General features: G+C 39.0%; 3 protein-coding genes across 3 annotated transcripts; all 3 read left to right on the top strand.

Annotated features, from left to right (window-relative positions):
* Nucleotides 1–14,338: 14,338 nt before the first annotated feature.
* On the top strand, nucleotides 14,339–16,543 carry LOC138432406 (disintegrin and metalloproteinase domain-containing protein 29-like). Its single transcript, XM_069573748.1, has one exon. The coding sequence runs from the start codon at nucleotides 14,351–14,353 to the stop codon at nucleotides 16,541–16,543; it is 2,193 nt and encodes a 730-aa protein (XP_069429849.1). The 5' UTR covers nucleotides 14,339–14,350.
* Nucleotides 16,544–41,034: 24,491 nt separating this feature from the next.
* Nucleotides 41,035–43,212, top strand: LOC138432405 (disintegrin and metalloproteinase domain-containing protein 20-like). The gene has a single exon (XM_069573747.1). It carries the CDS (start codon nucleotides 41,035–41,037, stop codon nucleotides 43,210–43,212), a length of 2,178 nt encoding a protein of 725 aa, XP_069429848.1.
* An 8,545-nt stretch (nucleotides 43,213–51,757) lies between these two features.
* On the top strand, nucleotides 51,758–54,097 carry LOC138432404 (disintegrin and metalloproteinase domain-containing protein 20-like). Its single transcript, XM_069573746.1, has one exon. The coding sequence runs from the start codon at nucleotides 51,758–51,760 to the stop codon at nucleotides 54,095–54,097; it is 2,340 nt and encodes a 779-aa protein (XP_069429847.1).
* The last annotated feature ends 17,992 nt before the right edge of the window (nucleotides 54,098–72,089 follow it).

Below are 72,089 nucleotides of genomic sequence, written 5' to 3'. Positions count from 1 at the left end.
TGCTCTCTAGTTGTGGCACACTGGCTTCTCATTGTTGTGGCTTCTCTTGTTATGAAACATGAGTTCTAGGGTGAGCAGGCATTAGCAGCTGTGGCAAGTGGGTTTAATGGTCGCAGTTCCCAGGCTCCAGAGCACAGGCTCAGTAGATGTGGCTCATGGGCTTAGTTGTTCCACACTATGTGAGATCTTCTCAGATCAGGAATCAAACCCATGCCCTCTGCATTAGCAGGCGGATTCTTTACCACTGAGACTCCAGGGAAACCCCAAGGCAAATTTTTATTATTTTTAATTGAGATATAGTCGACACAAAACATTAGTTTCAGGTAGGCAAAGTAATGTTCTAACTCTAAAAAATAATCACCTCAATAAATCTAATTAAAAGTGGTTGCCATCAGTTCAGTTCAGTTCAGTCGCTCAGTCGTGTCCAACTCTGCAACCCCATGAATCGCAGCACGCCAGGCCTCCCTGTCCATCACCACCTCCCGGAGTTCACTCAGACTCACATCCACTGAGTCCGTGATGCCATCTAGCCCTCTCATCCTCTGTCGTCCCCTTCTCCTCCTGCCCCCACACATAGTTGCAAATTTTTATTCCTGTGATTACATGTACTCATTCCAAATGTAAGCTAATTTGATTCTTGTAATAAACTCCTTTTGGGACATGCCATACTACCACTTTATAGATTTGATTGTTAATATTTTGTTCAGACTGAGGCTAGCTCTGATAATAACTAATAAATTTACTTCTGATATCTAATATCTTTGAAAGGTTTTGATATGAGAGTTCAGTTTGCCTCATAAAGCAAGTTGAGATAGTCATTCTGTCCTCCTTGTGCAGAAGGAGTTTCACTGGTATTATTTCTTCCCGAAATGGTTTTAGAACACTGCAATGACATCATCTGTGCCTGAAATTTTCTCGGAGCAGATTTATAAATTCAGTTTCTTTGAAAGACTAATAGCAATTGATATTTTCTATGTAATCTTAGATTACTTTTGCTAAATTGTATGTTTTCCAGGAAATCATTCAGTTCATGAAGTTATTCATAATATCCCTTTCATCCCTTTAATGTCTGTAGGATCTGAAGTGATATCACTTTTTTCTTTCTTGAAATTGGTAATGTATGCTTTCTCTTTTCTGATTATTCTCACTGGAGACACACCATTTTTATTAGCTTTTTCAATGAAGAAAATTTTGCCTTGCTAATTCTGTTTCCTTGGTTTCTACTCTTTATTATATCTTTCCTTCTGCCTACTTTAGATTTAATTTGCTCTTTCTCTTCCCTGATTGTCTTTCTTGTTATTAGAAAATTTCTAATGATAGCATTTTCTGTTTTTCTAATAGCATATGTTTAATATTTCCCAATAAAAGAATGGCTTTAGCTACAAACTCCTAATTTAGATGTTTTATTATTCATTACCATTCAGTTTGAAACAGTTTTTAAATTCCTCTTGAAATTTCTTTCCAACATATAGACGATATGGGAGTGTACCGCTCAGTTTACAAATGTTAAAGGCTTTTCTAGATATCTTAGTACGAACTTCTAATTTGATTCTGTTATGTTAGATAACATACTTTGAACTGTTTCAGTACTTTGAAATCTACTGAGCTTTGGTTTATGATCCTGCGTGTGGTATACTTTACCGAATGCTCCATGCACACTTGAAGAGAATGTATGTGTTAGACAAAAAGGGCACAGTGTCCTACCAGAGGCAGATCAAGATGTTTTATAGGATCATTCACATCTTCTATGACTTTACTGTTTCTCTGACTGCCAATTTCTCAAATAAAGCATGCTTTCAAACCACGCCAGAGTTAAGCTAGAAATAAAAAATACATTGGAACATGAACCGGAAAATTTCCAAATATTTGGAAATATAAAAATTTGCCAGTAGTTCAAAACTATGGAAAAAAAGACATCAGTTTGAGTAGAACAAAATGTATGCAGAATCTAAGTATGAAAAATTATAAAATTCTGATTTTAAAAAATCAAAGAACATTGATATAAAAAGATAAATATGTTTATGGATTGAAAAACTAAATATTATTAAAGTATCAGTTCTTCTCAAATTGGTCTATATATTCAACACAGTTATAATCAAAAACCCAGGAAGCTATTTTATAGATAGTTATCAACAGGTTCTAAGTTTTAAGGAAAGGCCAAAGACTTAGAATAACCCATATAATTTTAAACAACAATAAAGTTGGAGGACTATTCTATCTGGCTCAGTATAAAGTCATTGTTTTTTAAAAAAAAGCATGGCACTGGTGAAAGTGTGCACATTAATGAAACAGAATAGAGAGCCTAGAAACAAACCCACACAAATATAATCTCCTGATTTTTGTTGAAGTAATACAGGCAAGTCAACAGAGAAAGATGATCTTTGGACAAATGATTGAATACTGAACAAAGACACAATCATAACTTTCATAAATATTAACTCAAAATGGGTCATAGACATAAATATAAATCATGAAAATGTAAAATTTCCAGAAGAAAACATAAAACAATGTCTGGATGCTCTGACAACAATTTTTTAGGTTTAACACCAATAGTATGATTCATAAAAGAATAAAAATGATATACTGGATTTTATTAAATTAAAAATTCTGCTCTGTGGAAAACATTGTAAGGAAAATTTAAAAAGTGGTCACAGACTGGACAAATTATATGCAAAGTATATATATATATGATAGAGGATCTGAGCCAAAATATAAAACAAATCACCCTTAAAACTCAACAATAATAATACCAACTCAACTTAGAAATGCAAAATAATATCTGAACAAACACTTTATCAAAGAAAATATATAAATGGCAAATAAGCAGAAGGAGGAATCCTCAAAATCATTTTTCATTAGGAAACTGCCAATTAAAACAACAATGAAATACTCCTACATACCTGTTAGAATGAGTAAGATCCAAAAAACATACAATAAAAATTCCTGCTAAGGATGCAGAGCATTCATTACTGGTAGAAGCACTATGGTACAAACACTTTAGAAGATGGCTTGTAAGTTTCCTGCAGAGTTAAATATAGTTTTACCATAAAATCCAACAATCATACTCCTCAGTATTTATGCAAATGATTTGAAAACTTATGTTTGTACAAAAACTAGAACTTTTTTTGATAATAAAAAATTATTATCAGCTTTATCCACAATCAAAAAAAATGAAATCAAAATGACTTCCAATATGTGAATAAATAAACATGCTGATTTTATTAACACATTGGGATAACATTCAGTAATGAAAAGAAGTGAACTATAAAGGAAATGGCAGACCACTCCAGTATTCTTGCCTGGGAAATCCCATGGATAGAGGAGCCTGGAGGGCTATAGTCCATGGGGTCACAAAGAGTTGGACATGACTGAGCAAACACACAGACACAGGAAGCAGCAACAGCAAAAGAACATGCATGAACTTTAAGTGCATACTGCTAAGTGAAAGAAAACAATCTAAAAAGCTACATAGTATGATTTCAGTTACATGACATTCTGGAAAATGTAATGAAAAGGCAATAAAAGAACTAGCGTGTGTTAAAAATCTAGGGTAAGTGCATAATTCCCCATTCCTTAGATATGGGCTGCACAAAATGACATCTTTTTAAAGAGTACAATATGAAAAAATGGAAAAAAGAGTAACTTTACAGTAGAGAAATTGGACAACACTACCAAGCCAGAAAAGACTGGGAAAGATTGAAGGCAAAAGGAGAAAGGGTCAGCAGAGGATGAGACCGTTAGATGGCATCACCTACTCAATGGGCATGAATTGGAGCAAATCCAGGAGACAGTAGAGGACAGAGGAGCCTGGTGTCCTACAGTTCATGGGGGTCTCAAACAGTCAGATGTTTCTTAGCAACTGAGCAATGAACAACAAAAACAACCAAGCCAGATGATCAACATCAACAGTGATATCAGTTGTTAGTAGGCACCCCGATATATTGTGATGAAATGGAAATTTACGTCTGTGACCTTCCTTACAAAAACTTATAATCTCAATCTAATCGTTTTTTAAAAATCAGATAAGCCTCAATTGAGGGGTATTCTGCAAAACAACTGCCCAGAGCTCCTCAATATGTCAAGGTCATCAAAAACAACAATGTCATAGCCAAAGGAACCTGAGAAGACACAATGGCTTATCATAATGTGGTGTCCTGGATGGGGTCTCAGATATAAAAACAGGCATTAGGTAGAAAATATGGACATCTGAAATAAATGTGGGCTTTAATAATGTGTCAATACTGGTTTGTTAACTGTGAAAAGGGTAATATAACATATAATTATATAATCTATTAATATATAAGATATAATTATATAAAAGTATATAATATAATAAAAACATAGAAAATTTAATATAAGATGTTACTTATGAGGAAAATGGGCATGAGTGTATATGAGAACTATGTAATATATTTGCAATTTTTCTGTAAATCTAAAACTGTTCTAAAAAGCAGTTTTGCTTTTTTTCTTTTTTGCTACTAAAATATCATGGTGATCTTGCTCCTTTCCTATGTTCAAGCCTCCAAGGCTAAAAAATATATCATTAAATTAACTAAATGAATCTTCAGTCAAAAATAAGATGAAGGGAAATACCTCACAATGAGATGGGGGTGGGGGAGGGCAGAATACTTTAAGCAATTTTCTCTTTTATAACTGTTCAACTCAAGTGTTTAAATTGTTCAACTCAAATGTTCACAGGAATATTTTGTTTTAAATCACTAAATCTGAAAGAGTTTTCACACCTCTTGCACTTACGCCAATAAAAAGGAACCAGGAAAAGTATCCATTTCAAAGGAAAGTGGAAGTGGCTGTTCAATTCATTATGCAAAATCTTGTGCTCCCAAAAAAAACAGAGAAGTGAACCAAACGGAAGATAAAATATTAGAAGAAAATTGATGACAAAAATTACTTTGAAAGGTTTAGAAAAAAGCTGAAAATTCTTAGTTCATATTTCTGTTTTCTTGCTTGCTGAAAAACAAATAGAATCAAAGTATTAAGGTTCAGATGTGTCTAAAGATATGGAATCACACAATAGAAACACTGCTTCAAAGACACTCTTTAATGAAAATCAACTTCCCTCCAAATCCATTTCAGAAAATTACTTCCTGTTTAGTATAAAAGAAAGCATCTTTTGTAGATCATTAAACAGAATGAACTGGAAACTTGTGAAAACATTGTTGGTTTTATTTAAAAATAATAAAACTATTATTTAGCAAATATTTAACATGGTAGGCATTGTCCAAAATATTTAACTTCAGTTATCTCATTTAACCACCAAAACCATCCTAGGAAGTATACATTTCATTTCTATTTTACAAAAAAGAAACCAACTCTGTGATAGTTTAGTCAGTACATCTAGTGAGCATAAGTGCTGGTACTACAACCTAGCAACAATGCTTCAGACTGATACCCACTTTATAACACTGCCTCCTAGTCATAGGTTACTTAGCCTACAGAAGCTTTGCTTCAAACCAAAGAGGATATAAATTTGTAGATATATATGTTGGGAAGATCCCTTGGAGAAGGAAATGGCAACCCACTCCAATACTCTTGCCTGAAAAATCCCATGGACAGAGGAGCCTGGTGGGCTACAGTCCACGGGGTCACAAAGAGTTGGACACGACTGAGCGACGTCACTTTCTTTCTATGCACACACATAAATGTATAAAGCAAACATGAACAGACCTAAGGGGAGAAAAAAAGAGCAACACAAAAATAGTAGAGGACTCCAACACCACACTTTTATCAATGGGTAGATTATCCAAGCCAAAAATCAAAAAGGAAACATTGGACTTAAATGACATATAAGACCAATATGTCAATATCGCCTGCTTAAGATAGATGTCAAAAGCCTCAACAAAATATTAAAATCAGAAAACTGAATTTAGCAATACATTAAAAGGATCATAAGTCATGATCAAGTAAAATTTACTTCCAGAATGTAAGAGTGATTCAACAAACACTAATTATCATTATTACCAGTTAATAATGATAACGATAATAAATGATAAATGATAACAAAATAATATGATTGCCAATAATCATTCAATCAACTTAATAGATGCAGAAAAATCCCTTGACAAAATTCAGCATCTATTCATGATAAAAATGCTCAACAAATTGGGTATATAGAGAACACTCTTCACAATAAAGGCACACTTCAACACAATATATGACAAACCTACAGCTCTTCCCACACTCAAGGTTAAAAAGTTGAAAGCTAAAAGTATTTTTGCTAAGATAAGGAACATGACAAGGATATCTAGTCTTTCCACCTTTATTCAACTTAGTATCAGAAGTCTAAACCAGAGCAAACAAGCAAGAGAAGAAATGAGGCATCCAAATAAGAAAGGAAAAAAGAAAACTATCGTATTTGCAGATAACACATTATATATATAAAAAATCCTAAGTACTCCACCAAAAAACTGTTGGAACTAATAAATTTAGTAAATTTTCAGGATAGAAAATCAATACACATAAATCTGTTGCATTTCTATATACTAATAATGAACTATCAAAATGAGAGGTTAAGAAAACAATCTCATTTTCCACTGCATTTACCAATGAATAAAGATACTATCTTTATATGCTTATTTGTCATCTCTATATCTTTTTGGTGGAATGTCTGCTGAAACATTTTGAATATTTTTTAAATCTGGGGGTGTTTTTTTTGTTTGTTTGTTTTTTATTATTAAGTTTGAAGAGTTCTTTATATAAACCAGGTACAAATCCTTTAGCAATTATTTGCAAATATTTTCTATCAATCTGTGACATGTGTTTTCATTCTCTTAAGACATTCTAGAGCAACTGTTTTTAATTTCATTAAGTTCCAATTTATTGTATTTTGTTTTATTTTACAACCAAGCTTTTGTTATATCTAAAAACTGTTTTCTAACAAACAACCCCAATCAAAAAATGGGCAGAAGATTTAAACAGACATTTCTCCAGAGAGGATATACAGATGGCCAATAGGCACATGAAAAGACGCTCATATCACTAGTTATTAGAGAAATGCAAATCAAAACTATAATGAGGTACCATTGCACACCAGCCAAAATAGCGATCATTTTAAAAGTCTACAAATAAATACTGGATTGTGTAGAGAAAGAACAACCTTTCTGCACTGTTGGTGGGAATGTAAATTGATGGAGCCACTATGGGAAACAGTATGGAGATTCCTCAAAAAACAAAAAATAGGATTGCCATGCATACATGCTAAGTCACTTCAGTCATGTACAGCTCTTTGTGACCCCACGGACCGTAGCCTGCCAGGCTCCTCTGTCCATCGGATTTTCCAGGCAAGAATACTGGAGTGGGTTGCCATGCCCTCCTCCAGGGGGTCTTCCCGACCCAGGGATGGAACCTGCATCTCTTTATGTCTCCTGCAGTGGCAGGCAGGTTCTTTACCACTAGCATTACCCAGGAAGCCCAGAGCTGCCCTATAATCCAGCAATCCCACTTTGGGCATATATTCAGACAAAAGTATAATTCAAAAAGATACATGCATTCCTATATCCATAGCAGCACTATTTACAATAGCAAAACATAGACAAAACTTAAACATCATTCATTGACAGGTGAATGAAGTGAAGAAGATGGGGCATCCTCACAGTTACATCCTACATGGTCTGAAGAAGAGTCAAGAGAACAAAGCACATCGATTCATATAAAATTAGTGGCCAGATTGGGGTTAGTGGGTTATACGCCAGGTGATCTCTGCGTGAGCATGAGGAGAACAGCAGCCACCAAAGGACAAAACTCATTCACAGAACCCAGGCTTTGTTCTCTCCTCACTGTGCTTAGAAGACATACAAGCCCCTTAAAAATGGGAGAAATTTCCAGAGAAAAGAAAGGGGGCAAAATATTGAGTCCTCTGAGTGTAAATTCAAGCTGAGAGAAAACACTGAGAAGGCCAAGTGTAATTTGAGTTGCTGACAAGTCTCTCTCTAACACAAGGGAGAAAAAAATCCTAGAGATATTAGTTCAATTACAGAAAATCAAGAAGATGCATGCCTACCATACCATTCTTTCAGTTCAATTCAGTTCAGTCGCTCAGTCGTGTCCGGCTTTTTGCGACCCCATGAATCACAGCACACCAGGCCTCCTGTCCATCACCAACTCGCCGAGTTCACTCAGACTCACATTCATCGAGTCTGATGCCATCCAGCCATCTCATCCTCTGTTGTCCCCTTCTCCTCCTGCCCTCAATCCCTCCCAGCATCAGAGTCTTTTCCAATGAGTCGACTCTTCGCGTGAGGTGGCCAAAGTACTGGAGTTTCAGCTTTAGCATCATTCCTTCCAAAGAAATCGCAGGGCTGATCTCCTTCAGAATGGACTGGTTGGATCTCCTTGCAGTCCAAGGGACTCTCAAGAGTCTTCTCCAACACCACAGTTCAAAAGCATCAATTCTTCGGCGCTCAGCCTTCTTCACAGTCCAACTCTCACATCCATACATGACCGCAGGAAAAACCATAGCCTTGACTAGACTGACCTTAGTCGGCAAAGTAGTGTCTCTGCTTTTGAATATACTATCTAGGTTGGTCATAACTTTTCTTCCAAGGAGTAAGCGTCTTTTAATTTCGTGGCTTCAGTCACCATCTGCAGTGATTTTGGAGCCCCAAAAAATAAAGTCTGACACTGTTTCTACTGTTTCCCCATCTATTTGCCATGAAGTGATGGGACCAGATGCCATGATCGTTTTCTGAATGCTGAGCTTTAAGCCAACTTTTTCACTCTCTCTGTCACTTTCTTCAAGAGGCTTTTTAGTTCCTCTTCACTTTCTGCCATAAGGGTGGTGTCATCTGCATATCTGAGGTTATTGATATTTCTCCTGGCAATCTTGATTCCAGCTTATGTTTCTTCCAGTCCAGCGTTTCTCATGATGTACTCTGCATAGAAGTTAAATAAGCAGGGTGACAATATACAGCCTTGACGTACTCCTTTTCCTATTTGGAACCAGTCTGTTGTTCCATGTCCAGTTCTAACTGTTGCTTCCTGACCTGCATACAGATTTCTCAAGAGGCAGGTTAGGTGGTCTGGTATTCCCATCTCTTTCAGAATTCTCCACAGTTTATTGTTTAGGGTCATAATTATAAAGTTCATCATCCTGTATTTCTCTTTATTATGATAGTGCTGATGTGATATAATTCACATTAAGTTCAGCCTTTAAAGTGTAGGATACAGCAGTTTTGAGTATATTCACAGTTATACAGCCTTTACCACTAACTATCTGTTGCTTTGTTGTTCCAGTTGTTTAGTTACTAAGTCATGTCTGACTCTTTGTGACCCATTGACTGCAGTGCGCCAGGCTTCCCTGTTCTTCACCATCTTCCAGAGTTGGCTCAAACTCAGGCCTGGAAAATCCCATGGGCGGAGGAGCCTGGTAGGCTGCAGTCCATGGGGTCGCTAAGAGTCGAACACGACTGAGCGACTTCACTTTCACTCTTCACTTACATGCATTGGAGAAGGAAATGGCAACCCACTCCAGTGTTCTTGCCTGGAGAATCCCAGGGACGGGAGAGCCTGGTGGGCTGCCGTCTATGGGGTCACACAGAGTCGGACACGACTGAAGCAACAGCGCAGCGCAGCAAGTCCATTGAGTTAGTGATGGTATCCAGCCACCTCATGCCCTGTCACCCCCTTCTCCTCCTGCCCTCAATCTTTCCCAGCATCAGTGTCTTTCTAACAAGTCTGCTCTCCACATCAGGTAGCCAAAGTATTGAAACTTCAGCTTCAGCCTCAGTCCTTCTAGTGAAGATTCAAGGTTGATTTCCTTTAGGATTGACTGGATTGATTTTGTTGTCCAAGGGACTCTCAAGAGTCTCCTCCAACATAATTCGAAAGCATCAATTCTTCAGTGCTCAAGCTTCTTTATGGTCCAGCTCTCACATCCATACATGACTACTGGAAAAACCATAGCTTTGACTATATAGACCTTTATCACCAAAGTGTTGTCTCTTCTTTTTAATACACTGTCTAGGTTGGTCACAGCTTTTCTTCCAAGGAGCAAACGTCTTTTAATTTTGTGGCTGCAGTCACTGTCCACAGTGATTTTGGAGCCCAAGAAAATGAAATCTGCCACTGTTTCCACTTTTTCCCTATCTATTTGCCATGAAGTGGTGGGACTAAAGGCCGTAATCTTAGTGTTCTGAATGTTGAGTTTTAAGCCAGGCTTATTACTCTCCTCTTTCACCTTCATCAAAAGGCTCTTTAGTTCCTCTTTGCTTTCTTCCATTAAAGTAGTATCATCTGCATATCTAAGGTTGCTGATAGTTCTCCTGGCAATATTGATTCCACCTTGTACTTCATCCAGCCCTGCACTTCTCATGATGTGCTCTGCATATAAATTAAATAAGTGGGGTGATGATACTTGACATACTCCTTTCCCAATTTTGAACCAGTCTGTTGTTCTGTTGCTTCCTGACCTTTATACAGGTTTCTCAGGAGCCAGATAAGGTAGCCTGGTATTCCCATCTCTTTAAGAATTTTCCACAGTTTGCTGTGATCCACATAGTCAAAGGCTTTAGTGTAATCAGTGAAGCAGAAGTAGATTATTTTGGAATTCCTTTAGTTATTAAATGATCCAGCAGATGTTGGCAATTTGATCTCTGGTCCCTCTGCCTTTTCTAAACTCAGCTTGTACATCTGGAAGTTTTCAGTTCCGATATTGTTGAAGCCTGTCTTGGAGGATTTTGATCATTACCTTGCTAGCATGTGGAATGAGCGTAATTATACAGCAGTTTGAACATTCTTTGGCATTGCCCTTCTTTGGGATTGGAATGAAAACTGATCTTTTCCACTGCTGAGTTTTCCAAATTTGCTGACATATTGAGTGCAGCACTTTTACAGCAACATCTTATAAGATTAGAAATAGCTCAGCTGGAATTCCATCACCTCCACTAGCTTTGTTAGTAGTAATGCTTCCTAAGGCTCACTTGACTTCACATTCCAGGAGGTCTGTCTCTAGGTAAGTGACCACACCATCAAGGTTATCCAGGTCATTAAGACCTTCTTTGTATAGCTCTCTGTGTATTCTTGCCACCTCTTCTTAATCTCTTCTGCTTCTATTAGGTTCTTGCTGTCCTTTACTGTGCTTATCTTCACATGAAGTTTTCCCTTGGTATCTCTAATTTCTTGACAAGATTGCTAGTCTTTTTCACATTATTGTTTTCCTTCATTCCTTTGTATTCTTCACTTAAGAAGGCTTTCTATCTCTCCTTGCTATTCTTTGGAACTCTGCATTCAGATGGGTATATCTTTCCTTTTCTCCTTTGCCTTTAGCTTCTCTTCTTTTCTAAGCTATTTGTAAGGCCCTCCTTACACAACCACTTTGCCACTTTGCATTTTTTTTCCTTGAGGATGGTTTTAGTCACCACCTACTGTACAATGGTACAAACCTCCATCCATAGTTTTTCAGGCACTCTGTCTACCAGACCTAGTCCCTTGAATCTATTCATTACCTCCACAGTACCTCCACTATATAGTCATAAAGGATTTGATTGAGGTCTTCTTATATCTAAAGTAAATGTTTTTTCCACTGGACAGCATATAATTGAGTCTAATTTTTTTATACCCATTCAGTAACTCTCTGTCTTTTGATTAGAGAGTTTAATCCATTTATATTTTAAGTTATTATTTGATAAGGAATGATTTGATGTTGTCATTTTATTCTTTGTTTTCTATTAGTCTTTTTTGTTCTTTTATCTGTCTTCCTCCCTTGTTGCCTTCCATGTCATATTTTGTTGATTTTTTGGTATTTTACATATAGTAATTCCTTTCTGGGTTTTTTTGTGTGTGTATGTAACTTCTATAGCTATATTTTTTTGTGGTTAACTTGGGGCTTACATAAAATATCACTGGTAAAGTATGCAATGTTTGTAAGTGCAATTGCATATAAAAACTCTACACTGTAACTTCTCTTCAGCTCACATTTTATGTTATTGTTGTTATAACTTAGATATCAGTTTTTACTGTGTAGGTTTTTTAGTTTTAGTTACTTATAGTTCTTTCATCTTTTACTTTGATGCATGCATGCTAAGTTGCTTCAGTTGTGTCCAACTCTTTGTGACCCTATGGACCATAGTCTGCCAGGCTCCTGTGTCCATGGGATTCTCCAGGCAAGAATACTGGATTGGATTAACATGCCCTCCTCCAGGGGATTGACTTTGATTCTAAAATTAAAAGTGTTCACCATATGAACATCCACTGTATGAATATCCAACATATGAACACCATATGTTCACTCACCGTAATTAAATTAATAATGTATTCTAGTTTTGCTATAGATTAGTTTACATTTATGTGTTTTTGTATGAAATATGTATGTATATTTCATACTTTTTTTTACTACCATGTTGTTCTTTAGCATTCTTTTAACTTGGAAAACTCCCATTAGCACTGCTTATAAGGCAATTGTAGCAGTGATAAACTCCTTCAGCTCTTGCTTGTTGTTTGGTGATGTCTTTGTATCCTCTTTATTTTTTTCAAAGACAGTTTTGCCAACTATGGCATTCTTAGTTGATAGTTTGTTTCCTTTCAACATTTTGACATCACCCCACTTCCTCTAGACTTGCAAGATTTCTGCTGAAATAGCTGCTCACAGTTCTGTGGTGGTTCTTTTGTATGTGACATGTTTGCTCTTACCACTTTCAAATTTTCTTGTCTTTGACTTTGCACAGTTTTAATGAATCTTCATTTTGGATTTAACTGTTGTCACTAGGCCATATTCAGATCTGGAGATGTGAAGAACAGAAGCCAATAGGCTATGTCACCTATGTCATTTTGTGAAGGGGTGGGATATTTCAGGCTTTATGAATGATGCTGCTATGTTTAATATAGGGTTCCATTCTCTGTCATAGTGTTGAGCTGAGGTTGGATCAAATTGTTGGGATTTTGCTGCTGCCTCTGAAGGCAGATCTGTTACCTAGATGTTGAATGAGGGTTAGGCTGGCCTGCCAAGGCTTTATATTGCCAGTGCAAGTGGGCTGGACAGCCCACTAGTTCTCTGATTGTGGAATGTGTTTTGAGTTGGCCTACAAATACCTGAAGTTGTCACTCTGGGTGAATCAGTCACGTTTGACTTGCTCAAGAGTAGATGCTGGAGCATCTTACTGGTTCTTTGTTGAGGTTTTCATTCTCTGTCATTTTTCAAGAGAGAGGAAAATTATTTTTGAGGCTTTTTTCCTGCTTTTGTCTATGCCTAATGGTGATTCTGTATTAAAGACCTCTCTAGCACTTAATTTGCGATAAATATGAACTATGGCACCCTACTGCCATTCCTCAAGTCTGGAGAGCTCTAGTCAGTCTGTCTTTTGCTTTTTAGCTTTCAGAGGTATTTTTTGTCTTCCGTTTAATTATATCCAGAGTATTTAGTTGTATTTAGAGAAAGTAAGCAGAAAAACATGGGCCTACACCACTTTGTTCCAAAAGCAAAATTGGTTACAGATATCGAACAGTGTTCTACATTAAAATGTAATCAAATGTAAATAGCTTTTCAGTAACACTCCAAGGAACAATAAAAGTCAAGTTGACCATTATTTACTATATAAAGAATTTAGTTAGGCTTTATAGGAGATACTAACATTTATGAAAGACATAGATAATACTCTTGAGTATTACTAATATGACAAGTCTAGTGAGGAGAGTAATGTAGGAAAGATAAAAGAAAACTAAACATTTTATTGTAGGGAGGGAATGGTAGGTACTATAGAACAGATTTTAAAATAACAGGAGACATTTACTGAGTTTTTGTGCTGTTGTTGCTTTTAATATGTATCTTAGGTAATTGAGTAATTTATAGCTTGAGGCTGAAAAAAACAGGTGTTACTACTTATATCAATTTAACATATGTAAATTAGGATAATCCCAGCAATCCAGGACTTATGGTCACCTTATCCTTAAAATTTTTTTCTTTGAACTATTTATTGTGGAAATATTTACATATATACATATATTTAGAGAATAGTATAATGGATCCTTAATCGCCCATCATCCAAGTTCAATAACTATAAATCTATGGCCAATTTTCAGTCTTATAGACTCCCCCAGTGCCTCTCTGCCTTATAAATTTTTAGAAACAAATTCTGTGCAGTTTCTAGAGTCATTCCGTGATGAAAACAGTAATCACTTTTATTGTATGTGTTTCCTTTTCTCTCCTTCAGGCCCTTTTCTAACCATCCCCATCCATATGTTGTATTTTGTTTTACTTATAGTGCCGATGTTCTAATGATTCCACTCTTCCAGAAGACAAAGACTTAATGATTAGTTCTACAGTTCAGAATAAGGAGCCAGACCAACTGTGACTCCCAGCCCTGCCTTCCTTCCTCTCTGAACCAATAATGGTAGCTTCATAATGACTGTGATCAAATCTCTGTTGTGTATGAGGATCGTACCCCTGCTACACTGCCTTGGAGTGTTTCTGTTTTTTACAGGACACACTCAGGCCGAGAATTTTCAATATCACAGTCCCCCAGAAGTGGTCATTCCTTTGAAGATAACTGGCACTAGCAGAGGCATGAAGCCTCCAGGTCGGCTCTCTTACAGCCTGCATTTAGGGGGTCAGAGACACGTTTTCCACATGAAGGTCAAGAAACATTTGCTGTCCAGACACCTCCCAGTGTTCACCTACTCAGAAGAGGGTGCTCTCCTGAAGGACCAACCTTTTGTCCAGAATGACTGCTACTATCATGGTTATGTGGAGGGGGACCCAGAATCCCTTGTTGCTCTCAGTACCTGTCTTGGTGGCTTTCGAGGATTATTACAGATAAATAATGTTGTTTATGAAATTAAGCCCATGATTGTTTCTACCAAATTTGAACACCTGGTGTATAAAATGGAGAGTGAAGAGACCCGATTCCCAATTATGAAACCTGGTTTTGTGCAAGAGCATTTTGAGTTTCAAGAGACTGGTAATTTTACTCTGAAACAAAGTCATTTTGAAGGCTGGTGGATCCATTCATTCTTTGTTGAAATGGCAGTGGTGGTGGACTATACTCTATATAATTATTTTAAAAAGAATGTCTCAAAGGTAAAGGAAGATTTATTTGCTATTGTAAATATAGTGGATTCCATTTATCAGGTATTTGGTATGAAGGTGTTACTAATCGGTTTGGAGTTCTGGACTCAAAGAAACCTTGTTGAAATAGATGCTGTTCAGAGAGCTCTGAGAGATTTTTGCGTCTGGAAGGCTAATAACATTGATGCTCGCATAGAACATGATACTACACATATTTTTATGCAGAAGACATTAAGAGGACTAAGTGGTATAGGCTTTATCGCAGGAATGTGCAGACCACACTTCAGTTGCGCAGCTGTTACTTTTGCAAACAAAACCTTGGCCATTATTGGAATTGCAGTGGCTCATCATTTAGGTCATAATTTGGGAATGACTCATGATACTATATTGTGTGTGTGTTCAGCAGGTTACAATAGATGTATAATGCGTCATGACAACCCACCAATAGCGAAGTTTAGCAACTGTAGTTATTCTTTTTTTTGGGGATATGGTGTACAGAAGGCAAAATGTTTGCGGTACACTATATACACAAAGGACATATTTTCAAGGAAGCGCTGTGGAAATGGTGTTGTTGAAGAAGGAGAAGAGTGTGACTGTGGATCTTTTCAGCAGTGTTCAAGAGATGCCTGTTGTCTGACAAACTGCAGTCTGAGTTTTGGGTCTGTCTGTGCTTTTGGGCTTTGTTGCAAGGACTGTAAGTTCTTGCCATCAGGAGAAATGTGTAGAAAGGAGGTCAATGAATGTGATCTTCCAGAGTGGTGCAATGGATCATCCCATATGTGCCCAGATGATGTATATGTAGAGGATGGAATTCCCTGTAATGACATTTCTTACTGCTATGAAAAGAGATGTAATGATCGCAATGCACACTGTAGGCAGATTTTTGGCCAAACAGCAAAGAATGCAAACGACAACTGCTACAGGCAAATAAACACTCAAGGTGACCGTTTTGGTAATTGTGGAACCAAAGGCCCTACCTATCTAAAATGCAATATGTCGGACATCTTCTGTGGAAGAATTCAGTGTGATAATGTGGCAGAAATTCCTCTTCTGACAGAGCATTCTACAATGCATGGAACTCGCTTTAACAATGCCACCTGCTGGGGTACAGACTACCATTTTGGGATGGGCTTGCCTGATATTGGTGAAGTGAGAGATGGCACAGAGTGTGGCCCAGAACATGTCTGCATTGGAAGGAAGTGTGTCCATATCTCTCGCTTGGATAGTAATTGTTCACCTACGTTCTGTAACTTGAGGGGGATCTGCAACAATAAACATCACTGCCACTGCAACTATAAGTGGGACCCTCCTAACTGCGTGAAACGAGGCGATGGAGGTAGTGTTGACAGCGGCCCACCACCTAAGAGAAAGAAAATACCCAAGATTTACGTGGCAATAGCATTATTTATTTCACTGTTAATTTTATTATGTTGTCTTCTGTTGCTTTGTATGAGGAAAAAGCCTAAGGGGAAAAATCAGCCTCAAGAGGAAAATCTGAAGCAAAAAACTCCAAGTCATCGTGGGAAATAAAAACAATTACTACCCCAAAAATGTATCTGAATAGATATGCATTAAAAAACCTAACTCCTATAATGTTCCTACTTATTCTGCTTTATTTTAAACAATTAGAAATTTTATTTTTCTTGACATTTATTTCTGTATATTTTCTAGAAAAAGGCATGACACATGGATGGTTTACCAGTTTTTAAGTTACTGCTTTTCAGCTCCAAAGCTGCTTCCCGTTTTGTATTCTGCATTATAGGAACCACATTTCTGCAGTATCAGCCCTCAGATCTGTGGTAGGGTAAATGCCAGGGACTTGGAAATCTGGGTGGCCTGCTTCCTGTATGTCAGTCTTATCTCAATAACAGATTTTACAGTGGAAATTATACTTCATTTCAATATCCTTTTAAAAAATTCAATCCAAAATAAAGGGAAAATAAAACAAAATTCAATCCAGACCAACCTTACTGTGGGTCTAAAACAAGCTAGCAGAGCTGGCTAGGACTGAGCCCCAGGTCTTTGATCTTTCTACCAATGTCTCAAATTCTTTGCATTAGCCTAACAGTACCTGCAGGAAGAGCTTTGAGTCTCATTTTTGAGATCCATGGAGCCAGTCCTACAGTTCTCTAGATTCAAGTATCTCAATCTCTTCTCTTTACTCTTTGGCTCCATGAATGAAATCACCATCTTTAATTGGCATTTTATGGCTATTAACCAGTTACTAGCACAATGCCTCCCTTTACTTGCTGTGTTCCTAAGTAGCTTTGGTACCTAATTTCTTATATTCAATTCTATCCCCCTACAATCACTAAGTATGCTTTTTCTGACTGAATTCTGTTACAGTACTCATCTTGGTACTCTTGAGAAACCTGTATGCAGGTCAGAAATAACAATTAGAACTGGACATGGAACAACAGACTGGTTCCAAATAGGAAAAGGGGTACGTCAAGGCTGTATATTGTCACCCTGCTTATTTAACTTATATGCAGAGTACATCATGAGAAACACTGGGCTGGAAGAAGCACAAGCTGGAGTCAAGATTGCTGGGAGAAATACCAATAACCCCAGATATGCAGATGACAACCACCCTTATGGCAGAAAGTGAAGAAGAACTAAAGAGCCTCTTGATGAAAGTGAAAGAGGAGAGTGAAAAAGTTGGCTTAAGGCTCAACATTCAGAAAATTAAGACCAAGGCATCTGGTCCCATCACTTAATGGCATGGGGAAACAGTGGAAACAGTGTCAAACTTTATTTTTTGGGGCTCCAAAATCACTGCAGATGGTGACTGCAGCCATGAAATTAAAAGACACTTACTCCTTGGAAGGAAAGTTATGACCAACCTAGATAGCATATTAAAAAGCAGAGACATTAATTTACCAAGAAAGGTCCGTTTAGTCAATGCTGTGGTTTTTCCGGTAGTCATGTATGGATACGAGAATTGGACTCTAAAGAAAGCTGAACACCAAAGAATTGATGTTTTTGAACTGTGGTGTTGGAGAAGACTCTTGAGAGTCTCTTGGACTGCCAGGAGATCTAACCAGTCCATCCTAAAGGAGACCAGTCTTGGGTGTTCATTGGTAGGACTGATGTTGAAGCTGAAACTCCAATCCTTTGGCTACCTGATGCGAAGAGCTGACTCATTTGAAAAGGCCCTGATGCTGGGAAAGATTGAGGGCAGGAAGAGAAGGGGATGAGAGAGAATGAGATAGTTGGATGGCATCACCAACTCGATGGACATGAGTTTGAGTGGACTCGGGAGTTGGTGATGGACAGGGAGGTCTGGCATGCTGCGGTTCATGGGGTCGCAAAGAGTCGGACACGACTGAGCGACTGATCTGAACTCATCTTGGTGTAATGAAAAAAGTGGGACTGAAGAAATATCCATTTTTTGGTTTGTTTGCTTAAATTTTTCTTTACCACTGCCCTCAACTATTTTGGGGAAATTACTGAAATCTACCTCAAGTTTCCAACAAAATTTTTAAAATTACAGAATGGTAGTAACAGTTGCCTCTAAATTTCTGGGTTTCTGTAATTATAAAATGGAATAAGAAAGATACTTTCAATTTTAGGTAAGTCTCTGTAGACAAGCAATTTTTCTGAAAATAACACCCGTACAATGCCAAGTACATTTCTGAAAATGACATGTACTTTGAAACAGTCACAGAAATGTGGAGGAAATGAAGATTAGAAGATTTAAAAATTACGAGGAAGAGAAAACAATTTGAATTGTCAGTACGTTTTTCCCTGGAACAGAAATGTTTGTTCCATGTAACTTGATGACTTTGAATATTAATTAATGATCAAGTTTGACCTATCCAGTTCTAATTCCTCTGTTGAAGAAAAAGAAACCTGAAAAACTCTTGATGTGTGGAATACACTAGATTTGTAAATTAGGCACTTAAGGGCATCAAACTAACAATCAGTTTTTCCCACATCACTTTTGCTGAGTTTAGATTCATTTGCTGGGCAATAGGTTGAAGTCTTTAAGGACAGCGTTATCTGCAGTCTATTGTAGTTAGGGAGAGAAGGCCTAGTGGAATGGAGTTTGACTCAAGAACAGGTAAGTTCTTCCCTTTAAAACATTTGGCTGATTTTGAAGGAGCTTGAGGTATAAGCTAGAGAATTTAGTTTTGAAGATTTAAGTATTAGAACATAGTCACCCATTGGTTTTGCAGCTGAGAAAATACAGGCTTATGGGTTCCCAGTAGAAAGTACAGTAAGGTATATATGTTTTTCCAAAGCTACACTTATTTCTGACCAAAGTCAATTCTCTGTTGTATTAAGTTATCATTCAGCCTATCTTCCAAACAGAGAAAAAATATAAACTTCTCAAGTTGAAGGTACATCTACTCTGAACTCCTGTGGTTCCTTATATATGGAACATGTGTGAAGTGAAGTGAAAGTCGCTCAGTTGTGTCTGCCTCTTTGCAACACTATAGTCCATGGAATTCTCCAGGCAAGAATACTGGAGTGGGTTGCCATGCCTTCCTCCTAGCATACAATAAAGCATTATTACATATATAAAAGGAAAAAAGGTCAATAATAAAGGGAAAACAACAACAAAGAGTAAAAACAAAGATAGTAGCCAGCTGAAGAATGACCCAAAGAGTGGAAAAGATGATAATGAAGAAAAATACCTATGACTACTATTTCAGAGAAACTAGAAGAAAAATGAACAAGACCACATGAAAGACGGTAGATTCATTTCACCAGAAAATTGGCATCTATGCAGACTTGTTCTATACATATTCTAGAGCTTAAAAATAAAATATCTAAATTCAGAAAATCAGTGGACAGTTTGAATCATAGACTGCATTGTAAAATTACCTAAATTAGTTAACTAATTTTTAAAAAAAAAGTTAGTAAAAAAAATCAGTGACTAACAACATAGAAAAAACATTAAAATACAGAAATGATGTGTGAAACAGATCAATAAATCTGAAAACACTAAAATGGAGCATCATTTGAGGAAAAAGAATTGAGGTAATAAAAAACATATAATGAAGGAGAGTTTCCCCAAAGTATGAAAATATATTTGGAAATATATTAACCTACTGCTTTAAGGAAATCAATGAACTTCAAGCAGAACAAGCACATGGAAATACACACCTAACCATATCATAATAAAACTATTGAACAAGAGGCACTGAGAAATCTTAAGAGCAGCCAGAGATTTTTAAAAAATCTGTATCTTAAATGACAATAAAAGAGATGATTAACTTCAACAAAAATGATTGAGTGCAGAAGACATTGAAATAACATATTTACTCAGTAACTTGCAATTGTGTGTGCTGCTGTGCTCAGCCATCCAGTCATGTCTGATCCTCTGCGGCCTCATGAACTGCAGCCCACCAGGCTCCTCTGTCCATGAGATTCTCCTGGCAAGAATACTGGAGTGGCTTGCCATTTCCTCCTCCAAGGGGTCTTCCCAACCCAGGGATTGAACCCACGTCTCCTGTGTGTCCTACATTGGCAGGCAGATTCTTTACCACTGAGCCACCTGAGAAGTTACTAAACTGCAATTCTTTTGTTTGTGAATATACTGTTCAGTAATGAAAAACAAAACTTTCCTTTGGCAAACAAATCATTGCCAGCAGGCTAACACTCAAAGAAATACCACTTTGGGGTGTTTTGTTTTTCCAGTCGGGAGAAACATGATACCAGAAAGAAACATGAATGTTGAGGTAGGTGCAAATATATTTGTCACAAAAGTTGCTGCTGCTGCTGCTGCTAAGTCGCTTCAGTCGTGTCTGACTCTGTGCGACCCCAGAGACGGCAGCCCACCAGGCTCCCCCGTACCTGGGATTCTCCAGGCAAGAATACTGGAGTGGGTTGCCATGTCCTTCTCCAATGCATGAAAGTGAAAAGTGAAAGTAAAGTCGCTCAGTCGTGTCCGACCCTCAGTGACCCCATGGACTGCAGCCTTCCAAGCTCCACCCTCCATGGGATTTTCCAGGCAGGAGTACTGGAGTGGGGTGCCATTGCCTTCTCCGAGCAAAAGTTGGGAGGTATGTAAATAGAGATAAAAGGTCTAAGCTTCTAGCAGTACTGGGAAGAGGTAACTTAAGGATGTGGATTATACTATATGATGTGTAGATGCATGTTGCAAATCTAGGGTAATCATTCAAAAGGATTATACACTTAAGAAATGTATTATAACAAGAGGCATAATAAATGACATTTATTTCTACAAATACAGGCAAGTGAGGGGAAAACAAGCATAATGCAGACATGTGGAATAAAAAAATAGATGACTGGTGGATACAAGATCTGTGTAAAATGGATCACATTAACCAGGTAGAAATGGAGAAGGAAATGGCAACCCACTCCAGTATTCTTGCCTAGGAAATCCCATGGACAAAGGAGCTGCAAGCTACAGTCCATGGGGTCACAAAGAGTCAGACATGACTTAGAGACGAAACCACCACACCACCAACCAAATAGAAGATTGACATATTTCAGAGTGAACAAAGTATAATTTCTAGCATTATGCAGTTTATTAGAAACAATTTAAAAGCAAAGACATAGAGTGTAAAACTTTAAAAAATTTTCATGCACATGTTAACCAAATTAAATTGGTATAATCCTTTTAATGGGCTTTCCCTGGTGCTCACTGGTACAGAATCCACCTGCCAAGCAGGAGACGCAGGTTTAATCCCTGGGTCAGGAAGATCCCCTGGAGAAGGAAATGGCAACCCACTCCAGTATTCTTGCATGGGAAATCCCGTGGACAGAGGAGACTGGTAGGCTATGGTCCATGGCGTTGCAAAAGAGTCGGACATGACTTAGCGACTAAACAACAACAATAACAATTCTTTTAATATCTGATGACAAAGACTTTAAGGCATAAAGCATTATGACAAAGAAAGGGCAATATTTTGTGATAATAAAAAGTAAATTAACAGGAAGATATGACAGTCTTAAATGTATATGCATCCACTAATAAAGACAGGGAAGTACAGAAATAAGCAAATCTACAATCACCAACAGGGGCACTTTTCAAACAGTTCTCTCAATAGTAACAAAAAGAGTAGAAAATAAACCCTGCAGGCCCAGGAGATTTTCAATACATAGTTAACAAACTTGATATGATAGATATACAAAGTTGTACAAGGGCTTCCCCATCTGCAATGCAGGTGACGCAGGAGAGATGGATTCGATCCCTGGGTCCAGAAGATCCCCTGAAGGGGGACATGGCTACCCACTCCAGTATTCTTGATTGGAGAATCCCATGGACAGAGGAGCCTGGTGAGCTACAGTCCATGGGGCCAGAAAAGAGTTGGACACAACTGAGATGACCGAGCAAGCACACAAAGATACACAAAAACAAACTTGATAAAATAGGTATATGAAGATCAGGACATTTTCAATACATAGTTAACAAACTTGATATAATAGTTATATAAACTTGATATAATTTAACCAAACATGGCTAAATTCACTTTAATTCATCTGCATATGAGCTATTATCAAGGTCAACCTTATGATGGGCCAAAGAGAAAGTCTCAACAAATTTCACATGGTTTTAATTTTAGAAAGTATATTTTCTCTAAACATTATAGTTAAGCTGAAAGTCAATAGCTTTAAGTGAAAGTGAAAGTGAAGTCGCTCAGTCGTGTCCGACTCTTTGCGACCCATGGACTCTAGCCCACCAAGCTCTTCCGTCCATGGGATTCTCCAGGCAAGAATACTGGAGTGGGGTGCCATTTAACCTGGGTCTCTCACATTGCAGCCAGACGTTTTAACCTCTGCACCACCAGGGAAGCCCCTAATAGCTTTAAAGATAACTAGAAAAACTCCAACTGTCTGAGACAGTTCTGACTCTAATCCCACATCTGACCTCAATTAACATTCTGCACCCAACTTCAATGCGTGTAGAGGGTGGGGTGTTTCTTACACCATCAAGCAATTCTCCTGGGCCAGTTGGGTGTTCTACAATTCAACTCAATTCTAATACTACCTTGAGATGGTGTCAGATCCCAGAGGTTAAGGGCTTAGTCCTATATGATTGCTCTCCCCTCCTTCAGATTCCAATCATAAGTCTAGGCTGTAACCTGTGTTTCTGACCAACCAGCTGTATATATGTTGGACGTTCCAATGACCACTTCTTTGAGATCAGTTAATTTGTCAGAACAGCTCACAGAACTTAGATAAAAATTTCACTTACTAAATTACCAGCTTATGATCAAAAGATATAACTAGAAACCGACAAATGGAAGAAATGCATAGGGCAAGATACATGTGAAGGGTGAAAGGCTTCCATGCCTTCTCCAAGTGCACCTCTCTCTTTGAATCTATGCGTTCAGCAACCCAGAAGCTCTTTGAACTTCACCCTTGTGGAGTTTTATGGAGGCTTCATTACTTAGATATGATTCATTAAATTATTAGTTATTGATGATTGATCTCAAGCCCCAGTCCCTTTCCCTTCCATGGAGGTGAGAGGCGAGGGAGATTGAAAATTTCTACCTGGTAATCACAAGGTTTGCTTTCTGAAAGTCGCCCTCATTAACGAAACAAAGGGCAACTTTATTCCTCTCAACCCTTAAAAAATTCCAAGGTTTTTAGTAGCTCTGTGACAGAAACAGGGAATTAAGCTCAAATATATATGTCTTATCATAAATCACAATATCACAACTGGAAATAAACTATATATTTCCAAATAATTATATGTCAAGGAGGAATTAAAACAAATTAAGGAATAATTTGAATTGAAATCCAAATAACTACAATATATGTAAATTACACAGTATTTACACTAAAGCAGTGTTTTATGGGAGAGGTACAGTAGTATATAGCTCAGCTGCTAAAGAATCCGCCTGATGCAGAAGACCCAAGTTTGATTCCTGGGTTGGGAAGATCCCCTGGAGAAAGGAAAAGCTACCCTCTCCAGTATTCTGGCCTGGGGAATTGCATGGACTGTATCGTCCATGGGATCACAAAGAGTCAGACACGACTGAGCAACTTTCACTTTCACAGCCTTATATACACATGCTGAATTAAAAAAAAAAAAAAAGGAAAAGACTGAAGATACATTGATTTAACCTTATATGTCATGAAGTTAGAAAAATAACACTTTAGATTTAAGGCAATTAGAAAGCCATAATAAATCAGCAGAAGGAATCAATGAAATTAAAACAAATGCACATGGAGAAACTCAGCAAGCAGAAAATTTGGTTCATTAAATGAACTTAAAATATCAAAACTCATGAAGAAAATAAAGAAAAAAACACAGGTTACCATGAGCATAAATAGAAAGGGGACATCACAAATGAACATGTATAATGAAAAAATGAAAACTTGACAATTTAGATAAGTAAAAAAGTTTATTGTACAAGTCAAACTACCAAATCAACATTAGAAATAAATATATTAAAGAGGTTTAATTAGTGTTTCAGAGAATTGGTCAAATAGCCTTCTCAGTGAAATCTTCAAAAACATAAGAAATATATACCATTACTTTCACAAGAACTTTATGAAAAGGAATAGTTAAAATTGCTAAAATGATGATACACTCCAAAATAATCTAGAGATTAAATGTAATCCCTATCAAAATACTAATAGAATTTTTCACATAAATAATTCTAAAATCTGTATGAAAATATGAATGATCCCAAACAGCAAACACCATAAAAAAGAACAAAACAGGGGTTATCACACTCCGTGACTTTAAACTATACTCAAAACAGTATAGTACTGGCAAAGAAGCTGATACACAGATCAATGAAACAGAATATAGAGCCCAGAAATGAATCTACACTTATATAGGCAATTAATCCACGACAAAGGAGGTCATACAGTGGGGGAAAGATAGTCCCTTCAATAAATGGTGTTGGGAAGACTGGAAAGCTAGATGCAAAAGAAAAAAACTGGACTACTTTATCATATTATAAATAAAAATAAACATGGATCAAAGACAAATATAAGACCTGAAACTGAAAAAAAATTAAAAAAAAAGACCTGAAACTGTAAAACTTCTAGAAGAAACATAGGCAGTACACTCTTTGACACAGCTTTGGCATTATTTTTTGCATCTGTCTCCTCCGGCAAGGGCGACTATTTCACTTAGTGTAATATCTTCAGTTTACCCATGTAGCATGTGTCAGAATTTTATTCCTTTTAAAGTCTGAATAATTTTCCGTTGTATGTATACTCCACATTTTATTTATCCATTCATCCTTTGAGAGACATCTTCATTTTTCTAACTTATTAGGGTGTTGTTTTTTTACATCTAACAAATATTTAAAAGGAGATGTGAGATATTCAGCCAAAATGATTCCAGAGGTTAAGTGAAAGATCAGGCATGAAAACATAAATCTGAAAGTCCTGGCATAGGCCTTGATGATGTCATACTGAGACAGAGTGTGGTCACGGGGATCAAGTTCAAGTTACCAGAAATACCTTCCCTTGTTCCTGATTTCACAGAAGAGAGACAAGATATTTGTGTGAATACTGACCAACAAGGACTGATCCAGTCCTTTAGGAGATTTCACCTGTGTGAATACTTTGCCTCTCAACCGAAGGAGTCAGATTTCACAGAGATTGTCCTAGTCCTCGTGCAGGGTTATTATTATACAAAGATGGTGCTGCTTGAGCCAAGAAATGGGAATAATTGGTTGTATTTACTGTTGTTTCTAGAAGTAATTGTGGTTCCTGGCAAACACCTGTCATATCTGCTAGAGCTAAGATTAGGCAGCATCAACTCCTGGCCAGAAAGAGACTCCAATCCACCATTCACGGACCAACTGACACAGGTCCCCTCAGAAGTAGAGCAAATTTTTATGTCATTTTTGTGTACCTACAATACACCAGGCACTCTGTAACAGTTATATCTAATTATCACAAGGGTCTTGTGAAGTAGGGATACTGTCTGGTGTATTGTAATACTTGGGAAGATCCCTTGGAGATGGCAACCCACCCCAGTATGCTTGCCTGGAAAAACCCCATGGACAGAGGTACCTGACAGGCTACAGTCCACAAGAGTGCAAGAGTCGGACACAACTGAGCTACTAAGTTGCCACAACAATAAATACTAGTGAATAAAAAGAGACAGAGACAGGAAAATAGAGTGTGGTCAGCATACAAGGGTGGTTTGCTAGGAATATTCAGGAACTTCAACATGAGATCAAGAAACAGCTATTACGGCCTGGCACTGGTGGGCACCACTTTTGACATTCATCATCTACCTTGCTAGCACTGCTCACTCTACCCTGGTGTTCCCCTGTAGACTTCTCTGCCCTGACCACCACCTCTCCAAAGCAGCATCCACACAGACACATACAGTGTGTGGTCAAAGACGCTCCTATCCCACCATTTCTGGTGGGTGACCACAGCTGGAACTGGCACGGCCTCTTGCTCAGCCCCACACAGCAGACAGCCCAGGCTAGTCAACGTGCCTCCAAAGCAGCTCTTATTTCCCAAGGCAGGTAACCTTACCTAGGACTGGACCCCTCTCAAGGTGGCTCCCACCCTACCTAGGGCACCCAAATAAAATACCTGAGACAAACGAAAATGGAAATCCAATCTTCTAAAAATCAATGGGACACAGCAAAAGTGGTTCTAAAGAGACAGTTTATAGAGATATTGACCTATCTCAAAAGAATAAGAAAAATCACAGGTAAACAATCAAACATTACATTTAAACAGTTTGAAAAATAAAAATAAACAAAGCCCAACTTTAGAAGAAGGAGGAACTAATAAAAATCAAAGTAGAAATAAAAGAAATAGACACTAAAAAAGAAAATATTAATGAAACTGGCTTAAAAGCCTGCCCTTTGTTTGAAAAGATAAACAAAATAGGCAAATCTCTATCCAGACTCATAAAGAAAAAAGAGAAAGGGCTCAAATAAAATCAGAAATGAAGAGACGTTATAAGTGATACCACAGAAATAAAATAATCATAAGAGACGGCTGCAAACAGTTATACAACAGATTGGAAAACCTAGAAAAAAACAGATAAATTTCTAGAAACACACAAAATTCCAAAACTGAACCAGGAACAAATAGGAAATATGAACAGAGCAAATACAAGTAATTAAAGTGAATCAGTAATCAAAACAATCCCAACAAACAAAAGTCCAGGACTAGATATTAATAATTTCACAGGTGAATTCTATCAAACATTTTAAGAAGCATTAATACCTCTGCTTCTCAAACTATTCCAAAAAACTGAAAAGAAAGATTTTCAAACTCATTCTATAAGACTGATACTATCCTGATAACAAAACCAAGTTAGTAAAGAATCTGCCTGCAATTCAGGAGACCATTTATAGAAGATATATTATACATAATAAATTTATTATATATATAAATTTCCAATATCTTTGATGTCACTGATGCAAAATTACTCATCCAAGTATTAGCAAGTGGGACTTCCCTGATGGTCCAGCAGCTGGGGCTCTTGAGAAGGGGGCACAGGCCCAATCCTTTGTTTGGGAACTAGGATCCCATATGCCGTGTAGCGAGGCCAACAAACAAACATTAGCAAGCAAACTTCAACAACACACGAAAGACTCATACACCAAGATTAAAGTGGAGTTTATTACAGGGATGTAAGTATGATTCAACATCTGCAAATCAATCAATGTGATATACCAGCTTAACAAAACAAAGTTTAAAAGTAATATAATGCTCTCAAAAGATGTGAGAAAAGAATCTGATAAAGTTTTATTGATAAAATTCAATGTCAATTTATGATAAAAATGGATATAGGAGGAATGTACCTCAACATATTAAAGGCCATTTTTGACAAAGTTACAGCTAAAATCACACTTAACAATGAGTAGCTGAAAGTTTTTCTTCTAAGATCAGGAACAAGACAAGAATGCCCACACTCACTGCTTTTATTCAACATAGTATTGGAAGTCTTAGCCAGAGAAAATAGGCAAGACAAAGAAATAAAAGGCATCCAAATCAGAAAGGAAGAAGTAAACCATCACTGTTTACAGGTAATATGATACTATACACAGGAAATCCTAAGGACTAATGAATTGAGTAAATTTGCAGAATACAAAATTAAGATAGAGAAATCTGTTGTATTTCTATACAGTAATAATGAACTATCAGAAACAGAAATTAAGAAGTAATACCACTTATAATTATATCAAAATGAAGAAAATACAGGAGTGATGTCAGTATCTTGGTGGCATGAGATGTTCCCTTTGTCTCTCCTCTTCTATCTATAAGCAGTAAAACATCTGTAACTCAACAAAGGCGCCTCTGCCCCACACACCCCATTATGAGAAAATCCTACACATCGTGTATCTAAAGGTAGGTGACCTGGACCATACAAAACAGCTGGAAGCACAAAACAGTGGAAGTGGTGACCCCCAGCAATGGTGGCTGAGCCTACAGTCCCAGCGAGCCGAGCAGCGTTAGGACAAGCCACCCACACCACACCCAGTGTACAGCCGAGTGGCGCCTGCAGCCGCGGGAAGCCTGACAGCAGGCGTGGTGGAGCCTGCAACTCTGCCCCGCCCATTGTGGAGGTGCCCATGATTCCACCCCTGCTGCTCATCACGGCAGTTTCTGAGCCCGAAAATCCTGGTCATGGCTGAGACACCTGGAATACTTGTTTCCACTCCCTCTATTCCCCACCTTGCAGTGGCAGAGTCTGTGACCAAGTAGACCCCAGATGTGGTTGGGAAAAACCACCATCCTGGTAGCCCAGTCAGTGACACCATTTGTGGTGAGGCATCACTGGCCCTGGGGGCACAAACAGCAAGGAGGGCAGCAGGCAACACATCTGACAGAGGTGGTAGAGGGTAAAACATGCCAATTCTAAAATGTAACCAGAGGCAGCACGGGTAAGAGAAAATAAAAGCTTGTACTATACAGCACACCTCAGTTCAGTTCAGTTCAGTTCAGTTCAGTCGCTCGGTTGTGTCTGATTCTTTGCGACCCAATGGACTGCAATATGCCAGGCTTCCCTGTCCATCACCAACTCCCAGAGTTTACTCAAACTCACATCCATTGAGTCGGTGATGCCATTCAACCATCTCATCCTCTGTCATCCCCTTCTCCTCCTGCCTTCAATCTTGCCCAGCATCAGGGTCTTTTCAAATGAGTCAGTTCTTCACATCAGGTGGCCCAAATATTGGAGTTTCAGCTTTAGCATCGGTCCTTCCAATGAATATTCAGGACTGATTTCCTTTAGGATGGACTGGTTGGATCTCCCTGCTGTCCAAGGGACTCTCAAGAGTCTTATCCAACACCACAGTTCAAAAGCATCAGATCAATTCTTCAATAGCACCACCTATTGGAAAACAAAAAAGGCATCTAATTATTAATCTGTTGACTCAGTAGAAGCAAGTTTTAAAAAAAAGATTTACTTTAAAAGAACATTATTTACTACTTCACATGTGCTGGCAGAAGAACAACTCATCGAGCACCATGAAGAACCTGCATAACACAGTGTCACAGAAAAGAAAATGACAATTCTCCAGAAACCAGATTTAAGCTTAAACTCATGGAATACTGCAATCTGAGAGAGAATTCAAAGTAGCTGTCACCAAAAAAAAAAGAAAAAAGAAAAAATCATAGAGCTACAAGAAAACTCAGAAATTTTGTTCAAGGATAAAATTACTGAACAGAAGGAATACTTTACTAAAGAGACTCAAACTAGAAAAGAGAGCTAAACAGAAATTTGGAAACTGAAGAATTCAATACGTGAGATGAAGAATGCATTGGAGGCCTTCCCTGGTGGTCTGCCTGCCAATGCAGAGGACGTGGGTTCAAACCCTGGTCTAAGAGGATCCCACATGCAGTGGAGCAAATAAGCCCATACATCACAACTACTGCAGCCCACGCACCCTAGAGCCTGTGCCTCAGAAAAGAAGCCACTTCAGTGAGAATTCATGCACTGCAACTAGAGAGTAGCCCCTGCTCCCTGCAACTAGAGAAAGCCCACACGCAGCAGTGACAACCCAGTGCAGACTATAAATAAGCAAATAAACGTTTTAAAATAAAGAATGCATTAGAAAACATTAGAAATAGCACAGACCATATGAAAGAGAGAATTAATGAGCTAAAAGATAGAAATCTAGAAATTATACAGATTGTAGAGGAGAGAGAATTAAGATCTAAAAACCATGAAGAAATTCTATAACAATCAAACTCTATCAAGAAGGGCAACATTAGTACATAAGGAGAAGGTGGGGAGAAGAGAGCAGAGAAACGAAAGAAGTAAACACTGAGAACTTCCTAATCCTGAGGAAGGAACTGGATATTCAGGTCTGTGAAGCTAAGAAAACAGCTAATTATTACCTCAATACAAAAAGACCTTCTTTCTGCAAGAAACACTGCATTAAAAAACTGTTAAAATCATCCGTATGTCTTCTTTGGAGAAATGTCTATTTAGTTCTTTGGCCCATTTTTCTATTGGATCATTGATTTTTCTGGAATTGAGTTGTGTGTGGATGGCTAACAAACACATGGAGAGATGCTCAACATCACTCATTATCAGAGAAATACAAATCAAGACCACAATGAGGTACCATTTCACACCAGTCAGAATGGCTGCGATCCAAAAGTCTACAAGCAATAAATGCTGGACAGGGTGTGGCGAAAAGGGAACCCTCTTACACTGTTGGTGAGAATGCAAACTAGTAGAGCCACTATGGAGGACAGGGTGGAGGTTCCTTGAAAAGCTGGAAATAGAACTGCCATATGACCCAGCAATCTCACTGCTGGGCATACACACCGAGGAAACCAGAATTGAAAGAGACACGTGTACCCCAATGTTCATCGCAGCACTGTTTATAATAGCCAGGACATGGAAGCAACCTAGATGTCCATCAGCAGATGAATGGATAAGAAAGCTGTGGTACATATACACAATGGAGTATTACTCAACCATTAAAAAGAATACATTTGAATCAGTTCTAATGAGGTGGATGAAACTGGAGCTGATTATACAGAGTGAAGTAAGCCAGAAAGAAAAACACCAATACAGTATACTAACACATATGTATGGAATTTAGAAACATGGTAATGATAACCTTGTATGCGAGACACCAAAAGAGACACAGATGAATAGAACAGATTTTTGGAGTCTGTGGGAGAGGGAAAGGGTGGGATGATTTGGAAGAATGGTATTGAAACATGTATAATATCATATATGAAACGAGTCACTAGCCCAGGTTCAATTCATGATACAGGATGCTTGGGGCTGGTGCACTGGGGTGACCCAGAGAGATGATATGGGGAGGGAGGTGGGAGCGGGTTTCAGGATTGGGAACTCATGTACACCCGTGGCAGATTCATATCAATATATGGCAAAACCAATACAGTATTGTAAAGTAAAAAAATAAAATAAAATAATTTTTTAATAAAAAATTTTAAAAATATAAATAAATAAAAATTTTAAAAACTGTTAAAATCAATGGCAAAGTCACCTCAGATTAAAAGCTGTCAAAGTCAATGACAAAGAAAAATATTTAAAGGCAGTCAGGGGGAAAAGGAAAGTAACCTACAAAGAAACTACCACTGGGCTATCAGCTGATTTCTCAGCAGAAATTCTACAGGCTAGGAGAGAGTTGTTCCATGTAGGGTTCGAACTGTTTCTTTTTGACCTGCATACAGGTTTCTTGGGAGACAGATAAGGTGTTCTGTTATTCCCATCTCTTTAAGAATTTTCCATATTTTGTTGTGACCCACATAGTCAAAGGTTTTAGTGTAGTCAATGAAGCAGACATAGATGCTTTTCTGAAATTCTCTTGCTTTTTCTATGGTTCCTCTGCCTTTTCTAAACCCAGTTTGTACATCTGAAAGTTCTCGGTTCCCATATTGTTGAAGCCTAGCTTGAAGGATTTTGAGCAATACCTTGCTAGCATGTGAAATGAGTGCAATTGTGAGGTACTTTGAGCATTGTTTGGCATTGCCTTTCTTTGGGATTGGAATGAAAACTCACCTTTTCCAGTCCCATGACCACTGCTGAGTTTTCCAAATTTGCTGACATATTGAGTTCAGCACTTTCACAGTATCATCTTTCAGGATTTTAAATAATTCAGCTGGAATTCTGTCACTTCCGCTAGCTTTGTTCATATTAATGTTTCCTAAGGCACACTTGACTTCGCACTCCAGGATGTCTGGCTCTCTAGGTAAGTAACCACACCATCATGGTTATCCCGATCATTTAGACCTTTTCTGTGTAGTTCTGTGTATTCTTACCACCTCTTCTTAATCTTTTCTGCTTCTGCTAGGTCCTTGCCATTTCTGTCCTTTATTATCCCTATCTTTGCATGAAATGTTCCCTTGGTATCTTCAATTTTCTTGAAGAGAATTCTAGTCTTTCTTATTCTATTGCTTTCCTCTATTTCTTTGCATTCTTCACTTAAGAAGGTATTCTTATCTATCCTCGTTATTCTCTGGAACTCTGCCTTCGGTTGGCTGTATCTCTTTTGCCTTTCGCGTCTCTTCTTTTCTCAGTTATTCATAAGGCCTCCTCAGACAGCCCTTTTGCCTTCATGCATTTCTTTTTCTTTGAAATGGTTTTGTTCACCACCTCCTGTACAATGTTATAAACCTCCATCCATAGTTCTTCTTTCATTTTTATTCTGCTTGAAATATTTTCTGATTTTCCTTGTTAGGGTTTCTTAAGTACACTTATCATTTAAAGGTGGACATTTAATTTCCAAATACATGGGGTTTTTTAAGTACCTTTGATATTAATTTCTCATTTTGATATTAATTTCTCACGTAAATGCTTTCTTCTTTGCCATCACCCTCTGTTTTTCCAGTCTTCTAACTTCATTGAGGTTTTCAATGGCTAAGTCAAAGATCTCTCTTAGTAAATGTCACATTGCACTCGAAAATATGTGGGTTATTTTCAAACATTATTTGATATTGATTTCTAACATAATTTCACGATAAGAGAACAAACTCTGTATGATTTCAACACCTTTAGACCATGAACTCTTTGCACCTTGTTTTATGTCCCTGAATAAGATCCAATGTCTCCTAGTTTATAATCTATGGGAACTTGAATGGAATGTGTATCCTACTGTTGTGTGAAAATTGTATAAATCTTAATCATGTTGAATTGGTTCATGGTGCTTTTCATGTCTAATGTATCCTTCTACCTTTCTGTATATCCACTCTATTAATTTTTGAGAGTTTGATAACAAAACTCCAACTAAAAATATTAATTTATCTACTTACAAAATAATTGTAATATATAGTGGAATTATATGTAATTTTGTTCTGCATTTCCAAGTCTCCTGTAAATGTGTTACCATACTTTCATCATTTAAAAAAGGAAAGAGGAGAAATAACAATAGTTTCCACAGATATACAAAGGCTTATAAGAGAATATGATGAATAGCTGTAAGCTGACAGACTGTATATATCACTGGTTTCCTAGTTAAAGAAATGGTTTTGGACCAGGAGAGAGCATCATATGAAAACTGAATTATGCAGCCTCAAGGCAGGGAAATTCCAGGACCTATGAGAGAAGGGTAGGATAGAGCCTTCCCTAGTGCCTTCAGAAGGAATAGAACTTTGTGGTTCTGTTGATACTGATATCGGACTATTCACTGATACTGGACTTCTCGTCTCCAGAATTGTAAGGCAATAAATTTCTGTTATATCACTCATTTTGCTATACTTTGTTAGAGCAGACCTAGTGAAATAATAGAGAGATGAACAAAGTCACAGCCAATTTGGCCATTTTTAAAAGTAGTTGTGATGAAAGCCAGAGAGAAAGTGAAATTTTCCAATACTGGAAATAGTACAGATATAGACATCCTAATGTGGAAAGGTACCAGAAAGAAACCAGCAGACTCCAGACTTGTAGACCTGCCAATGACCTTCTCTGGGTCCCAGACATAAAATCGCAAGGATTATCAATAATCTTGCTTCCCTTGTTTACTCCAGCCAACCTGCTATTTACCAGTAATTTATGACATCAAGTTTTAACTGCCATTTAGTAAATTTGCCTGTTAAATTTATTCCCACATTGTTCCCTTACTCAACTCTTTCTTCTTCTAAATTTAGCTGACCTTTTTAATGACAATGTTTCCATAAGAGATTAATTATGCGCACACATGAAGTGTCTCTGAGTTATTCAGTGACCTAAAAAGAAGTAGGGGAATGATCAAAGTATTGAAACTAAAGTGCTTATAATGTATGTTTGGAGCTCAGTGGTTGAGAGTCAGGAATACATACCAATTTATTCATACTGAAGAGTAATTAAAATTAAAGTTTGAAAGAAATGTTGGAGCCACAGTGAGGATGGGCTTTAGCTAGTTGTCACCATCTGTAGAACTAGGAGACTCTTGCTACTGAGCAGCTAAATCCAGAATTTAATCAAATCAGAGTCAAAACAGAAAGGGGTTTAGATTTCTCTTTGTCACATGAGGTCTGAAAAAAAAAAACTCTGTCCATAGAAATAAGCTTTACAAACTCTATGGACATGGCTATAGCTAGAAAAGACCACGGGAATTACTAATTCATCTGATAAGTCATGCAAAGAATTTGATTGTATAGATCAGTAGCACCAGCATTTATGTATGTCTGAAGACACACACACATGAGTCTTTACCAAGTATTTAGATCGTGAGAGGGAACTATGGCACTGATTATTTCATATTTTACTCTGGTTCGTTTGGTGGAGAGCCACAAAACTATGTTATTCATATTCTGGATAAGAGTAGATTAAGCTATACATGAAAGTGAGGAGGGATGTGGTAACTGGGGTACAAAAGATAGATGAATTTGGTCAAACTGTGAGGAGACAAAAAGAATTTATGAAAAATGATGTACAACAGCCTACTTGGCAGGCTCTGTACCACTGTACACCTCAGTGCGTCATTAATGATACTGTTATATTCTCTCAGAAGATGTGGCCTCTCTACTCACTGTATAAATAATGTAATGGGGGAAATGTAGTATTGCTTAAATATCCTTTGGAATTTGTTCTCCTGCTGCCTGCTTGTAAGATGAGATATTAGGAATAAATTCTGATGATATGATGCTACTTAAGTTCATGCTCAACAGTACTCTATCTGTTCCTAATACTCATAAATACTTCATTTTTTAATCACAGTAATTCATATTCCATAACAATTCTAAAATATATACCAAGAGAGACATGGAGAATAAACCAGCATATTAGGACTATAGTTACCGTTTAGAAATACCAGCCTCGAAAATTTCATTTAGTGACCATGCTTTCTTCTCCCGGGTTCTTAAGATTTTGTGAAATATTCCTCCCATTTAGTACTAGAAAAGTATCCAAGTACCCTAGGAACTCAGGTCACTTTAATGGTGACAATAGTGTTTGGCCTGAAACAAGTCTCCCACCAAGAATTTGCAACAAAAAAGCAAACACAAAGTATCATACCAGATCCTGTATTAAACACCACAAAATGCAGAATTATTGGAATTACAGTCAAAACTAACATTTTTGAAATGTAATAATTACAACTTGAGAAAACAAAGAAAATGGAGCTTTCAACTGAAAGCCCTATGTATTGATGAAGGAATTTAGAATCAGAAAGTGAAGAATATGAAAAACAAAACTCAAATTATTGCAAGCATAAAGAGTTGAAATATTTTTTTACTTCATTCTTTAGTCTAAAGTATCAGACTATGTCATCCCGATTGGTAATTTCCTCCTTTGACGCATCCCCTCACTAGAACTCTATTTTCCAGCAGTGTTGACAGTTTGTTGTAGGAATAAGGAAAGTAAGCAAAAAGGTTTAATCTAGTTTGAGTTGAGGATTTTAGGTGACAGTGGTTGAAAGTGATGGAGCCTAGAGGTAACCATGAAGATTAAAAGTAAAATGGGAAAAAAAATTGGAGAAAATTAGAAAGATTGAATAGCAAATAAACATATTGAGTAATAGTTACGATTTTTTATATAAGCATCAATACAGTCATGGGTGCTAATAAGATAATGTCAGAGGTGAAAAGGAGTTGCAGTGGTAAAATAACCTGAGTGTTGTATGGGTTGTCTGCATGCTTGCTTAAAAGAAGATATGGCTAAAATTAGACAGTAAAGAATCTGCCTGCAATGCAGGAGACCTGGGTTTGATCCCTGGGTTGGGAAGATCCCCTGGAGGAGGAAATGGCAACCCACTCCAGTATTCTGGCCTAGAGAATCCCCAGGGACAGAGGAACCTGGTGGGCTACAGTCCAGGTGGTTGCAAAGAGTCAGACACGACTGAGTGACTAATAAATCAGTAAATCAGACAGATGTCCAAACTCTGACATTTCCATAGGATTGATTGAGAGTTAGTTGATGTAAGAGTGAAAAAGAAAGATAAATAGCAGTGTAATGAGACAGCTACTGGTTCAGTGGATTGAAAGTGGCTTAGGTAATCCAAGCAAATTGCAACCAGAACACTAGTGCGTGTATCATTCAGGAATTCTAAACACAAAAATTTTCTTTTTTGCTGACTTCACATTGTTGACAGGTTTAACAGAATTGGGTAGGAATAAGTATAGAAGTGTGAGGAGAGAGGAGGTTTCTGTTTCTTTTCATGAAAATAAAATTCCAAGAGGAAAAGAAAACTGATTCTAGAGAAAAGACATCAAATGTAGAACCAAGGTTTTTAAAAAATTGAGCAGAAATGGGCACATGGTCCAGGATATGACAGGTCCGCCTGGAAAATCCCATGCAGGGAGGGGCCTGGTTGCCTGCAGTCCATGGGGTCGCTAGGAGTCGGACACGACTGAGCAACTTCACTTTCACTTTTCACTTTCATGCATTGGAGAAGGAAATGGCAACCCACTCCAGTGTTCTTGCCTGGAGAATCCCAGGGACGATGGAGCCTGGTGGGCTACCGTCTATGGGGTCGCACAGAGTCAGACACGACTGAAGCAACTTATCCACAGCAGCAGCAGCAGAATCAGGCAATTAACATTTCTATAGGACCTACTATCAGAGAAGGCAATGGCACCCCACTCCAGTACTCTTGCCTGGAAAATCCCATGGATGGAGGAGCCTGGTAGGCTGCAGTCCACGCAGTCGCTGAGGGTCGGACACGACTGAGTGACTTGACTTTCACTTTTCACTCTCATGCATCAGAGAAGGAAATGGCAACCCACTCCAGTGTTCTTGCCTGGAGAATCCCAAGGATGGCGGAGCCTGGTGGGCTGCCATCTATGGGGTCGCACAGAGTTGGACACGACTGAAGCGACTTAGCAGCAGCAGCAGCAGCAGCAGCAGGACCTACTATGAAGTCTGTATTTGGTCAGGGTGTTCTACGACCCTCAAAGGTGACTTCATTTTCTTCTGTTTTTCCAGTTTGTCCAGCTGTTCTTGATATCATTACTTCAGGCAGTCTGTGTACTTTAATGATTTGACAAAGACGGTTGGATACTCATTAGATAAATAAAAGTGGACATTTTATGTGAAATGGTGAATGCAATTTTACAAATACCTACTGTGCATCTTTGCCTCAACCCCTCTGTCTAAATTTGTACTCAAGACCATCAAATTATTTAGGCTTAATTAGTTCTCTTATGTCTCCTAAGTGTGTAGAACAATGTCAGCAGATTATGTGCTTTATTAATATTTTATTCAAGGAAGAATGTAACATCAGTGTTGATAAACAGGCATTGTGCTAGTACCAGTTTCCTCATTTTTACAAATGTGTGATATTCCTGTAAAACTTTGTGTATAGGTATTCTTCGTATAGGTACATACTTTTTATAAAATTTGTACATAGGAAGGTTGAACTTGGGAGTTGGTTACCTTGTAATCCCAAAAATGAGGGAACTTAGATGCCTTTGCCCTTGTAGAAAATAATACCTGCCCCAACATTTTCCTCCCTCTTTTAGTGACTGACTGATTTTCCTTGCATTTCTGCATTTATTTGGCCTTCAGTATATGGTTGTCCCTTGGGGAAGTGGTTTGAATACCAAAATCCACAAATGCTCATGACCTTATGTAAAATGTTGCAGTGTTTGCGTATAAGCTACTATGCACATCTTCCCATATACCTCAAATCATCTCCAGGTTACTTAAACTAACTAATACGAATTCAATGTTATGTAGAAAGTTTTAGATAGGATGCAAATGTTACATAAATTTCTGTCAGTGTGCAGCTCAGGTCTTGCTTTTCAGAACTGTCTGGATTTTTTTCCTATATATTTTTGGTTCACAACTGGTTTAATCTGGAGAATTGAACTTTGTAGATAAAGAAAGCCACTGTGCTCCCATCTCTAACTCTTACATTCTGAGCAAGTTGGATTTCCTTCAATTATATATTTCCAGATGATTAGAAAATGTTGTCCTTCTTTAGAGAATAATCAAATACAAACGTATCTGAGACACAAAAGAGCATAGTGAGTTACCCAGGGCCAAGCAAGGAGTAGGTGAGAGTGTTAGGGTCTGAACCAGGCTTATGTGTATCCAATGTCCTTCAACTAGCTAAACCTTAGTAGAGTCAATACAGCACTCCTGGTTGAAGGGGCCATCCTCTAATAAATAAAATCTGTATGCTTGATGAAAATATTTATTTCAGAACTATACGAAAAAATTCCAAAATGGCATAAACTTTGCAGAGATCTTTTGAACATATCCAATAAAACTGCCTTAATTTTTTTTCCTTAAAAAAAAAAATAACTGAACAACACCCATCACAATGCATGGTCCTCCCATCCCAAATATAAAACTGCCTATTATCAAGTGACCCCACTACTCTATGTGTAAGACAATTGATTCTCTGATCCTTAGAGTTGGACAGAATTAAAAGGAAAAGCAGAATATATTAAGAGGTGGCAAGAATACACAGAACTATACAAAAAAGATCTTCATGACCCAGATAATCACGATGATGTGATCACTCACCTAGAGCCAGAAATCCTAGAACGTGAAGTCAACTGGGCCTTAGGAAGCATCACTATGAACAAAGCTGGTGGAGGTGATGGAATTCCACTTGAGCTATTTCAAATCCTAAAAGATGATGCTATGAAAGTGCTACACTCAATATACCAGCAAATTTGGAAAACTTCGCAGTGGTCACAGGACTAGAAAAGGTCAGTTTTCATTCCAATCCCAAAGAAAGGCAACGCCAAAGAATCAAACACTGCACAATTGCACTCATCTCACACGCTAGCGAAGTAATGCTCAAAATTCTCCAAGCCAGGCTTCAACAGTACATGAACCATGAACTTCCAGATGTTCAAGCTGGATTTAGAAAAGGTAGAGGAACCAGAGATCAAATTGCCAACACCCAGTGGATCATCTAAAAAGCAAGAGTTTTAAAAAATATATATACTTCTACTTTATTTATTGAGTATGCCAAAGCCTTTGACTGTGTGGGTCACAACAAACTGGAAAATTCTTCAAAAGATGGGAATACCAGACCACCTGACCTTCCTCCTGAGAAATCTGTATGTAGGTCAAGAAGGAACAGTTAGAACTGGACATGGAATGACAGACGGTTCCAAATCAGGAAAGGAGTAAGTCAAGGCTGTATATTGTCACCCTGCTTATTTAACATATATGCAGAGTACATCATGAGTAATGCTGGGCTGGATGAAGCACAAGCTGGAATCAAGATTGTGGGAGAAATATCAATAACCTCAGATATGCAGCTGACACCACACTTATGGCAGAAAGCAAAGAAAAACTAAAGAGCCCCTTGATGAAAGTGAAAGAGGAGAGTGAAAAAGTTGGCTTAGAACTCAACATTTAGAAAACTAAGATCACGGAATTTGGTCCCATCACATGGCAAATAGATGGGGAAACAGTGGAAGCAGTGACGGACTTTATTTTCTTGGGCTCCAAAATCACTGCAGATAGTAACTGCAGCCATGAAATTAAAAGATGCTTGCTCCTTGGGAGAAAAGTTATGACCAACCTAGACAGCTTATTAAAAAGCAGAGATACTACTTTGCCAACAAAAGTCCATCTAGTCAAAGCTATGGTTTTTCCAGTAGTCATGTATATATGTGAGAGTTGGACTATAAACAAAGCTGAGCACCAAAGAATTGATGCCTTTGAACTGTGGTGTTCGAAAAGACTCTTGAGAGACCCTTGGACAGCAAGGAGGTCCAACCAGTCCATCATAAAGGAAATCAGTCCTGAATATTCACTGAAAGGACTGATGCTGAAGCTGAAACTCCAATACTTCGGCCACCTGATGTGAAGAACTGACTCATTTGAAAAGACCCTGATGCTGGGAAAGATTGAAGGCAGGAGGAGAAGGGGAAGGAGGAGGCAGAAGGAGAAAGATTGAAGGCAGGAGGAGAAGGGGACGACAGAGGCTGGTGGCATCACCAACTCAATGAACATCAATTTGAGTAAACTCTGGGAGTTGGTGATGGACAGGGAGACCTGGTGAGCTGCAGTCCACTGGGTAGCAAAGAGTCGGACATGACTGAGCTACTGAACTGAAGAGAAAAAGGGAAAACAGAAGGTAGGACAGGTAATGATTAGTTACATGAATGAGAGAAAATAATGATATATGTATTTTTTTAATATCTGTCCTAAGTAATGTGACTAATTTACCATTGAAATGGAAAAGAATCACTATAAAGTGGTAATTATACTCAGTCAATATGTATAAATAAAAATTCCCTTTATTTTTTTATAAATGAAAAGAAGATCTATATCCTCCTTCCATTAAGGCCTTTTTGTCTTACTTATTTCTGCAGACATGTCCACACAGTGTCATATATTTAGAGGACAGAACAATGAAGCACTATCTGCCCTTCCTCAAGGTTCAACAAGTGTCACCCTAGGCCAATCACCACTGCTTTGGACACCAACAGCCTCACTCTGCCTCACCTTACTTGACGGCAATGCAATGCAGTATCATGAGCCATGCCTTTAGCCAAACTTGTAGTTATTTTAACCCGTGCCCTTCTCATCACCCTCTGCCTTAATTTGCTCCTAACTCCCAGATCTGTCTCTGCTCTTGTCTTTTTTTTTTCCTTAGTGTTATGGCTCTGGCATGGTGACTCTGACAGAAAACAGATCAAAGGCTTGTGCTGTACACCACCAGCTCACAGTGATGTGGCCTGCTCTGTTCTTAGGTTCTCACCACTGGCTCCACATGATGTCATAAATGGCTGGGGGTAAGACCCTGGTGTATGTGAGGATCAGTCTCCTGCTGCTCTGGTTAGAGGTGTTTCTATTCCTTTCCGGATCATCCTACATTGAGCACTCCCAACGCCATGGTCTTCCAGAGGTGGTGGTACCCTTGAAGATAACATACAATGGCAGCGGCGTGAAGCCTCCTGGATGGCTCTCTTACAGCCTGCGTTTTGGAGGCCAGAGACACATTCTTCACGTGAAAGTCAACAAGCTTTTGTTCTCTAAACACCTACCAGTGTTCACCTACACAGACCAGCACGGGCTAACAGAGGACCAGCCTTTTGTCCAGAATGACTGCTACTATCAGGGTTACATGGAAGGGGATCCAGAATCCCTGGTTGCCCTCAGCACATGTTTGGGGGGCTTTCAAGGAACATTACAGATACATAATGTTGTTTATGAAATCAAGCCCAAAAGTCTTTCTACCTCATTTGAACATCTGCTATACAAGATGGTAGATGATACAGAACTTCCACCCAAGAGATGTGGATTAACAGATGAAGACATAGCACGACAACTGAAATTTCTTCAAGAGAGTGTTAATTATACTTTGAAGCAAAGTGGGTATATTGGCTGGTGGACTCACAGGCGTTTTCTTGAACTGGCAGTGCTGGTAGACCATGGTCGGTATCTTTATCACCAAAGTAATACCTCAAGTGTACAGTCTGAAGTATGCATGGTTGTCAATGGAATAGATAACTTTTTACAATCACTGGATGTTAATGTGGTTTTGGTTGGAATCGAGATCTGGTCTAAAGACAACCTCCTTCCAACAACAAACATAAGTATTCTCTTGGAAGAATTTTGCAAATGGAAGAAAAATAGTTTTAATACCCGCTTACCACATGATATTGCACATATTTTCATAAAGGAAAATTATGGTCGCCTTCTTGGCTTAGCCTATGTTGGAACTGTATGTAATCAACTTTATAACTGTGGGGTTGACAGCTTTCTGAATGACAAAGTGCAAGAGTTTGCATATATTGTATCACATGAGATTGGTCACAATCTGGGTATGCGACATGATGATAATATATGTAAATGTGGAAGTAAAAAATGCATAATGTTTCCAAGTAAAACTGTGACAACTCGATTCAGCAACTGCAGTTATGCTTCATACTGGAACGTTGTTGGAAAAGTGAGCTGCATGCGCATTTCACCAAATCCAGAGAATATCTTCAGGCAGACACGCTGCGGGAACAGTGTGGTTGAAGAAGGAGAAGAGTGTGACTGTGGTTCCACATACACATGTGCAAAAGACCCCTGCTGTCAGTCAGACTGCACTCTGAGAGTTGGGGCTACTTGTGCTTTTGGCCTTTGCTGTGAGAACTGCACATTGATGCCATCAGGCACCGTGTGTAGGAAAGTAGAAAATGAATGTGATCTTCCAGAGTGGTGCAATGGGACATCCTATCAGTGTCCAGAAGATGTGTACATGCAGGATGGGACCTCCTGCACAGGCGGTGGTTACTGCTATGAAAAGAGATGCAATGAGCGCAATGAACAGTGTAGGAAAATCTTTGGCAAAGAGGCCAGGAATGCAAATGAGAATTGCTACAGGGAAGTAAATAGCCGAGGTGACCGTTTTGGTAACTGTGGTCTCACAGCCAGGTCGTATATACCATGTGGAATCCCAGATATTCTGTGTGGGAGGGTTCAGTGTGAGAATGTGACAGAAATCCCCTTCCTGAGAGATCATTCTACTGTGCATTGGACTCGAATAAACGGAGTCAACTGCTGGGGTACAGACTACCATCTCGGGATGACCATACCTGATGTTGGTGAAGTGAAAGACGGTACAGAGTGCGGTGCAAATCATATCTGCATCGAAAGGAAGTGTACTTTTATGCCCAGTTTCCAAAATGATTGCTCACCTGAGACCTGCAATATGAACGGAGTCTGCAACAACAGACAGCACTGCCACTGCAGCTCCGAGTGGGACCCTCCCCACTGCCAGGAAAAAGGTATTGGAGGTAGTGTGGACAGTGGCCCACCGCCAGGCAGAGAAGCACAAGACCACCATTACCTGCTGCTATTTCGCTTGACTCCTTTCTTTTTTATGTTATTTTGTTTGTTAATTTGGCTGTTGAAGAAACTAAAAGAATTAATTGGGCAAGAAGAGAAAAGTGCTCCAGCTGAACCTCAGTGAGAAGGACAATATGTTGAGACAATACTTCAGGAAAAAGTACCAAATGCTCTGATTTCACCTAAGGAAAAAGGGAAAAAGTTCCAACTTCATCTTAGAAATAAAAGCCTAGATTTGTGATTTAAAAAAAAAATTCAAAATCTTTGAAATTTCTCACTTTTTTGTTTTTAGGTTAGTAGACATGTTACAGAATGTGTCAGAGATCATAGAAAACCCGAGATATTTCAGTATTCTGGATCATAAATATTACCAATTAAACAATGAGTAAAAATATGCTAATTCCAGAACATTTTGTTATTTTAAGCAATTTAATGGTTAATTTTTCATAAAATTACCTGTGTGTTTCCTGAGCAAAAGCACAGCTCACACAGTGTGTATGTGTGTGTACTTTTAATTTGCTGTCTCTGAATTCTAAACATCCTTCTCCTTTGTACTCTGCTTTGTCACACAGTGAATGGAAACCTACGAATCTCATTTCTTTTTGCCAGTCCTCTTATCATTCATTTCTGCTAACAGAGCTAGAGGGAGCCTGGGCAGACTGGACACCTGGGAAAATTTTCAGCACTGTTCATGTCAGTGTTGTATCATTAATAGCTCTCTCTTTACAAGAAGATAAATTTCAGTCTGTGTTTTATTACTATATACTCAAATAAACATATACTGAGTTTTCATATCTATATATAATAGTACATTACATTATATTTATATATTAGTGATTCCTTAACAGACATTACTTTTCAGCTTCAGAGATACTGGCATGGCCACCAGGCATCTTACCTTTCTTTGTTTTCAGTCCCAGGTCCTTGAGTTATCAAATACCTGAGTCCTAGAGGGAGGCCTAGATTCATGGGTCCTATTCAAAACATGTAGGTTTATTAATACTACCTCTTCCCTTCAAGCCCCAGCCCAAGCAGTAACAGCTACATCTTCTTCATAACTCATTGCTATCCCCATGGTGTGCATTCCTCTCTGAACTCTGAGTGATACAGTATGTGGCATAATGGAGAACACAGAAAGGAGTCTGACATCAGAAGATTCAAAATATTCACACTACGGCGCTTACCATCTTGGGGACATAATTTAAACTTAGAATAACTTTAAAATCAGAAAAAAAGAGGAAAATCATATGTGCCACTCAAACTTCATAACTTTTATTTCTAAAATGGATGAAGAACATGCTTGTAATTCTCTTTAGGATATGTAAGTCATAGCAACCATCTTTCCTCTAGAACAACCCTAGATAATACCAACTGTATTTTAAGAACCAAATTTAAGGACATCGGAGAGCTGAAGCAACAACATAGAGTAAAAAAAAACTAAAACTTCAGGCATCAAAAAGAATTTCTGAAAATTTGGACACTTGCTAGCTATGTTTTCCCCTGAGCCCTTGCTGATACTGTATGTGATTTAAGCATTCGGTCTGGCCCAGTGAAAGGACATCGGCTGAAGGAAGAAGCACCCAGTGCTCTTAGTTACTAGCCAGGGCTAGATTCACAAGTTAGACATTGAGGGGCCGCTAAATCATAATCATTTTTTCCCATGTCTCCACCACAGCTGACCTCCCTACTCATGCTGAGAGTCCATACAGACACCTGCCAAGCCCATGGAGCAGTTCCACAACAGTTCTGGAGCAAGGGGCAGAGCTAGAGACAGGGGTGCAGTTCTTGGCTATGAGAGACAAAAGGGGCTTGTGATCATGGCTGCATCTGAACAGAGACATAGATGCTTATACAATCAATACACTGGGCCTCCATCTGTTCATGGGTCCTACTTGCTTCACATCCTCTTCCTTGTAGGCAAAGGTCCTGGGGTGATGCAGAGGGAGAGAAAAACACACACTTGATGGGAACAGAGCCAGATCAATTCTGGCTCTCAGGGCTTCTGCTCCTGAAACTTGCTATCAGACCCCCACCTCTGACAGGGTGTTGATGGCTGCTAGGCAGAGATGAAGTCTTACCTCACACAAGGCACTGGCTCTAGCCCCTTCATATGCAGCCCCATCACCTGCCAAGGCTGTAGTAAGCAGCAAAGACCTGTATCTACATCAAGTCTGTGCTATCATCAAAGCTGCTGGACACACACAGCCCATATAAGGAAGCTCACGTGTAAGAACCTCAAAAGGTAACTGTTTTACCCAAATTATTAGAGGCAGAGAAAGTTAAGCAAAGTGAAAAGGCAGAGAAACTACTCTCAACTGGAAAAAAAAAAAGGAACCACTGAAAATAATGAAACAGAAATCAGCAATTTATCAGATAAAGAATTCAAAATATTGGTGGTAAAAATGTTAACTGAATTAAGAAAAATGATTTAAGCAGTGCCTGTTTTAACAATGAACAAGAAGATATAAAAACTATGCAATCAGACATGGATAATTCAATTATTGAATTTTTTTAAAAATTATATAAAGAATGAATAGCAGAATGAGTGGTGTTGTTATTCAACTAAGTTATGGCCAACTCTATGACACCATGAACTGCACCAACCAGGCTCTTCCATCCTCCGTGATCTCCTGAAGTTTACTCAAATTCAGATCCATTGAATCAGTGATGCTATCTAACCGTCTCATCCTCTGCCACCCATTTCTCCTCCTGCTCTCAATCTTTCCCAGCATGAGGGTCTTTTCCAATGAGTTGACTCTTCGCATCAGGTGGCCAAAGTACTGGAGTTTCAGCTTCAGCATCTATTCTTCCCATGAATATTTTAAAGGTGCCTTTTATTCTCTTATGTCATGTAAGATCTCAAATAAAAATCTTTGCTCAGCGATCAAGTTACTTCCTATGGCTACTCCCTATGATAGGGCTGCTGCTACTAAGTCGCTTCGGTCCTGTCTGACTCTGTGCGACCCCATAGATGGCAGCCCACCAGGCTCCTCCGTCCCTGGGATTCTCCAGGCAAGCACACTGGAGTGGGTTGCCATTTCCTTCTCCAATGCATGAAAGTGAAAAGTGAAAGTCAAGTCACTCAGTTGTGTCCAACTCTTAGTGACCCCATGGACTGCAGCCCACCAGGCTGCTCCATCCATGGGATTGTCCAGGCAAGAGTGCTGGAGTGGGTCACCAGTGCCTTCTCCTATGATAGGGCTAAAGCTAGAAAAGACCATGTGTGTGTGCTCAGTTGTTTAGTCATGTCTGACTCTTTGTGAACCCATGTACAGTAGCCCCCCACTCTCCTCTGTCCACAGGATTTTCCATCAGGAATACTGGCATGGGTTGCCATTTTCCCCTCCAGTGTATCTTCTGACCCTGGGATCAAACCCAAATCTCCTGCATTGGCAGGCGGGTTCTTTACCACTGAGCTTCCTGGGAAGCCCCGTGGGTACTATTAATCCAATTCCAAGGAATTCAAGGCCTTAACAAGTTCTTGTTTATTTTCTGATGCACAAATGATGACTGTTTCCCCAAATCCCTCCTGGAATCAAGCAGTCTTATTAATACAAGAGTGTCAAATTAACTGTAAAATGAAGACAGAGAAAATGGGAGCAACCTATGCCACTATGATGCTAGCATCACCACCCACACTCTACTTTCTTCATCTCTCTCTTCTTTGTAATCTCTTTGTGCCACTTCTTTACTGACAACAGTTCTTGCTAATGGATGAGGCACACTTATTTACACATGTGAAATGTCTCTAAGTTATCCTTAACCTTAGAGTGAAAGTCATAGATGGTTACTGATGCCTCAATCCTTGAGCAATGGTTTAAACCAGATCAAACGTATTTCTGGAACTTGATGCAATTCAACTGTTTCATTATGAGGTTCTGTGCTGATGAAATAATCTGAGATGAGGGAAACAGCATGAACAAAAGCACTGAAGTATGAATAAAAAACACGAAACACGTATACCATGAGCAGGGAATACATGGGATGGGAATAAGGTCTATAGTCAGGTTTAGTCACACTGAGGAGTCATTAGAGTATGATGGAGAAGGCAAAGCCGGAATGTGGAAGACCTTTATCCAGTTGCCACGGTTTTTAGAACTGGAGGAGCCTTGTTGCTAAGCACTTCAATCTGGAACATAAAGAATGAAGAGATGAAAGGGGAGAGATTTTTACTGTTCTTTGCCATGTGATGTTTCAATTTAAATCTTTGTTCACAGACCTTGGCGGCACAAACTATCACAAAGTTATAACTAGAAAATACCGTGGTAACCGTTAATTTTACCTGTGGTAAGTCTTTCAAGAATTTAACTGTGAAGGGAAAAGTGCTAGAATTTGTGCATACATGAATTCACAAACACAACATGATTCTTTGTGAATTTTTCGAAACTAGAGGGGTATCTATGACCTATATTATGTCCTATTCTGCTCTATTCTACTTGATTGAGAGTTGAAAAATAGTGTAAAAATGCATTTTTGCAATTTGGGAAATACTGAATTGGGCTGTAAATGAAAGGGAGGAAGCAGGTGATAATTATGATACCAAGATGACTGAATTTGATGAAGCTATGGAAAAGATGAAAAAAGGAATCTATGAGATAACGTGGCAGTCTAGGCTGGAGTGTGAGTGCTAGTATACGGCACTGTACCGCATTACTAGTGAGAGTGTTATATTCCCTCATGAGCAGAGCCCCCAGAGTCCCTGACTAGGACTATATAATGACTATCATCCTTATTCTCATCCCATGTATTCCCATACGTAGACTGTAGAGGTGAAAATTGCAAGGATTCTACTTTAGAGGTTGCTGTCCTAAAAAAGATCCCATTTAAGGAGTCCATTTAAGGATCTTCCTTCATTATGGAGCCTTGATATTTTGTGAAATATGCTCCTCTTTAGCACAAGAAAAGTACCGTAATACCCCAGGATCTCAGGTTACTTAAATGGTGAAAAAAAAAATAATAATCTAAAAAGTTAAGTCCTCCACCAACTAGCTGCAACAATAAAGGACAGAAGTATCAAATTCTGCATTAAACACACACAAAATAAAAATTTTGTGGCTTTATGGTTTAAAGTACCATTCTTTAAATTCAATAATAACTACTCATGGAAATAAAGACAGTAGATTGCTAAGCTGAGGGTCGTAGGTACTGAAGAGAAAATTTAGAAAGCTAGCGTGTTAAGAAACAACATTATTATATCCAGGCAGAAAAGAAAATTTAGAAAACTAGCAAGTTCAACAATATTATATATGCAGGCAAAAAAGCTCAATGTATTAAAAACAAAGTGTTGAAGAAAGTATCAGTTCATTATATCATCATTTTGATTGAAATATCAGGGATCTCAGGCCCAGGTGGCTCAGTGGTAAAGAATCCACCTACTAATGCAGGAGATGAAAGAGAATACAGGTTCAATCCCTGTTCAGGAAGATCCCCTGGAGTAGAAAATGGCAAGCCATTCCAATATTCTTGCCTGGGAAATCCCATGAACAGAGAAGCCTGGTGGGCTACAGTCCACAGATGGCAAAGAGCTGGACATGACTCAGCACACAGCACACACACCAGGTTCCTCATGCCAGTTTTAGCCTGCCTTTTACTCATTAATTACCACAAACATACTCTGTGATTTACTTCCTGATGAGTTCTGCCATTTTTGTTAAGAGTGTGAAAGCAAGTGAAAAAATCTGCACTAGTTTGGGTCGAGGATTTTACTCAACAGTGGTTGAATTGATGGGATCTAAAACAAGACTACAGTAGTAAAATGTCAAATAAAGGGCCCTGAAAAGGGGAGAAATGATGAAAAGTTATCTTCATCCTTTATAAATCTGAGGATTGAATTTTTATTAGGAGTAAGGTTGTGGTTGCTGCTGCTGCTGCTGCCAAGTCACCTCAGTCGTGTCCAACTCTGTGTGACCCCATAGACGGCAGCCCATTAGGCTCCCCCATCCCTGGGATTCTCTAGGCAAGAACACTGGAGTGGGTTGCCATTTCTTTCTCCATGCATGAAAGTGAAAAGTGAAAGTGAAGTTGCTCAGTCGTGTTCGACTCAGTTTCATAATATGTAGGAGTTAGGGCAGTTAAGGTGACATTAAGATACAGGCCATGTCCTTAAGTCAATGTCTAAGCATTGTTGAAAATGAGCTATGAAATTAACCTAAACGTTCACCCAGAAGATAAGTGAAATTATTGGTGGATAATACCTTAGTAAATCAGATGCCCAGTTCTTAGAGGTTTGTGTAGGACTGATTTGAGAATTGGTCTAAGAGTAAGAATGTATTGTAAATGGTAGCTTAGTGAGGGGCTTCCCTGGTGGTTCAGACAGTAAAGAATTTGCCTGCAATGCAGGAGACCTGGGTTCAATCCCTGGGTTTGAAAGATCCCCTGAAGGGAGAGCCTGGCAACCCACTCCAGTATTCTTGTCTGGAGAATTCCATGGACAAGTGCCAGGTGGGCTACAGTCCATGGGGTCACAAAGAGTCAGACATAACTAGATGATCAAGCACAGCACAGCTTAATGAGATGGCTAGCTGTTTAGAGGTCTGGAAGTATGTTTGATCATCAAAGCAAATTACTAACAAATGTCTAGTCTGTATGGCACATGGTGATTCTGAGACTGGAAATCTTCTCTGCTGGGCTACACATTGTCCCCTTATCCTTTTGATTTAAAGGTTTAGCAGAGTTAACTAGGAATAAGAGGCTTTCTGTGAAGAAGTGTGAGCACACAGGACATTGTTTCTTCCTTTTATGAAATGAAAATTCTATAAATGACAGGAAAACAATTCCAGAGAAAGGAAGTCAAGGAACATAGAAATGAAATATTTTCTAATTAAGCAGAAATTACTACAGGATCTAGTAGATGGTAGGTCCTTCCTTAATCACGCATCTTTCATTTTTATACCTAGTGTGGGAAGTAGACTAGATCAACCTGAATTAGAATCCTCAGAGCTAGCTTTTCTGTGTTTTTTTCAACTAGGCCAAGGGTTCTGACTGTAAGCAACAGAATTATTTTCATGATCTGATAAAGACAGTGGATACTTCACTAGGTAAGTTAAAGCAAGCATTTTAAATATAAAGTATTGAAAGCACTTTTAAAAATTCCAAACGTGCTGTTTCCCCTAAAACCTCTGTTCAAATTAGAGCTCTAGACCAGTTAATAATCTTGATCTGTGTGTTCATGTATGTTTTCTAAGTGTATACCATCATGTATGAACATTACATGTCTTTGAAATGCTTTATTCAAAGAAGAAAGCAGAACATCAGTATTGCCAGCCAGGCATGTTATCAGATTTCATGCTAACAAATATATGACAACACATTTGTATTATGGAGATCATCATAGATGGTATTTTCATATGGTATATGTATTATCTGTTTTTATTATGAAATAATACATTGTGAGGTTGCACTCAGGAATTGATGACCTTAAAATCCTATAATGTGGAGACTTTGATGTCTTTGCCACTCTAAGACAATATTTCTTTACTCCAAGCTTTCTTCCTTCAAGGAGCCACTGATTTCCCTTTTACTTCTGAAGGTTATTTTGCATTCAGTACATTCCAATTTTCAGTTGCTACCCTCCCAGCTGCACTGATTCCCTTCCATAAGGGTACAGGTTTTTAAATGCTGTTCTTCTTAACAGTATAATAGAATATAAATACATTTGAGTTTCATCCATCAACAGCCCAACATATTCCCCCTCCCAAGGCCACCTTGGTCTACTGATCATTGAATTAGGTAGCATTACAGTAGATCCTCAAAGCTGTGAAAGTTAGCAATGTTGGACTCCTGCAATTTCGTAGATTTAGATGAAGAGAAATGCAGAGGACTTAGGACAAATACTAACTTGTTACATGGAAATGCATTATATGGACAATGAGAAAAAATAATATCTGTGAATAAAATTTATATGTCTCCTGAGTATTATGATTAAATAATTCTCACTTGTAAGTAAAAGGAAGACCTATAGTTTATTATCATAACATCCAAATGTGTAACACAAGACTCCTTTATCAGTATATGATATTCATTCATCTTTCCAGTAAGACTCTCTTGTGTTATATATTGTGGAAATTTTGCACATATTAATAGATATAAAGAGCTGTATCACGAATCACTATGTGCCCTTCCTCTAGATTCAACAAATGCCATCGTAGGCCAGTCACCATTCCTGTGTACTCACAGTCTCACTCTGCCTCACCATAACTTAAGAGCATGTCAGGCATGCCTTAAGCCAGACTCTCATTTGGAATTTCTTGGCAAAGAGGCCAAGAGTGCAAACGTGAGTTGCTACAGGGCAGTGAATACCCGAGGTGACCGTTTCGGTAACTGTGGTATCACAGCCACCTCATACGTAAAATGCAACATGTCAGACAGCCTGTGTGGGAGGATTCAGTGTGAGAACGTGAAAGAACTTCCTCTAATGAGCAATCATACTACTCTGCATTGGACTAAATTCATCCCAAACTCTCAAACCTGTACCCTTCCTTTTTCCTCTATCTTGGTTTGCTCATAACTCCCACCCAGTCCCTGTTCTACTTATTTATTTTTCTTTTAGTGCTGCTGCTTTGACTGCATGACTTTGCCAGAGAACAAACTAAAGGTTAACATTGAATACATCAGCTCAGATGGAGGAGACCGAACCTTGATGTATCCTGTCCTGCCCTCTTTTTCTACCAATGGCTAAATATGATGGCTCCGCAATAGGTGTTGGTGAGTTCCTGGTGTATATGAAGGTTACTCTCATGCTTCTCTGGCTGAAAGTATTCCTCTTCCTTCCTGAATGGCCCCAGGTTGGGCACTCCCAAAGACTTGGCCCCCCAGAAGTGGTGATTCCCCTGAGGGTTACACCCACTGGCAGAGGCATGAAGCTTCAAGGCTGGTTCTGTTACAAACTGCATTTTGGGGGCCAGAGACATGTTGTTCATATAAAGGTCAAGAAGAATTTTTTGTCCAAAAACTTCCCAGTGTTCACCTATGCAGACACGGGTGTTCTCCTGGAAGACCAACCTTTTGTCCAGGATGACTGTTATTACCGTGGTTATGTGGAAGGGGACCCAGAGTCTCTGGTTTCCCTCAATAACTGCTTCGGGGGCTTTCAGGGAATGTTACAGACAAATGACATTGTTTATGAAATTGAACCCAAAAGGTTTTCTACTGCATTTGAGCATCTAATATATAAGCTAGACAATGAGGAGACAAATTTTTCATATTTTAGATGTGGGTTAACAGATGAAGAAATAGCAGGCCAATTGAAGTTTCAAGAAAGCATTAACTCCACTTTGAAGCAAAGTAGCTATGCAGGCTGGTGGACCCACAGCTATTTTCTTGAAGTTGCAGTGGTCGTAGATCACAGTCGATATCTTCATCATGAAAGTAATACTTCGCTTGTGCAGAAAGAAGTGTTCCTTGTTTTAAATGTAGTAAGTGACGTTTTGAAAACACTGGATCTGGAGTTACTTTTAATGGGAATAGAGATATGGACTGAAAAAAGCCTTATTGCCTTAGAAGGTATTAGGAAGGCCTTGGACGAGTTTTGCAAATGGAAGGAAAAGGGCCTCCAAAACCGTGTGCCCCATGATCTGGCGCATATTTTTGTAAAAAAGCATTATGGTAACACTATTGGCTGGAGCTTTATTGGAACAGTGTGTTCAGATCGTTATGGCTGCGGAATTGAGTCTTTCCACGATGAAAAAGTTTCTACTTTATCTCATGTTGTGATTCATGAGACGAGTCATGTTTTGGGTATGAATCATGATAATGTCAATCTATGTAAATGTGCCGCATCAAGGTGCATAATGTTTCCATATGTAGGAGTAACAACTAAATACACCAACTGCAGCTATGCTGATTATTGGAACCTCGTTCATAGAAGACATTGTTTGTACACAGCACCAGATCCACTTACAGTCCTCAGGGAGACACGCTGCGGAAACAGTGTGGTTGAAGAAGGAGAAGAGTGTGACTGTGGACCCGTAAAGAAGTGTACCGCTGATCCCTGTTGTCAGTTAAACTGCACTATGACAGCTGGTGTAAACTGTAGTTTGGGGCTTTGTTGCCATAACTGCAGATTCATGCCATCAGGCACCGTGTGTAGGAAAGTAGAAAATGAATGTGATCTTCCAGAGTGGTGCAATGGGACATCCTATCAGTGTCCAGAAGATGTGTACATGCAGGATGGGACCTCCTGCACAGGCGGTGGTTACTGCTATGAAAAGAGATGCAATGAGCGCAATGAACAGTGTAGGAAAATCTTTGGCCAAGAGGCCAGGAGTGCAAACGTGAGTTGCTACAGGGCAGTGAATACCCGAGGTGACCGTTTCGGTAACTGCGGTATCACAGCCACCTCATACGAAAAATGCAACATGTCAGACAGCCTGTGTGGGAGGATTCAGTGTGAGAACGTGAAAGGACTTCCTCTAATGCGCGGTCATACTACTCTGCATTGGACTAAAATCAATAATAACACTTGCTGGGGTGTAGACTACCACCATGGGATAAGAACAGCTGATATTGGTGACGTGAAAGATGGTACAATGTGTGGTCCCCAAAACATCTGCATCAGCAGGAAGTGTGTCTCTTCTTCCACCCTTCCACGTTTTTGCTCACCTCAGTTCTGCTCTTTGAGGGGAATCTGCAACAACAGACATCACTGCCACTGCGACCCCAAGTGGGACCCTCCCAACTGCCAGCAAAAAGGCAGAGGGGGCAGTGTGGACAGTGGCCCACCCCCTGCCTCCCAGACAGAAGAAAGGGTAGAAAAGAGTAACCCGCTGCCATATTTACTGATTCCTTGTTTGCTTCTACTACTATGTCTGTTGCTTTTGCTTTTGCTTTTCATGAGACGAAAAAAAACAGATGATAAAGCAGAGAAGCCTGTTCCAACAGATGATAAAGCAGAGAAGCCTGTTCCAACAGATGCTAAAGCAGAGAAGCCTGTTCCAACAGATGCTAAAGCAGAGACGCCTGTTCCAACAGATGCTAAAGCAGAGACGCCTGTTCCACCTAAAACTGAGTAAAGAATAGACATGTGTTACGGTTTCACTTAGGATGTAAGCACAGAATATTCTAACTTTACCTAAGGAAGAAACACAGAGTGTGCCCCACTGAAAAAACAACAAAGAAGGAAAAACCAATAGCTCCTATTTCAAGAGACTACCAAAGCCTAATGATCTTTCCCAAGTATTAAACTGTAATCTCCTGGAAGTAACAATGATATAACATTTGTCCTAGATCATTGGTGGAAAATTCCAACTTTTTCTAATCATTTGGGACCATAAACAACCAGTAAACAAAATTTGCTAATCCCTAGCCTATTTCTACTTTCCATTATTTTAAGCGATTTTATGTGGTCAATTTTTATGGAATTATTCTCCGTGTGTGTCTTAAGCAGAGACAGTCAGTGGATGGTGTTCGTGTGTGTGACTGATTTACTGTTCCTCTATCCCACATGCCCTTCCTCTTTGTACTCTGGCCTTGTCGCACAAGGACTGGTAACCTACAAATTATATGTCTTATATGACAATCCTCTCCTGTTCCTTTCTGCCAATGGCAGGAACTAGAGAAAGATTTGAAACCCAGGGAAAATTTGATTTGTGTTCATGTCAGAATTGCCTCATTAACAGCTTTTGCCTTAGCATCAACCATAATTTCTGCTATATACATATTCGGTTACACTCAGAACCAGCAAGACTATAAGTCTCAGACACACTGGCACTGCTACCAAGCATTGTAGCCTCACAGTTTTGAGTCCCAGGTCTAAATCTTCACCAAATCCCTGAGTTTCCTGTACCAGGTAGGCTAACCCTTTCCTCAGGGATCACATACTAGACCCACAGGACCTACTGTAAAGATCCCAAGAAGACTACCTCTTCCCTTTGATTTTAAAAGGGAGTTTAATTTTATTTTTAACTTTGGCTATTCTACTTCAGTTTAAGATTCTCCATTTGGTCTGAAATATTCATTTTTATTCTATGCCTTCACTGATATTCAGAGTGGCCTTTTCTACAGCTAGTATTTGGTCAAAATGTGCTTGACTCCCAGTAGCCAATGAGAGTTTCACCCTTTTTTAATAAATTTCACTGTGGCCTGGAAATGTTTCAAGTCTGCCCATACCATACTCCCATTGTTCTAAGTGGATAGTTACTCCTTAGCACGTGTGCATAGCCTTCTAGACACATGCTGATGACTCTGATCCCAGGAGGAATTTTCTTAGCTGTGCCCTTCTTTGGTCTCAGTGTTACATTTCTGAGGGACTGTTATTATGTTTGTTGCTATTAGATTCATAAAGCTGGCAGTCCACTTTCAAATGCTGGACAGCAAAACCTCCACTATTTGCAACAGTGAAAGAAAGTTGAAAGTGTTAGTTGCTCAGTCATGTCTGACTCTTTGGGACCCCATGGACTGTAGCCTGCCACACTACTCTGTCCATGGGATTTCCCAAGCAAGAATGCTGGAGTGGGTAGCCATTTACTTCAGGGGATCTCCGTGACCCAGGGATTGAACCTGGATTTCCTGCATTGCAGGCAGATTCTTTACCCTCTGAGCCACCATAGCAGATATTTAAACATATGAAAAAATTACTAAGAAACATACATAGGATGTGTCATTTTAAGTAAAACTATAAATGAATAATATCAATTTATAAAAAGTAAACATCTGATTAACAAAATGAAATTAATAACAAATGTATAATTTTCTCTACATTTTACCCGCAAACAGTAGTCCTCAAAGGTAAGCTGCTGAGTGTTAAACCTTAAGGAACAGATCTCAGTTATTCACAAGCAGAAATTACTTTATAGGATAAAACTAAAGGATAAGGTATTTCATTAATATTATGCATCCAGTAAAAATCTGGACAAAAACAATACAAGAAAGAAATACTGACTTCATGTACAGAGATTGAGCAAAAGTAACAAATAACAAGTATATCAAATTCAGCAAAAATGAGGAAATAACATCTTAAGCAGAAGGAAGAAAATAACATTTTCATAAAGTAGGGGTTTTTTTTAAAGGCAAGCATAGTTTATATAATTTCTTACTGGATATTAAAAAAATAAAACATATGCTCATCACAGCACATACAAAAAAAAAGCGTTAAATAACATTTCAACTCTTCTGACAATGAAAAGTATTTCATAGCCAAGTAGGAATAAAAGCAAGCTTTCCTGACCTAATAATAAATGTCATTGAAAATTAATCATTGAACATTCTTTAAAATGAAGTTCACAGTGAAAAGGAATGCATGAATGTTGTTTTTCGTCACCACTTTTAAATTGTTATTGAGGTATAGTTGATTTACAATCTGTTAGTTTCGGCTGTACAGCAACGTGAATGTCACTATTCATATTAACTTTTTATTTCAGGACCCAGAAAAATTAGATTGAGAATTAAAAATTATGGAACTGAAAAATAAACATAAAAACTGTCATTAAGTGTAGCTTACATGAATTTCTACATATAAAATTCTACTATAAAAGTTCTAAAAGCTAAGAAAAAAAGTTTAGAAAATACAAAATATTTTAATCAATAAGTAAAGGATTCTTACAGGTCAATACAAATAACAGTTGTCATATATATTAAAAATCAGTGAATAGAGAAGACAATGTCGTAAAATGTAAACATTTAATGGAAATATAGGAGATGTATACATTTTCTGATAAGTTGAACTAATTTCATCATTTTTAAAGGAATTATTCCTACTGAGTTGAACGATTCTATGAAGACCTACAAGACCTTTTAGAACTAACACCCAAAAAAGATGTCCTTTTCGTTATAGGGGACTGGAATGCAAAGTAGGAAGTCAAGAAATGCCTGGACTAACAGGCAAATTTGGCCCTGGAGTGCGAAATGAAGCAGGGCAAAGGCTAATAGAGTTTTGCCAAGAGAATGCACTGGTCATAGCAAACACACTCTTCCAGCAACACAAGAGAAGACTCTGCACATGGACATGACCAGATGATCAACACCGAAATCAGACTGATTATATTTTTTGCAACCAAAGATGGAGAAGCTCTATATAGTCAGTAAAAACAAGACCAGGAGCTGACTGTGGCTCAGATCATGAACTCCTTATTGCCAAATTCAGACTCAAATTGAAGAAAGTAGGAAAAACCACTAGACCATTCAGGTATGACCTAAACCAAATTCCTTATTTTACAGTGAAAATGAGAAATAGATTTAAGGGACTAAATCTGATAGAGTGCCTGATGAACTATGGACAGAGGTTCATTGACATTGTGCAGGAGACAGGGATCAAGACCATCCTCATGGTAAAGAAATGCAAAGAAGCAAAATTGCTGTCTGAGGAAGCCTTACAAATAGCTGTGAAAAGAAGAGAAGTGAAAAGCAAAGGAGAAAAGGAAAGATACAAGCATCTGAATGCAGAGTTCCAAAGAATAGCAAGGAGAGATAAGAAAGCCTTCTTCAGCGATCAATGCAAAGAAATAGAAGAAAACAACAGAATGGGAAAGACTAGAGATCTCATCAAGAAAATTAGAGATAACAAGGGAACATTTCATGCAAAGATGAGCTCGATAAAGGACAGAAATGGTCTGGCCCTAATAGAAGCAGAAGATATTAAGAAGAGGTGGCAAGAATACACAGAAGAACTGTACAAAAAAGAGCTTCACAACCAAGATAATCATGATGGTGTGATCACTCACCTAGAGCCAGACATCCTGGAATGCGAAGTCAAGTGGGCCTTAGAAAGCATCACTATTAACAAAGCTGGTGGAGGTGATGGCATTCCCGTTGAGCTATTTCAAATCCTAAAAGATGATGCTGTTAAAGTGCTGCATTCAATCTGTCACCAAATTTGGAAAACTCAGCAGTGGCCACAGGACTGGAAAAGGTCAATTTTCATTCCCATCGCAAAGAAAGGCAATACTAAAGAATGCTCAAATGACCGCACAATTGCACTCATCTCACATGCTACTAAAGTAATGCTCAAAATTCTCCAAGCCAGGCTTTAACAATACATGAACCATGAACTTCCAGATGTTCAAGCTGGTTTTAGAAAAGGCAGAGGAACCAGAGATCAAATTGCCAACATCTGCTGGATCATGGAAAAAGCAAGAGAGTTCCAGAAAAACATCTATTTCTACTTTGTAGACTATGCCAAAGCCTTTGATTGTGTGGATCACAACAAACTACGGAAAATTCTTCAAGAGATGGGAATACCAGAGCACCTGACCTGCCTCTTGAGAAACCTATTTGCAGGTCAGGAAGCAACAGTTAGAACTGGACATGGACCAACAGACTGGTTCCAAATAGGAAAAGGAGTAGGTCAAGGCTGTATATTGTCACCCTGCTTATTTAACTTCTATGCAGAGTACATCATGAGAAACGCTGGGCTGGAAGAAGCACAAGCTGGAATCAAGATTGCCAGGAGAAATATCAATAACCTCAGATATGCAGATGACAACCATCCTTATGGCAGAAAGTGAAGAAGATCTAAAGAGCCCCTTGAAGAAAGTGAAAGAGGAGAGTGAAAAAGTTGGCTTAAAGCTCAACATTCAGAAAACGAAGATCATGGCATCTGGTCCCATCACTTCATGGGAAATAGATGGGGAAACAGTGGAAACAGTGTCAGACTTTATTTTTGGGGGCTCCAAAATCACTGCAGATGGTGACTGCAGCCATGAAATTAAAAGACGCTTACTCCTTGGAAGAAAAGTTATGACCAACCTAGATAGCATATTCAAAAGCAGAGATATTACTTTGCCAACAAAGGTCCATCTAGTTAAGGCTATGGTTTTTCCAGTAGTCATGTATAGATGTGAGAGTTGGGCTGTGAGGAAAGCTGAGCACCGAAGTATTGATGCTTTTGAACTGTGGTGTTGGAGAAGACTCTTGAGGGTCCCTTGGACTGCAAGGAGATCCAACCAGTCCATTCTGAAGGAGATCAACCCTGGGATTCCTTTGGAAGGACTGATGCTGAAGTTGCAACCCAATGCTTTGGCCACCTCATGCGAAGAGTTGACTCATTAGAAAAGACCCTGATGCTGGGAGGGATTGGGGGCAGGAAGAGAAGGGGACGACAGAGGATGAGATGGCTGGATGGCATCACTAACTCGATGGACATGAGTTTGAGTGAACTCTGGGAGTTGGTGATGGACAGGGAGGCCTGGCGTGCTGTGATTTCATGGAGTCGCAGAGTCGGACACGACTGAGTGCCGGAACTGAACTGAACTGATTCCTACTGAGATTTCAAGTAATTATTTGACCAGGGTAATAAGCAACCTAAAATTATGTTTACTGGAAACAATCACAAAGAAGTAATTACAATTTGGAGTGACGTTCAACTAATTTATTTGCATCAGCCTGGCTTCCACTGCAAAATAGAAAAACCCCTCCACCACATTAAAAAGGAAGATTTAATACTGGGAATTGGTTGAGTACAAAATTCACACTAAGGGCTAGAGAAAGAGACTCTAAACTTGAGTCTGAAAGGACTCATAGACCAAAATCATAAAGCTGGGTCCTCCTGAGAAACAGAACCAAGAGGTGATACAAATATGAGTGAACCAGAAAAGAAATGAATGGTCCTCTTGAGACAGAGACAATAAGTGGGATACCTGAACTTTTTTTTATTTTTGAGGTAGGCCTACCTTCAGAGTGAAGTGAAACAGCAGCTCTCCTCAGAACTTGGCCCACCTGTTTCCCACAGGAAGTTACACTTCCTGCTCTCCATTTCACGCGTTCCTTGATGACAGAGCTCAGAATTGGTCACCGGAGTAGGGAGGCTGAGAGGCCCCAAAATCTGTAGGCAGCAAACTGGAAAACCAAAAAGTAAGTGGAAGAGCTGTAGGCAGGGGTAACTTCCAGTTGGGAACCCAACTGGCAGTTCCATGAGGAAGGAAGGTGGCTTCAGAAAGAAATATCAAATATGCCATCTGCCTGTTGTCTCTATCTTTGAATAATGTTCATTCCTTTTCTAAGTCACTTATAATCTCACCTTGATAGTCTGTGTTCTAAGTACCAAATTATAAAGTTCACCAACACCAATTTGCCATATCCCAAAGTAAGAGAGAAAAGCAAGGAGGAAAAAATGATAATGCTGCTTAATTTATAATATATGCAAGGATATATAAAACAGATGCTATGTATGTGTATTAGGATGACAGAGATTCCTTGTTTCCATTTCTTGTTCTCTTTGCCCTCAGCTGATGTCTCTTTTGGCCAGGACCTCTACATGATGGGGTGACTCACTCAGAACTTTTTAAAAAGCCGCTTTCTGCCTGATGAAACAGTAGCATTAATCTTATTGCATATTTCTCCCTGTGTTGCTGAACAATGCAAGTCCAAGTGTCCGACACACAGTGAGGCCAAACAATGCTAAAACACTGGAGTTTGGAAGAGAGAAAGGTTTATTACAGGGCCATGTAAACAGATGAGGGCTCACGCTCTACAAACCCCGCAAATTACTGAAAGCTCTCATCAAAGCCCTTTTGAAAGCAAAAAAAGGTGAGGGAGGGATGAGGTTAGTTGTTGCAAATCTCCTGGCTTAGATCCTTGGTTCTTGAGGTCAGGTCATGGCCAGGCGATGATGTTTCTGTAAATCTCTACCAAATGAATCTTGTTCTCTGACTTGACAAGAAAGGGCAAGGTCCCAAGGTACAACTTTCACCCTCCAAGGTCCTGATCTTGGCTAAGAGGAGACAGAGCTCAGTTGGCAGCTCCCTCAGGGCTGGGTCCCCAGACTCCACCCAGCTGTCTTCTCTAAAGAAGCCAGGGGCCCAACCTAGCTGGCTCTCAGGCTTCTCATGACACCCAAAGTGGGAGACTAGGTCCCACAGACTGCGACCCAGCAGACTGCCACTGCTATTAGGTTGCAGAGAGCAGAATGGGAGAGAGGTTCACTGCTGCCCCAAGGCCTGGGCTGAGGCTAGTGGGTGACTTTCGTGAGGGCTCTGAAGCCCTGCAGGACACAGCCCCAAACATGTTCTCTAGGGCCCCCAGCTCATCTGCTGGCCTAAGGCTGGGTGACCTGAAGGGCCTGGAAGGGAAGGCCAGGATTCACCTCTTACCTCATTCCCCACCTCACAACCACCACTCTGCTGTTGTCTGAATCCCCTCACTAACTGTGGTTTCTTAGTTGGTTGCCTTGGGCAGGGCCCACTGCTGCATTGCCCAATGGCTGAGCAGGATCCACTGCCTGGTAACAGGGTGCAGAGTAATGATGCGCAGCAATGACTGCCGTGCTAAAGGCCGAGCTCACTGTGCTCTGTTACACTTCAGGACACATCTTTTTATTATTATAAGTGATAAAATGGGGAGCTCATGTAAAGCATTTTCGGTGAACACTGAGATATGGAGATTGTCTTAAACAAGAACTAAACTAGCTACATTTACAGAATTCAATTTTTACTAGAAAGAACAACCAATTAACAATAGTTATTCAGTTCTAGTTATCTGAAGGGTATTTTCTTTTAAAATGAACAAAGCCTATTGTGACAGCAACTGACAGTTATTTTTGTTAATGATAACATTTAAGCTTTCAAATATTAGAATTTTGAAAAATTTGGAACCACCACATTTTCTAACAATGTCTTTCCTGATGAGATTAGCTGTGACTTTTTTTAATTTTTTTCTTCTTTTGTTGAAATGTATCAAATGTGGAAGCTTTTTGTTACTTAGTAATTTTCCAAAGTGGTAAAATATTCATCCAAAAAGTAAGATATGCCAATAAATTTTAAATGTAACTGGATAAAATTATTATTGATGTGCTTTCAGTTTCATTGATTGCAGCTAACATTTAAGAAATTACCATTTGTTGAGTTTTGAAATAGTACTTGACGAAAATATCCATAATTACCCAAAAATATTGATACTCCTCTCTTTTCCAAAAGCAGTTTTATTTCTATGAGGCTAAATTTTGTTCATATACTTTAACCAGTAAATCACATGACAAAAAATTAAATTCAAACATCAGATATAAGAATCCATTCAACATCTCTTTTATTAAACCTGACATTAAAAACTGTCACTTTTCTCTTTACATTTTTGCTTTGGAAAATATAATTGTTCTTCATTAAGTATATTAACATGTAATGTTTTATTACTATCATTTAAAATTAGCTAATACATGCTTTTAATTCCTTCCTTTTAATTTTAATACAGTGAATATAAACATATATAACCAGTGTTCTCAAATACTTTAACTTCATATTATTTAATATAACAATGAATTTATCAGTAAGGATTCCATTCAGCTATAAATAATACAGAGATGAAAATAGGGAGTGAAACAAGACATAAGTTAAATTTCTTTTTCATGAAATATTGGGGATTAAGCAATTGAGAGTTAGAATAAAGTACCCAAAGTATTTTAAGACTAGCCTTACCAGGTAAAGCTCATGGTTTAGAACTTATTATGATCCAATATGGAATTCCAGCTATTAATTTCTATTCCCAGCATCACCTTGAAAAAATGAGGAGAAAAATACCAAACATACATACTAGCTATCTTTTAAGAAAGTCGATCAAAAACTATCACAGGTTGCTTCCTCTTCTGTCTCATTGTCAGGATACAGTTATACATGGCCAGCTATATGTGGCTGCTTGGAGGCTGAAAAACCTAGAGTTCACTCTGGAAAGTCATATGTATACAACCCACACATTTGGAGGATTAGTTCAGTTCAGTTCAGTCGCTCAGTCGTGTCCAACTTTTTGCGACCACATGAATTGCAGCACACCAGGCCTCCCTGTCCATCACCGACTCCGGAGTTCACTCAGACTCACATCCATAGAGTCAGTGATGCCATCCAGCCATCTCATCCTCTGTCGTCCCCTTCTCTTCCTGCCCTCAATCCCTCCCAGCATCAGAATCTTTACCAATGAGTCAACTCTTCCCATGAGGTGGCCAAAGTACTGAAGTTTCAGCTTCAGCATCATTCCCTCCAAAGAAATCCCAGGGTTGATCTCCTTCAGAATGGACTGGTTGGATCTCCTTCCAGTCCAAGGGACTCTCAAGAGTCTTCTCCAACACCACAGTTCAAAAGCATCAATTCTTCAGCTCTCAGCTTTCTTCACAGTCCAACTCTCACATCCATATATGACCACTGGAAAAACCATAGCCTTGACTAGATGGACCTTAGTCGGCAAAGTAATGTCTCTGCTTTTGAATATGCTATCTCGGTTGATCATAACTTTCCTTCCAAGGAGTAAGTGTCTTTTAATTTCATGGCTGCAGTCACCATCTGCAGTGATTTTGGAGCCCTAAAAAATAAAGTCTGACACTGTTTCCACTGTTTCCCCATCTATTTCCCCTGTTTCCCCATCTATTTCCCATGAAGTGATGAGACCAGATGCCATGAACTTTGTTTTATGAATGTTGAGCTTTAAGCCAACTTTTTCACTCTCCTCTTTCACTTTCATCAGGAGGCTTTTTAGCTCCTCTTCACTTTCTGCCATATGGGTGGTGTCATCTGCATATCTGAGGTTATTGATATCTCTCCTGGCAATCTTGATTCCAGCTTGTGCTTCTTCCAGCCCAGCGTTTCTCATGATGTACTCTGCATAGAAGTTAAATAAGCAGGGTGACAATATACAGCCTTGACATACTCTTTTTCCTGTTTGGAACCAGTCTGTTGTTCCATGTCCAGTTCTAACTGTTGCTTCCTCACCTGCATATAGGTTTCTCAAGAGGCAGGTCAGGTGCTCTGGTATTCCCACCTCTTGAAAAATTTTCCACAGTTTATTGTGATCCACACAATCAAAGGCTTTGGCATAGTCAAGAAGGCAGAAATAGATGTTTTTCTGGAACTCTTGCTTTTTCGATGATCCAGCGGATGTTGGTAATTTGATCTCTGATTCCTCTGCCTTTTCTAAAGCCAGCTTGAACATCTGGAAGTTCATGGTTCATGTATTGTTAAAGCCTGGCTTGGAGAATTTTGAGCATTACTTTACTAGCGTGTGAGATGAGTGCAATTGTGTGGTAGTTTGAGCATTCTTTGGCATTGCCTTTCTTTGGGATTGGAATGAAAGACATTTTCCAGTCCTGTGGTCACTGCTGAGTTTCCCAAATTTGCTGACATATTGAGTGCAGCACTTTCACAGCATCATCTTTCAGGATTTGAATTAGCTCAACTGGAATGCCATCACCTCCACTAGCTTTGTTCTTAGTGATGCTTTCTAAGGCCCACTTGACTTCACATTCCAGGATGTCTGGCTTAGGTGAGTGATCACACCATCGTGATTATCTTGGTTGTGAAGATCTTTTTTGTACAGTTCTTCTTTGTATTCTTGCCACCTCTTCTTAATATCTTCTGCTTCTATTAGGTCAGAGATTAGTAATGGTATGCAAAAAAAAAAAAGGTTCAAACAGTAAGTTAAAACTCTCTTCTTTCCCTAATTTGCTACATGATTTGTTTCCTATTAAACTTTCTGAAAGACTTTCCCTCAGCACTACTGTTGGGCCCTACTCTTAGGCCTTCCTCTCAGGTTAACAATAGTACCTACCTACTGGTATTAACAGTATGATAATACTTGGAAAGAGATTAGAAAAAAACTGTATGGCATGTTTTATTCACTATTTGTGCCTAGTCATTCAGTCATGTCTGACTCTTTGTAACCCCACAGACTGTAGTCCAGCAGGCTTCTCTGCCCATGGGATTCTCCAGGCAAGAATACTGGAATGGGTTGCCATTTCCTTCTCCAGTTCACTGTTTCAGTATTGTTATACTTGCATATGGATTCCCGCATGGCTCAGAGGTAAAGAATCTACCTGCACTACAGGAGATGCAGGTTCAATCCCTGGGTTGGGAAGATTTTCTGAAGAAGGAAATGGCAGCTCCAGTATTCTTGCCTGTAAAATCCCATGAACAGAGTAGCCTGGTAGTCTATAGTCCATAGGATTGCAAAAGAGTTGGACATGATTTAGTGACTAAAACAGCAACATTCTTAAATATAGGCAAGTTTTATTACTACATGCAAAAGACATGTTTTAAGAATTTTAAATATGATGATGTTCTTGGAGTACTTCAGGATAACCTAGATGACTAAAATTCATGATATTCCCTACATATTATTTTTTTCTTATTGAAAAAACGGTTAATACACATTCTAATGTATTTAGGGAAAAGAGTAAGATAAAAATTTCCAGTTATGATATGTAAGAGAAATGGCTCTATATTACACATGTAATACAGAGTTTTTCTGTGGACTGTAAGATATAAAAAACCTCTGTTAATTCTTATGGATTATTTCAGATAGTTTCTATTTGTCATAATCGAATCGCCAGTCTATGTCCGATGCAGGATACAGCATGCTTGGAGCTGGTGCACAGGGATGACCCAGAGGGATGTTATGGGGAGGGAGGTGGGAGGGGGGTTCATGTTTGGGATCGCATGTACACCCTTGGTGGATTCATGTCAATGTATGGCAAAACCAATACAGTATTGTAAAGTAAAATAAAGTAAAAATAAAAATTTAATTTAAAAAAATAAAGCAAACATTCAAGGCCATTCTAGCCTGATTAAATGAATAGGGCATCAGCATGCTAGATCTGGGAGTTCTACATTCTTAAACTCTCAATCTATAAGGACAAACAAACAAAGTATGATGTGGACATGATCAGAAGCTAAGGGAATATAAATTTCAGGAAATCTGCTACTGTCAGAAAATGTCAGAGAATGTCCCTCAGGAGTAACATAGTTTTCTTGCCATTTCAATATTCTTACAGTGCAGTACTGAAAATATATCATTAGTTTTCAAACCACACTTGGACAAAAATTGACAGAAAGTATTCTTGCAACTCTTAGATTTAATTTCAGTAAGAATATCAGGACAGATGTACAGAACAAATATATGGATACCAAGGGGGATAGGGGAGATAGGATGAATTGGGAGACTGGGATTGACGCATGTACAATACTGATACTATTTATAAAATAGATAACTAATGAGAACTCACTGTATAGTACAGGGAACTCTACTCAATACATTACGGTGACCTAAATGGGAAATCCAAAAGGGAGGATATATGTATATGTATGGCTGATTCATTTTCCTGTACAGTAGAAATTAGTACATTGTAAAGCAACTATATACTCCAATAAAAATTAATTTATATAATAGGTTCCAGTTTCATCCACCTCACTAGAACTGATTCAAATGTATTCTTTTTAATGGCTGAGTAATACATCAAAAGAGACACAGATATATAGAACAGTCTTTTGGACTCTGTCAGAGAGGGAGAGGGTGGGGTGATTTGGGAGAATGGCATTGAAACATGTATAATACCATATATGAAACGAGTCGCCAGTCCAGGTTCAATACATGATACTGGATGCTTGGGGCTGGTGCACTGGGACGACCCAGAGGGATGGTACAGGGAGGGAGGAGGGAGGCGGGTTCAGGATGGGGAACACGTGTATACCTGTGGCAGATTCATGTTGATGTATGGCAAAACCAATACAATATTGTAAAGTAATTAACCTCCAATTAAAATAAATAAATTTATATATTTTAAAAATTAATTTTAAAAACACTCAGGGTAATTTCATTTCTTTCTGTATTTATTTTTTAATACAAGTTGTCAGCATATTCTCCTGGACTCCTAAACCTAGAATGAATATCAAAAATCTATTAAATCTTCAGACAATGTTGGGAAATTTTGTGGTTGTTGCTGTTATGTGGTTTGGGTTTTTTTTTTTTTTAAACATTAGCCATGATGAAACTGACCTGATTAAATCATCCTGAAGTGTTCTTGCAACTCTTAGGTTTAATTTCAGTAAGAATATCACAGCACTCTAAAAAATTATCATTTGAAAAACATATTATTTTTAAATTATCTTCAAAAGTGCATTCTCTATCTCCTAAAGCACAAATCATTATAATATATCAAACTACCAAAACATAAATATTTGTAACTGGGTCTGTGGATGTAAAAATCCATGATTAGTTATGAATTTGGTGGAAATATCATAACAAAGTTTATTTTCACACATGTCCTAGGGGTACATCAGATCCTCTTTCTGCCAACTGGCTACTATATATCCATAAGAAATTACATAACTTGAAGTTTTTCCAAACAATATATGTTTAAATAACATATTTTGATTTGAGATTTAGCTTTTACCAAGAGAGGTAATATGGGCTTCCCCGATGGCCCAGTGGTAAAGAATCTGCCTGCAGTGCAGGAGACACAGGTTCATTCTCTGGGTTGGGAAGATCCCCTGGAGGAGGAATGGCAACCAAGTCCAGTACTCTTTCCTGGAGAACTCCATGGACAGAGGAGCCTGGCAGGCTACTACCCATGGGGTCACAAAGAGTTGGACACAACTGAAGCAACTTAACATGCATGCACATAAGAGAGCTAGTATTACTTATTTCTTCACCTCTGAATCTGTCCTATTTACTATTAAAAACCAACTGAAACAGATTATGATCTGTATAGTATCTTAATCTTGTCATGTTCCATACTTAAGTTACAATTAGTTTAAAAATGGCCTTCAGTCAGTCTGTAAAGTATCAGAGAAGCCCTTTTATCTGATAGGTCTTAATTTTGTCTATTGTTAGGTCAATAGGAGTCTATTATAATTTGTTTTTGTATAGACTCAGGTCAACAAACTAAAAATACCATTCATAGTTTCAAATAATATTTAAAGACATGCAAATAGGTTAAAATAAATGAAGGGAAATATCACTTTCTAAACTGAAATTTGAAAAAATCTGAAATGAGAATATTACCATCAGTGATATTCTCAAATGGTGATATTCTCATTTCAGAGTCAGCTCTCTCAAATGAGATCATTATAACATTTTCTTTAGGCAATATTATGACAGGCCATCTCATAATAAGAATGCTTAATTTGATGCTTGTATCAGCAGAATAAACACAATAATGATGTCACCTATCATTTGCAAATGACTTTACACAGGATGACCTTCCACAAAAGGCTAAAACTAAGAAATATTTAAAGGCTCACTGAGTGCTATTTAATCATATTGCCTAATGAACACTATAAATTACAGAGCCAAGACAAACATGGAAATCAGACTTTTAACATGTAGCAGAATATTGAAAAGTAAGAAAACGTTAGATAAGTGGATTTGTTGGGGTTTTTTTAATTGAGATTCTTTATATACATGGCTACAAAGAGTGTACCACTGAGCTATCTCTGAACACAAAATCTGATATTGGCAGTAGCAGAGACTAAACATAAAGGTCTTTATGCAGATTAAAATATTATAACTGGTAGAAAATATAAGCATCTACTTGTTATTAAATATCAACCAAATTAATTTAATTTCCTTAGGAGTGAGCAATGTCAAAGATTATAGACACTAAATACTTTACATTCTATAATAAAAGCTTTAAATGTTCTCTTGATTCTCTTCATCTACAAAAGCAGTTTTCCATGTCCAACCTTAGTTTGAACAAAATAATCAGGTTATAAATGATGCCAAGCTAAGGGAAAGTAGTCAAAACAAATCCCAAAGTGTTTAATTAGCATGTTGGCTCACTAAATCAAGACACCAAATAACTTATTGAACTTCATTATACAAAGAACTCATTTAAACAACACTTCTGTAAGCTACCTGCTCAAATTTATCCTAACTTTATGTCTGCACACACTGGTGAATGAAGAATAAGCCCTAGATATCTTCAGATAGTAACATTTATAATTGCATCAGTCCCCGTAAAAGGTGGGGGCATTCATAATACTCAGATAACTGAGATCCCTTTTCCCAGAGGCTTTTTTCTTTAGAGGAAGTTCAGTTCAGTTCAATCGCTCAGTCGTATCTGACTCTTTGTGACCCTATGGACTGCAGCACACCAGGCCTCCCTTTCCATCACCAACTCCTGGAGTTGACTCAAACTCATGTCCATTTAGTCAGTGATGCCATCCAACCATCTCATCTTCTGTCATACCCTTCTCCTCCCACCTTCAGTCTTTCCCAGTATCAGAGTCTTCTCAAATGAGTCAGTTCTTCACATCAGATAGCCAAAGGATTGGAGTTTCAGCTTCAACATCAGTCCTTCAGTGAATGTTCAGAACTGATCTCTTTTAGGATGGGCTGGTTGGATCTCCTTGCAGTCCAAGGGACTCTCAGGAGTCTTCTCCAACACCATAGTTCAAAAGCATCAATTCTTTGGCACTCAGCTTTCTTTATAGTCCAACTCTCACATCCATACATGACTACAGGAAAAACCATAGCCTTGACTAGACAAGATCTTTGTTAGCAAAGTAATGTCTCTGTTTTTCAATATGTTGTCTAGGTTGGTCATAACTTTTCTTCCAAGGAGTAAGCATCTTTTAATTTCATGGCTGCAATCACCATCTGCAATGATTTTGGAGCCCAAAAAATAAAGTCTGACACTGTTTCCACTGTTTCTCCATCTATTTGACATAAAGTGATAGGATTGGGTGCCATGATCTTTGTTTTCTGAATGTTGAGCTTTAAGCCAATTTTTTCACTCTCCTCTTTCACTTTCATCAAGAGAAAGGGGGTCCCAAAACTTCACAATCTAATGCCTAATGATCTGAGGTGGAGCTGATGTAATAGTAATGCTAGGTAGGCAGAATAATGAAAAGGAGTCCAAAATGGCAGTGGCTAAAGGACAAGGAAGGGAAAAGTCTGCAAAAATAGAACAAAAGAAGGTCCGAGGACCACAGTGAGGACCTCAGGTAAAACAAACACACTCCTGGCTGGCCTGATTTACATAGAACAGGCCCAGGGGAGAGAAAAACATATAAATAGAGGAGCCAAAGCTAGCTCGCTCTCTCTCTCCCCCACGTGCTGGGGCACTCTCCTCCTCATGTCTTTTGGATTGACATACCCTCACGCCTCAAAGATGGATTTTCTTGCTATCTTCTAAATAAAACAGAGCTATAACACTGAGCTGTAACACTGATTTGTCTAAGAGCTATAACATGGTCCATTCGAGACCTGAGAGCTATAACATGGTCTATCCAAGACCTGAGAGCTGTGACATGCCGAGGGGGCTTTAACGTCCATCACCCCAAATCTTTGTTGTCACGAGACAAAGAACCGAGGAACATACACTCGCATGGCACCTATGGTGCCGTGACTCGGATTTAACCTGGCTGAAACAATCTCTGTGTGGAAGAGGCCAAGCACAGCAGGAGCCCAACTCAGCGAAGCTCCCACAGTAGAGGGAGAACGCGAAGGAAATCCAGTGCAGGGGAAGGCCCATCGTGCTGGAAACCAGGACAGCAAAAAACAAACTCAGCAGAAAGCTCACGCAGCCCAGTCTCAGATTCCAGAAGACCTCCAGTTAAGGTAAGAAGTCCTCGCTCCTATGGCTGGAGGGACATGCCTAACGAAATCTTAATTCCTTTACAATCTCTCATTTCTTGTTTCCTCAAACCTCCTGCGAACAGGCCAGCAGCAGGGGACACAATTGAGGGACTCTGGAGAGGCTACTCCTCAGCATGTCCCAAAGGCGCTATCTGCTGAGCCCCAGTAGCTGTTACACAAGCCGGTGGTGATTCTTCTGTCCTTTCTCTTCTCTGTGCCAAGGATCAGACCAATGAAACTGAGCACTGGTCAAATATTTAGCAAATTTTCCGGCGGGCTATGAAGGGGATTCCTTGGCACATTTTCCCCACTGCTTTTTCCTCCTCTCCTTCAGCCCTCTCCTGGGACTTGAGCCCGACCAAAACCCAGAATGGCTTCAGGTAATAAAGCTCAGGCTCTGGGGTCTCATTGCAAATATTCATTAAGAGTCAAAGCGATAGATAAGAGGTAGACTTGTTAAGATTCAGAGAGAAGCGCCCACTCTACAGGGTACTGGCCAAGGAATGTGGCCTGGCTAGGTTTTGCGAGTAGGGTGAATTCATATGCTAATAAGTGAGAGGATCATCCCAGTCATTGGGGAACCACCCACTCCTCCATCTTTTGACAGTGCCTTAGAGCTGTCCTGCCACCTCTGGGTGTGTCTGTTGGCTTATAGCTTGGAGATTAAGGTTTACTTGAATTTGACTTGTCATCTTGGACCCAACTGATTTTAATTGGTTTACATTATACCCTTGTGCTATGTCATTCTTTCAAAGGTTGTGCTCTGCCCTTCCCTCCTGTTTCATGCTCTTTTCCTGAGCCCCATCCAGACCCACAAGGTTGCCTCTACAATATTCTGGAGAGACAACCAGAAAATAGCTGGCCTTGGGAGGGAAATACTCTATAATATCCAACCCCCTAATCCTACCCAGTACTGGTCACACTGGAGATCTTGGGGATGCCCAACTCCAGTCCGGGGGTCCCAGGAGGTCATCACGCCTTGACCTGCCTAGGGATCTGGTCCTCTAAAGGTTGTCACGCCTCAACCTGCTCAGGGATCCACCAGTCCCAGGGGTCCCAGGAGGTCATCACGCATCAACCTGCCCAGGGACTCAATTCTTGGGAGGCCATCACACCTCGACCTGCCCGGGGATTCGATCTCTAGGAGGCTGTCACGCCTCAGCCTGCCTGGGGATCTGCACCCTGACCCGGGGATGCCTGGCTCTCAGGTTGCAACAGTGCTAGGCAGGGTGAGCTTACATCATATCTATTCCCGTCCATGGTGGGCAAACTAGCAATGAGTTACAAACCCCTTAATTCTACCCAGCACTGGTCATGCTGGAGACCTTGGGGATGCCCAAACTCCAGTCCCAGGGGTCCCAGGAGGTCATCACGCCTCGACCTGCCCAGGGACCCAATTCTCAGGAGGCCGTCAGGCCTCAACCTGCCTAGGGATTCGATCTCTAGGAGGCTGTCACGCCTCAGCCTGCCTGGGGATCTGCACCCTGACCCGGGGACACCTGGCTCTCAGGTTGCAACAGTTCTGGGTAGGAGAAGCTTCAGAAAGCCTCACCCCTAAGGAAGTCCACCCATAAAAATCAAAAGAGATCTTTTTCTTTTCTCCCTGTCATGACTGTCTTTCAGATGGGAAATAAGCAGTCCACTTCCCAGCAGACGCCCTTGAGATGCATCCTTGATAACTGGAAGCTGTTCGACCCTCTAGCTTTAAGGAGATGTCACTTGAAATTCTTTTGTGCCATT

This window comes from Ovis canadensis, chromosome 2 (assembly GCF_042477335.2).
Source record: "Ovis canadensis isolate MfBH-ARS-UI-01 breed Bighorn chromosome 2, ARS-UI_OviCan_v2, whole genome shotgun sequence".
In the NCBI taxonomy this organism is placed as follows: Eukaryota; Metazoa; Chordata; class Mammalia; order Artiodactyla; family Bovidae; genus Ovis; species Ovis canadensis.
The sequence above is the reverse complement of the archived record's forward strand: the minus strand, read 5'-3'. Positions and strand labels throughout refer to the sequence as shown.

Coding starts and splice junctions, on each gene's coding strand:
- LOC138432406 (XM_069573748.1), top strand. CDS start 14,351: ATGACTGTGATCAAATCTCTGTTGTGTATGAGGATCGTACCCCTGCTA.
- LOC138432405 (XM_069573747.1), top strand. CDS start 41,035: ATGGCTGGGGGTAAGACCCTGGTGTATGTGAGGATCAGTCTCCTGCTG.
- LOC138432404 (XM_069573746.1), top strand. CDS start 51,758: ATGGCTAAATATGATGGCTCCGCAATAGGTGTTGGTGAGTTCCTGGTG.